This window comes from Sylvia atricapilla, chromosome 18 (genome assembly GCF_009819655.1).
Source record: "Sylvia atricapilla isolate bSylAtr1 chromosome 18, bSylAtr1.pri, whole genome shotgun sequence".
NCBI classification, from domain to species: domain Eukaryota; kingdom Metazoa; phylum Chordata; class Aves; order Passeriformes; family Sylviidae; genus Sylvia; species Sylvia atricapilla.
In genome coordinates, this window is record NC_089157.1 from 834,208 (window position 1) to 895,155 (window position 60,948).

The 60,948-nt window shown below is 57.0% G+C and overlaps 1 protein-coding gene across 1 annotated transcript; it reads left to right on the plus strand.

Annotated features, from left to right (window-relative positions):
- The first annotated feature begins 24,236 nt into the window (after positions 1 to 24,236).
- Positions 24,237 to 60,590, plus strand: NTN1 (netrin 1). Its single transcript, XM_066332435.1, has 6 exons — positions 24,237 to 24,366; positions 24,496 to 24,684; positions 38,640 to 38,789; positions 41,021 to 41,074; positions 54,498 to 54,572; positions 60,196 to 60,590. Exons 1-6 carry the CDS (start codon positions 24,237 to 24,239, stop codon positions 60,522 to 60,524), a joined length of 927 nt encoding a protein of 308 aa, XP_066188532.1. The 3' UTR covers positions 60,525 to 60,590.
- Positions 60,591 to 60,948: the final 358 nt, after the last annotated feature.

Consider the following 60,948-nt stretch of genomic DNA (forward strand, 5'->3'; position numbering starts at 1 on the left):
CCTTCCTCCCGCAGCCTCCAAGCACCCTGTGATTTCTGTCTGAGGCTCCCACTGGGCAGCCCGAGGTTTGACACCCAGGCAAAAGCCCAGCTCAGCGCCCCAGCTCTGTGCTCTGACATCAACAGCAGTTGCACAATCCCCTGTTATTCCTCCTGCAGAGGAGCACCACAGGAAGAGGTTTCCTGGCGCAGGTTTGGGGGTGGCACATCTTCGCCTGACTAACGACGTTCACATGTGGCTGTTGCTCATTCTTTGCTCTTTAATACTTCCTTTTCCTCCAAAGCCGGGCCAGGTTTGCAGTTGGGTTCATCTGATGTCTCCAGGGCGGCTGTTTGTCCCTGCTCCTGCCGTCCCTGAGGGGCTGGGGGGCTCCAAGGTGGCTCAGGGGACATTCAGGGCGTCCCTTGCCCACCCTGCCCGTGTCCCCTCTGCAGAGAGCTGCCACCTCAGGAGCATTCCTCCCTCCCCAGCAGTGCCAGCTCTGGTGCCCAGAGCCAGCACAGGAGGTGTGAGGGAGGTCAGGGCTGTGGGTCACAGAGAGCACCAAAATCTGCTCCTGCCAGCCTGGGGGCAGTGGGGAGACACAGGAGGGGACAGAGGTGACAATCCCACACCTCCCCAGAGTCCAAGCCATGGAACAGGCACCAGGGCACGAGGCAGAGGCCCAAATTTACCCCCACAAACAGGTGCGGGATTGGGAGCTCAGGAGAAAACAGCCCCTTCCCAGCCCTGAGGAGCTGCCCCCGGCTCTGATTTTCAGCCCCTCGGTCAGTGCGGTGAGGCAGGTCTCCGCTGGTGCAAACACAAGTGCAGAAGGAAGGAGTTTGCTGCCCTGATGCTTGGAGGAGTTCCCAGAAGCCGCTCCCTGCTCTGGGAGAGCACAAGAGGCACCTGGGGCTCTCTCCATCGCCTGCCCCGGGGCTGGGGCTGACGAACACCACCAGCAGCACCTCCCAGGGACCTGCCACCTCTGGCACCGCCAGTGACAAAGGAATGCTATAGTTTCGAGCCGTGCCTGGTGTGGTGGGGCTGATTTAAAGCTTTTCCCTGGGGCGTGTGGGCGAGGGCTGTGCGTGTGCCCCGCTCCAGCGAGGAATGAACGCTGGGGTCCAGCTCCCTGCAGCTCTGCAGGTTCCCCCAGGACTCCCGTAACTGCTACATTTGGTTTGCTGTGCCTCATTATCTCCAAGTTTTCCAGCCCTAACGACAAAGGGGGGCTGCATTCTATGTAATTATTACTCAAAACTTTGAAAAACCTAAAGGAGGAAAAGCAGGCCATTAAAGGAGTAAGGAGCGAAGTAACAAGTGGGAGTTCTGGCCCAGCCCCGTGGTTTGCCTGTGATGGGTTTGTTCCACCCAGGGAGAGAAGGGAAGGCTGAGTGGGTTGTTTGGCTTAATCTCTGTGCTGTCAGAGTGGCAGTCCCCGGAGAATGCAGATCTATAGAGAAATGTGCCTCCCCTTTGAAAGGCAGCGCACATGCCCGGCTCCCAGCAAAGCACTTTTGTTCTGCTCTGATTTATACAATTCTCTGGGGCCAGGAGAAGTGGCTGTCATGGTTGCAAGGATTACTCGCCACTGGAGGCAAGGGTGGACTGTGCAAGAATAATTTGTTCTCTTGGCTGGGCATGGAGATCCCCCTTCCGCAGGCTCCTGTCCCCCCAGCCCTCACCCACCAGGGGATGCTGACCCCCAAGGTCCTTCTCTGCCCTGCCACGGGGGAGCCCTGTCCCCTGGCCGAGTGAGGGACAGCCTGGGGACACTCCCGCCCGTGGCCCAGGGCTGGAAGGGGACACTGAGGATGTCACCCAGATGATGCTGCCAGCAGCTCACTGCACACCTTAGAACGTGCCCAGGGCTGAGGTGCAGCACCTCAGAGGCGGCAGCTTCTCCCCTGGAGGCTCTGGCAGGGAATGGGGCTGGCTGGCCCTGGGGTAGCCCGTGTGGCTACTGAAGTGGGCTTTCCCCACAGCCACAGTTTGCTCATCCACTGAGGGCACCTTGTGCAAGCTCCCCACGCACACCCAGGGCCTGGCACGGCGTGGGCTGAGGTTTCCAAACTCCACTTGCAGGCAAGGAACGCCTCCGAGCCTGTTCCTGCTGTCCAGGGATGTCCCCGGGGCTGCTGGAGGTGCTGGGCACCCGCTGGGGGCCGCGGGCCTGTCCTGTAGGGCCCAGCAGCCTCACAGGGCTCCGTTTGTCCACCCGAGGGTCACCCAGCACCTCCATCATCCCAGGCAAGGACGTGACTTCACTGATCCGCTCCCGGAATTTCTCCACTTGTTTGTTTTGTTTTCAAAGAAGAGGAGGAGGAGGGTGGTGCCTCCACACGCCACCTCTGAACCCCAGCGCCAGAAGCCCTTTCCATGCTCCATAAATTTTAGTGGGAATTCTGTTTCTCCTGGGGGAGGGCTGCTGCTGGCGGTGCCTTTCTTTGCTCCCCGGGGGACGCACCATGGAAAGGGCTGGTGAAACGCCAGCTCCTGGCTGGGATGGATCCTCCGGGGCAGGCTGAGGTGACACAGGCCGATGGCATTTCCAGCCCGGCTGTCCCCGGGCGGCCGGAGGAGACGCCTTGGCCGGTGCCGAGGTTGCTCTTGGCTCCGGCGCTCATTTGTGGTGCAGAAATGCCTGAGGAGCCTGAGGCAAAGGCTGTGCAACCACGAGCTGCTTCTCGCGTGCATTGCCCGGGCTGTCCCGGGGCCATGAGCTGTCCCCAGCCCCGGGAAGGCTGGGGAACGTGAGGGAGGGACATCCCAGGTGCTCCCAGGGCTCCGCGCACAGAGCAGCGCCGGCCGAGGGCTCCTCCGAGAGCTCCTGTCTGCTCCGGGCTGTTTTGTTAACCTCGGGCTGCAGCCTGGCCCTGCCAAGGCGCTGATGTTCTTGGAAAAGCCCGGCCTAACGAGGCACCTTCCCAAACAAGAGCTGATGAAGGGACTGCTGGGCTCAGCAGGCACAGCTCCCAGCAGACAGCACCGAGGTGGATCTTCCTGGATCTCAGCATCATTCCCTGTCCCCAGCGCTGGAATCTCAGCATCATTCCCTGTCCCCAGCACTGGAATCTCAGCCATTCCCTGTCCCCAGCGCTGGAATCTCAGCATCATTCCCTGTCCCCAGCACCGGAATCTCAGTCCATCCCTGTCCCCAGCGCTGGAATCTCAGCATCATTCTCTGTCCCCAGCACTGGAATCTCAGCATCATTCCCTGTCCCCAGCACTGGAATCTCAGCCCATCCCTGCCCCCAGCGCTGGAATCTCAGCATCATTCCCTGTCCCCAGCACTGGAATCTCAGTCCATCCCTGTCCCCAGCGCTGGAATCTCAGCATCATTCTCTGTCCCCAGCACTGGAATCTCAGTCCATCCCTGTCCCCAGCACTGGAATCTCAGTCCATCCCCGTCCCCAGCACTGCTTGCCTTCAGCACTGGAAACTCCACCTTCACCCAGACCCTCCTCCCAGCCACCCCTGCCTTCTGCTGAAGGTCCTGGGATGCAGCACCAGTTTGAGAGTTGTGAGAACCCAAAGCAGAAATCCTATCCTGCCCCATCCTGTGCAGCTGGAGGCAGGAAGAAGCCGGGCTGTTCCCAGGCTGGGTCAGGGACATGCCTGGGGCCACCCAAGGTGTGCTGGATGGAAGGCAGACCCCGCTCAGGAGGTGCCAAGGTGCCTGAGCAGTGCTGATATTTCTCTGCTCAGCAGTAACACAAGGCAGAGGTCCATCAGCAGGAATTCCCTGTCCCTGCCAGCTCCCCCTGCCCTCAGCAAACACCCGGCCCTTCCCTCACCCAAATCTGGCCAGGAACCAGCGAGGTGCTCCCAGCACTGACTCCACCTTTGCTGCAAGAGTCTTGGCCCTGGTGGCCAAGAAACATAAAGGCCTGCAACGCTTAGTTGGGCCAGGAATAAAGGGGATTTGTGGCCAGAAGGTTCCCGTGTTATATAAGTAAGGCAATTGGGGCTGTGTTTGCACTGGCAGAGGGCAGTTGTTTTCACTCAAGCAGAGCCCAGCTCACGGCTGCTTCCTCACCGAGCTCTTGTTCATCTTGGCCTGAGCAGCTCCGGGTCAGGGAGGCAGAGCTGTGGCTCCTTCCTGGGAAGGAGAGGTGCAAAGGGCAGCACAGGGCAGTCCCTGTCCTGCCTGGGGCCAGGAATGGGGCTGGGGTCAGGCACAGCCCCTGCCGGCCCTGAGCTCCAGCACAGGGTCCGACACGGGCCACTCCCAGCCGGGGCTGGGCCCAGCAGCTCCCATGAACACCCTCCCAGTCACTCCCACTTTGGGAACTCTGAGGATCCCAGTGGGAGCATTCCCAGCACTGCCCTGGATGGAGCTGGAGCAGAATTTGAGCTCCAGCACAGAGCCAGTTTTACTGACTCGGGGCTTTCAGCTCTTGGAGCGGCTGGGAATGAGCAGGAGCTGGACATGGAGGTGTGGAGCATCCCCAGCTTGGCTCTGCATCCTCAGGAGCACGGTGGGATGAGCTGGGGTGGGAGAGTGCCATGGGCAGCAGGGAGCGACTGCCCCAGGGAGGGGATACAGATCTCGCTTTGGGCAATTTCTGTGTGAGCAGAGAAGGGCTCGATTCGGCGTGTGGCCACTTCCGTACTCAGGGCAGCTGAAATGCAGCTCTGCCTTTGGCTCTGCATCCTCAGCCCACTCTGAGCAGTGTCAGAGCAGCCCCTGGGCACAGATCCCATCCCTGTGGTCGTGTGGCTCAGGAACGGGCAGAGCAGCAGATCCACAAACTGAACCCATGAGCCAAGGAGTATCTTAAGTTTCCTGCCCACAATCTTTGTAGAAGACCTGAAGCTGACCTGGAGAAACAAGACATGAATGTGATGCTTGGCACAGAGAAGGTTTTGCAGTCCCTGCTGAGTGAACTCTTTCCAAAGGTTCATCACTGACCTTGGGCTTGCAGAGATGTCTCAGGGGTCAGTTGAGCCCAGGGCCATGGGCTGATGGCTTTCGGCTGAAAAATGTCTCCCATTTTATAGCCAGGATGCCCTAAAAGGGGATTTTCTGGTTAAGTGGGGAGCTTCACTAAGGCTGCAGAAAAAAAATCTGATTGAACTTTGCCAAAAATGCGGTGAAAGGCACCGGTTGTGGCAGGAGATGGGCCAGGAGAATATTTTTTCCTCGGTGTAGTAAAAAAAGGGTGGCAAGAGTAGCAGCAGCTGTGCCAAGAAGCCACGGCAGGGCCTGGTGAACCTTCCCTACCCCTTCCTTAGGGGCGCTGGCACAGGGAGCTGCGAGAGCCTCGCCTGCTTTATCTTGGGTGGCTGATGCAGCCCGTGTTAAAAGGGGATGAACACAACACAATGGAGGCCGACTTTGTTCCCGTGCTCTGGGATTCATTCAGGGGGATTACAGGCGCTTTTCAGCCCCTTACCACCTGGAGAGGCAAACACAAGGCAGCGCTGCTTGCACCCGGCGTCCCACGAGCAGCCTCCGCCGTGCGGCAGCCGGAGCCGGGCTGGGTTAAAAACCGGGCCGGGCTGGGTTAACACCGGGCCGGGCTGGGTTAACACCGGGCCGGGCTGGGTTAAAAACCGGGCCGGGCTGGGTTAACACCGGGCCGGGCTGGGTTAACACCGGGCCGGGCTGGGTTAAAAACCGGGCCGGGTTGGGTTAAACACCGGGCCGGGCTGGGTTAACACCGGGCCGGGCTGGGTTAACACCGGGCCGGGCTGGGTTAACACCGGGCCGGGCTGGGTTAAAAACCGAGCCGGGCTGGGTTAAAAACCGAGCCGGGCTGGGTTAACACCGAGCCGGGCTGGGTGAACACCGGGCCGGGCTGGGTTAACACCGAGCCGGGCTGGGTTAACACCGGGCCGGGCTGGGTTAACACCGAGCCGGGCTGGGTTAACACCGGGCCGGGCTGGGTTAAAAACCGAGCCGGGCAGGAGCCGAGCGATCGCCCCGGGGCACGGGCATGTGTCGGGCTCATGGTTAACAGGGTTTGGTGTCGGCTGCACGGGCAAGGACCAGCTCAGAGCAGGCTGCAGGCTTGAAACCGAGCCTGAGACCCGCTCTGAAGGGAACTGTACCCCGAATTTATAAAGGGGTGGAGAATTGCGCCAGGAGTAAGGTGGGAGGTGCATGGGGCTGAGTTAAAGACCTCTGTGGTCAGGGGAAAGCCGTCCATCCTCGTTCCCTGGGGTGGGGATTGTTGTGGATGAAGGGATGGAGGAGCAGGGGTTGTTCCGGACCGTGTCCCTTCTCCGTGTCCCCAGGGGAAATGGAGTCACTCTGGGACGGAGAACGCAGCCAGCTCCTCATTCCCTGCGCTGCTGGATCCGGGGAGAGCGTCCGAAAGTGTCAGAGGTGGGAACCCCCGGAATGGTGCGGCCAGAAGGGATGTGCCGTGCTGTTCCAAGGGAGAAAAGCCTTTGCTCCCGGGAGGGAACGTGCTTGGCCACGGGTGAACTCGAGCTCCTGAGGGCAGGGACATCAGAGAGAGGCGCTGCTGGGCCAAGCCTGGTCTCAGCAATGTTTGTCCTGCTGAGGATCAGTTTGTTTCTCTGCTCGTGATGGGAAGTCTCCAGGTCTTCCAGGTGAAAACACATCTGTTTTCCAAGTGGAGTCAGCAGCCATCCCCCTGCTGGGGGCCAGGACTCCATCCAACAGCCCCGTGGCAGCCAGAGAACGCTGAGGGGCAAATACAAGAAGCTGGCAGATGCTCAGGCACTGAGGCAGGGCCGAGGTTGTGTCCCCTGGAAGCTGCACTGCCAGGCTGGGCTTTGCTCCTGCGCTCTGGGTGTGACAGCAAGGTGACACTTGGGTGCCTGTCATGGGTTTGTTTGCCTCGTCTCAACCCTGGACTCCTCTTTTCCGTGGCTTTTGAAGGCATTGTTTGCTGTTGTAGGAATATCCCCGCGGGCCCTGCGCATTCCCTGACATCAGTGGGTTCCCAAACATCTGGGATCCTGGGAAACGCCGCGTGTTCCCGCCGGGATGGCTGTCTGCTAACGCTCAGAAAATGATGTGGATTTCCTGCCGTGGGGAGCAGGCTGCAGCTCGGGGTTACTGGCAGGGCCAGAGACACAAACCACGGCAAAGGAGGATTCACAGCCTGGTGTCCAGCTCTGGGCAAACCACAGACATTTCTGGGCTTTGGCTTGGGAAAGGGTCACCCCGAGGAGGGCGGTGAAGGAACTGCTGGGACAGGAGCACCCCGAGCTGCCCTGGGTGGGGTGGGGATGGTTGTCCCACCCAGGTCCAAAGCTTGGCCATGGACTGAGGCACCCACCACCCCTGGGGGACAGCTGGGCCTCCGCATGGAGCTGCTGCTGGGCTGCAGAAGCAGCCAGGAAAGGCTCTGGGGCAGAGGCTTTGCACATCAGCCCCTGCTGCAGTCAGTTCGGGAGTTCGCAGGCCGGGGCTCCCCAAGCTGCAGCTTTGTTCGGGGGCCGGCAGAAGCAGAGGCTGTGTTTAGGCGGCTCTGGGGTGGGCAGGGGGCTGTGGGTGCTCACCTCCAGTCCAGAGGGGTCTCCCGTGCCAGGACACAGCCCTGGAGGGAGCCAGGAGTGGGCGAGCACTGGCGGCTCTGGCCAAGCTGGGAACTGCGAAAGCTTTTCTGTCCGGAGGTGGGCTCGAGCTCAAGCCTGCTTCCTTCTCCCTGCCAAAGCATCTGCTGTCCTGCACACTTTCCTTGCCCCTCCCCTGCAGCGTTTCAGGCCATGGAAATGTTTGATGCATCCCCTCCAGCCCAGCTCCCTTTGGTTGGATTCTCTGTGGTTTGATATCCCTCCTCTGGCTGCCTTGAGGTGACCTCGGCTGTGTGGTGCCCTTTCACACCGGAAAACCAAAATATTGCAGTTCAAAATTGCCCAGACGGGTATTTCCAATGAGCTAACAGGAAAAGGAGCGTTTCTTTGCTGCTCCATTACCCCAACTTGGTGAGCAGCTCCAGCTGCTCCCAAGCTGCTTTAATAATCAATAATTTATTTGGCTGAAGTGTCCCCAGCCAGGCTGGGATCCCACAGTCCTGGGGCCGGCGGGTCTGGGTCCTATGGTGATCCCTGAGGTCCTGTGGTGATCCCTGAGGCCCAGCAGTGATCCCTGATGGCCAGCTGTGATCCCTGAGGCCCAGCAGTGATCCCTGAGGCCCAGCAGTGATCCCTGAGGTCCAGCTGTGCAGCATGACAAATGTGAAGATTGGGTGTAAGAGCTGTAGATGTGCAGTGCCCAGGGACGAGCCCTGGAGCCAGGAGCACTCCTGAGGCTGCTCCAGGGACACAGCAGATCTCCTGCCCTGGCCGAGGGCAGGACCTGGTGGGCCACCACAGGAGGTGGCTGGGAGAGAACCAGCTGTGCTGGCCACCTCACCATTGCAGAGTGATTCCTGTGGAAGTTGGGGATGGAGTTGGAAGATGATCCCTTTTGGTGGGTCCGACCTGGGTTTAAATGCTGGGCTGTGTCTGCACTGTCCCATGGAACATCTGCCATGGTGTAGCCTTGGCCTGTGGGTGGCAGCAGGGTGGGGACACATCCCCCCTGGATGGCACTGGGGGGCTGCAGGCTCCCCTTCCCTTTGAGCCCCCTTAAAACCCCTCCTTGACCTCCACAGGGATCAGCAACTCCCAGGAGGGGTCTCCTGCTCCTCCTGCTGTGCACAGGCACGAGGGGCCCACGGCAGAAACACGTCTGGCCCTTTGGGACAAAGGAGAAGCAGGGATGTCCTCCTGGCTGGAGACCTGGGGGCAGCTGAAATTAGGAACAGCAGGGAAACCACTGGCACAGCAGCACCAGCGCTCGGGGGCTGTTTCTGAGCTGTTCAGCATCCTCATGCCAGCAAAGCCGAGCTCCCAGTGCCACATCGGGCCCTTCCCGGAGCGGGCATTGTGATGGAAAAGCTCCTGAAGGCCCTGTGAAGTCACTGAGCCTCGGTCTGTGGCCATGCTGGAATGCACTAACCAGGAGTTGTTTTGAGGTCAGAAAGGAATAAGTTGTTTGCAGACAATTGATGTTGTGATTAAAAACATCCACGGCACAGAGCAGGGGGAGGGAGGTCCTCTTTCCTGTTTGGGAAATAGTTTCTCACTGCATCCATCAAACGAAAGAATTCTGTATGAAAAATTAATTTAGAAAAAAAAAAAGTTTCTGGGGCACACGCGCCTGAAAATGAACCACAGCAGGATCAGAGGTTTGGCTCAGAACAACATCCAAGACTCAAAGGCAGAAGCCAGATTAAAACCCAGGACTGCTCCCAGCCTTGCTGGAACTGGAGGAAATGCAGTTTCCTTCAGAGAAATGCAATCCCCTCTCTGTAACTTTTGGGCACGATTCAGGAACTGCAGCTGAAGCCCGGAGCAGTCTCCCACTGAGGCAGACTCCGTGTGAGTCTGGAGCAGCAGCTGGACTGCAGGGGAGTGGGGATCACGTACCAAAAAGGAAGAAAAACCTCTCAGATGAAGGGATTAGGCTGTCACCCTGCCCCACGGGGTGAATCTTCCAGCCGAGGGTGAGCAGCTTTGCCAGTGGAGGGTGACCTGAGGAGCAGCCACATCACATGGAACTGTCCCACGAAAGCCAGGTCACCCTTTTGGCATTTAGCCTGGCCCAGCCCGTTCCCATGGGATGGACAGGACACTCTGGACATCAGTCAGTCCCTGCAGTGTCCCTGGCATGCCAGGTTTAAACTTAGAGCATAGCTCTAGGGTATTCTGGGCTGGGAATCTGTTCATGGCTGGATTTGTGGGCACACAGCTCAGTTCCTGCCCGTGCCCAGGCTGTCCCATGGCCCTGCAAACACCAGCCTGGTCTTTGCTGTCGGGGTGGTCAGGGAGCACCACCAGGACACAGTGACACCTCCCCTCATGGAGGTGGGCCGGGGACTTTTAAGGACAAAATGGCAAAAACCCTCAGCGCATCTCTGAGCATCCTCTTCAGCAGGGCCAGTGCTGCCGCTCCCACCCCAATCCCAATCCCAATCCCATCCTGGTCCCCGGGAATGTCTGCAACTCGGCAGCCTCCTTTGAAACCAGCCGGCTCTGCTGCCTGTGCCGCGGGCAGTCGGAGCTAATTGCCTGTGATCAGCTAATTAATTAAAGGGTCCCGATGAAATCTGCCTGGCAGGCCCAGGAGCTGTGTGGTGGCCCCAGCGTCCTCCAGGGCAAGGGAAAAGGTGGCTGCTGGGACACCCAGGGCTCCATCACAGCCCTTCCTCCTCTCCTGCCCTCAAGGGGTTGGCAGCACCTTTGTTTGGGCCCGGGCTGTCTCTTCTCCAGGTGGGAGGTGACTGCGACCCCGGGGTTACTGATGTCACCTGGGTTGGTGGCAGTGGCTGCACGGCCACAGACCCGTGGAGAACTTGGGAAATGTGAGTGATGCGGAGTTTGCAAAGGGGGGACCACAGAATCCTTCCCTCCTCCCAGGGAACTCATTCCTGGGCATTCCCAATCCTCCAGTTTTGGCTGAAATGAAAAGTAAAGGCTTCCCAGAGCTGAAAGAGCCTTTGCTGCCCTGCAGAACGTGCAGCTTTGTGTGTCTGGGTGTTCGTGTCGAGCTCCTCTCTAACGGCCTGCTTGGTTTCCAGAAATGCTGTCCCATCCAGGGACTACCCATCCTCCTCAAACACTCCTGATCTTCCCCTGCCTGGGAGGAAAAAGCAGCGAGGGCCAGGCTGGCCAAGGCAGTGTCCCAGGGCCATGGCGTGCAAGGGAGGCTGATCCCAGCAGAAAAGCTGGGAAATCCCTGTGTTTGACCAGCTTTGATCTGGATTGAGTCCCGCCAGCAGGAACAGCCTTCCCGGGGCTATGTGTTTTGACTTGAAGCCATCAAAGTTTGCCCTGGGCGACCCCAAAAAGTGAGCAGGCAGCTGCAGGTCCTCGGCTGGGCAGGGAGGAGCTGCTGCATTTCCAGGTGTGTTGTCCTTGCCTGACGGAGGCTGCAGGGTCAGATTTGGGGTCAGGGTTGAGTAGATGTGTCAGTCAGGTGCTGCTGGGTCACCTCGGGGCTGGGCTCAGTGCAGGGCCAGGAGCTGTGTCCTTCAGAGGGTGTCCCCTGCTGCTGGCAGTGTGTCCATGCCTACCAATTCCCCTTTGGCACCAGGAATTCTCCATCCAAGCGCTGGCTTAAGGCAGACAAGACTTGCCTCAAAGTCCCTGCCCTACAACGGTCCCACGACCCCAAAGAGATTTGTGTCTGCAGCTCACAAATCCTTTCTGCAGGAGCCTCACACCTCTGCTGTCCCACAGCCCCGGGGTGGAGGAGCAGCGAGGGATGAGCACACACAGACCACGAGCTCCTGGAGATGGTCCATGTGGGGAGCACAGAGCTGCTGAAGCAGCCCATCACACCCAGCAGCCCGGAGCCTCGCTGGGGGAGCCTGAGGCCAGCACGGCCTGGGGAGCAGCACAACAGGGAAAAGAGGCATCCCAGGGCAGTCCTAGGGCAATCCCATGGCAGCCCCAGGGCAATCCCAGGGCAATCCCAGGGCAATCCCATGGCAATCCCAGGGCAGTCCCAGGGCAATCCCATGGCAATCCCAGGGCAGTCCCAGGGCAATCCCATGGCAATCCCAGGGCAATCCCATGGCAGTCCCAGGGCAATCCCAGGGCAGTCCCAGGGCAATCCCATGGCAATCCCAGGGCAATCCCAGGGCAATCCCATGGCAATCCCAGGGCAATCCCAGGGCAGTCCCATGGCAATCCCAGGGCAGTCCCAGGGCAGTCCCAGGGCAATCCCAGGGCAATCCCAGGGCAATCCCATGGCAATCCCAGGGCAATCCCAGGGCAATCCCAGGGCAGTCCCAGGGCAATCCCATGGCAATCCCAGGGCAGTCCCATGGCAATCCCATGGCAGCCCCAGGGCAATCCCAGGGCAATCCCAGGGCAATCCCATGGCAATCCCAGGGCAGTCCCAGGGCAATCCCATGGCAATCCCATGGCAATCCCATGGCAATCCCAGGGCAGTCCCAGGGCAATCCCATGGCAATCCCATGGCAGTCCCAGGGCAATCCCAGGGCAGTCCCAGGGCAATCCCATGGCAATCCCAGGGCAATCCCAGGGCAATCCCAGGGCAGTCCCAGGGCAATCCCATGGCAGTCCCAGGGCAATCCCAGGGCAATCCCAGGGCAATCCCATGGCAATCCCAGGGCAGTCCCAGGGCAATCCCATGGCAATCCCAGGGCAGTCCCAGGGCAATCCCATGGCAATCCCAGGGCAATCCCAGGGCAATCCCAGGGCAATCCCATGGCAATCCCAGGGCAATCCCAGGGCAATCCCAGGGCAGTCCCAGGGCAATCCCAGGGCAATCCCAGGGCAGTCCCAGGGCAATCCCATGGCAATCCCAGGGCAATCCCAGGGCAATCCCAGGGCAATCCCAGGGCAATCCCATGGCAATCCCATGGCAATCCCAGGGCAATCCCAGGGCAATCCCATGGCAATCCCATGGCAATCCCAGGGCAGTCCCAGGGAAAATGAGGAGAGGGCAATGCTGTATTCCAGATGGAGCTGGGTGTGGGACCCCCGGGCTGGCAGCTGCTCCCTCCAGGTAGGGGATGTGGCCTCCGACTGTTCTGGTGTTGGGGTCTGGATGTTAAACACGGGCAGGGCAGGTCCCATTCCTGCATGGGATCGTGCTGCTGCATTCCATGGAGACCCCGCAGGGGATGCTGAGCCCGGCCGGGGCTGCCCGGCCACAATCACAATCCACATTTCTGCCCGGAGCCTGCTACAGAAAACCATTAACAGTAGCACAGCTCCCTGATAAGGCAGGATAAGCCTGTCAGCTTTTGATAAAACCCCCAATCTCCAGGAAAACAAAATCCAGCAGTGCCCTGTCGGGAGTCCCGAGGCCGCCCAGCCTGGCCGGGAGCAGAGAGCCGCGGCGGGGGATGGAGCAGGGCAGACAGCTCGTCCCAACACCTCCCTGAAATACTGTCCTGTCCTCGCCTCAGGCTCATCAGCCCGAGTTTTCCTTCCCTCTCAGATGCCCCGATAGTGTCCCGGAGATAAGATAGCTCTGTTTGCCCAGGGCAGGCAGCAGAGCTTTGTCCGAAGGTGTGAATATCCCTGAGCAAACACAGCTCTTCACACCTGTAGGGTTTTTTCAAAAGCCAGCCCAGAACGATTCGGGGTCCAGGTGACTGTGGGATGGCAGCAGGGTGAGCACCCCGTCCACCACCACAATTCCTGCTGGGACTGGCTGCCAGATTAGCTCAGGCTTAGGAAGGCTTGGAAGCAGAACTAGAATCCATCTCTGCTGAGCTTTCCCAGCTGGAGCTGAGTTTTTATGTCACCCAACATCATTCTGCAGATCCACAGACAATTGTGGCTCCCGTCACCCAGAGCTCCCAGCCTTTGCCACAGCCAAACCCTCCCAGGGTCCCTCTCCCTGCTTCCAGAAAGGGAAACTGAGGCACGGCAGAGTTAGGCCAAGCCATGGCAGGACCTTTCCTGTATCTGGGGAGCATCTCCTGTCCAAGGCCAGAGCAGCAGGGGCTGAGGCCAGGCCGTGCAGCTCCGGGGACAGCCCAGGGCCAGGCTCTCCAGGGCCGGGCTCTCCAGGCCAGCCCCGCTCGATCCTGCTGTGCTGGGTGGAAAGGAACGTGCTGAGCTGCCAACGGCTCCCCTGAGCCAGCTGGGCTCCGAGAGAAACCAAAACCCTTCCCCAGAGCCCTCATCTGTCAAGCTTGGGTTGCTGTCTGGCACCTCGAGTGGCCAGGCTGAGGTTTGTCACTCACGGGAACCGGGAGCGCTCCCAAAGCCACCCTGAGCTCCATCTCCCGGGGACAGGCACAGCCTGGAGCAGCTTCTGCAGGAGCAGCTCCCAGAAATGGGTGACAAAACACAGGGGACCATCCCCTTGGAGGGTTCTCCTGTCCATGCTGGGATTTCTGGGATCTGCCTGCAAGGTGAGGTGCTCCCCCAGCTCCAAGGGGATGCTCTCCCCAAGGAGGGGGTTACCCTCTGACCAGGGTATTCCTTAATGCCAGGGGGATTTGGGGTCTGGGGCTGTGAACACACAGCTCCAGCCTCTGGCACTGCCGGGCAGGGTGAGGCCGTGGGATCCTGCAGAGAGGAGGGGAGGCAGCACCGAACCAAGCCCGGGGAAAGGCCAAAAGGAAAGGGATGCAGACTGCAGAGGGAAATCCCACAGGGAGGTGGTTTTGGTGCAGTGGCACCGTGGTGGGGATGCTGCTGGGTCTGGGGAGGGCTGATGAGCCCTGGGTTGTGCCCAGCTCCGTGCTGGGCTCTGGCAGCAGCCACAAGGTCCCTAAAGAAGTGGGGCTGGCTGGGGCTGGTTTAACAATTCCCCTGGCCCTGCTCCAGAGGAGGCTGGGAAATGAGCTCGGGTTAAAACAACACAACACGTTCCTGAGCGCTGTTGATGAAGAGGAGGCCGACACAGCCCGACCCCACAGGAGGCTGGATTAGCAGGGACTGGGCACAGGAGCAGCCTCCCTTTAAGCCAGGTCTGCCCTGGGGGAAGCTGAGCCTGAGCTGGTTTAAAACCAGCTTTGCTTTCAGCCCTGACTGTGGGGAAGCACGGCCAAGTTCCCCGGCTCCCTGGGGCACTGATGGAAGCAGAGCTGAGGCTGTTTGTGTCCCTGGTGCTTCTGGGCTGAACAGTTTTAATGCAGCTTTGAAAGGCCTTTGACTCTTGGCCGGGCTGGTTGCGTTATCAGCCTCGTGCATTTCGGGTAACCTTTGCTCTGAATGAGCGAATTCTCAGTGTCTGTGCCGTGGCTTTAACACTGCAGTGGCTGGCCCCTCCTGGGGCAGAGATGTAGGAAAGCTTGGAGGGAAATGTCCTGGGGATCACCTGGAGCCTTGGGGGTGCTCAACCCCACCACGTGCCCTCTTCTTGAGATTCAGGGTTCTGGTTTTACACAAACACCAAAGTATTGATGAGATCAAGCACTTGGGGACTGGGAAGAGGATTTTGGCCATTTGAAAATCATTCCCTCAACCCGCAGCAGTTCAGAGCTGCCCAGAGGTGGTCAGGCTGGACCAGAAACCAAGGTGTGGGGCAGAGAGAGGAGAAAGGTCTTGGAAAGCACCACAGCCCTGGAGCAGCTGAGGGAAGCTGCTGCTGAGATCGGTACCAGATAAGAGGGAAACCACAAGGGCAGAGTCTAAGTGGGTAAATTGTTCCCAAGTGGATTCCCCTTCACTCTAAACAAACACTGAGACTCCAGGAGCACCTTGGAGCTGGCCTGCGGGCTCTGTGCTATCCCTGATAACCCGGGGAGTGCAGGCTGAGCTCTCCCATCAGCTCCTGCCTCTGAGTGGCATCTGGGTGAATTACGGGATGCAAACAATTCATTTCAAAGGATTGACAATCTCAGGAGACTGGGCTTGGATGGTGAAATTAAACAAAGCAAGCTGATGACAGGCTGGTATCATCTCCCAGAGTGAAATAGAGTTCACTTCTTGCCTTTTCCCTTCTCAAAATAAAAGAAAAAAGTATTAAGCTCTTTCCAACCTGAGATTTATTCTGCAAACTTTCTTCACAACACCTGATTTGCAGAGAAAAATCTAAATCAAATCCCGCTCAAAGCTTTCGCTGGATGTTTTAAGCTGCGCCAGGGGAAGTTGAGGCGAGACATTAGAAACCCCTTGTTCCAGCGGTTGGGCACTGGGACGGGCCGCACGGGGCGGTGGTGGAGTCCCCACCCTGGGGGTTAAGGGAAGCCTTGAGGGCTGTGGCACTCAGTGCCGTGGTTCAGTGACAAGGCGGCGTGGGGTCACAGGTTGGACTCGATGATCTCCGAGGTCTTTTCCAGCCGCTGGTTTTGTGCTTGTGAGCGCCCTCCGTGCGCTGTCACAGTGTCACACAGCCTGGTGCGGCTGCAAGGCGCTGGCCGGGACAGGGGACAGCACAGGACAGAGCCGGGACAGCCTGCAGCCCTCAGGGGACACCCCTGGAGCCCCGAGCGCTCTCCGCTGCCTCCTGAGGCTGAGTGCTGCTGGGGCCAAGGCTGACCCTGAGACAGCCCCGGGCGGGAGAGGGCTCCGCTCGGGGCTCAGCGCTGTCCCCTCGCAGCCCCCGGAGGAAGGCAGGGCAATTTACAGCCCATTTCAGGCTCTCCGAGTCCCACCGTGTGTGCTGCACCAGGGCAAGGCCGCCTTTGTGCTCCCCATCCTGTGTTGAGTAAGAGCGCTTTTGTCTTGGGAGAAAATGCCTTTGGGTGAGAGGCTGCCACGAATCCCGACATTTCGATGCGGCACAGCGGGGCCGTAGGTTCCTCCTCCATCCCCAGCAGCTGCCGATGGACCCTCAGCTGCTCGGTGGCTTTGCAGGAGCCCTTGCGGGTCACTGGACACGTCCAGCGAGGAGCACAGCGCTCAGCTGGACCTCGAGGGCTGCCAGCAGCTGTTGGCCACGTGTGCTGCCTGGCAGTGCGGAGAGCTTCGCTGCCCAGAGATTGTTCAAATCTGGCTCAAACCCCGAATCTCTGGGAGCTGTAAATCTCCCAGGAACAAGTCTTGCTCTTGCTGCCCTGACGGCTTCCTGTGGGGCCAGAAACACCAGGAAATACCTCGGGGGGTCCTGGTGCTCCGCTCCAGGCTGGAAACAATAAATGTGGAAAGAGCTGTGGAAATCTCTCCCTCCGTGAAATGAATCCAAACCCAGGTCAGAGCCCAGGCCAGCAGGTTGTGTTCCCAGTGGCTGTTGGGATCAGCTCCTGGGGCTTATGGGGCTGAGGATGGACGGGCAGCCAGAGTCCCTGCTGGGCAGCAGCTGCTCTCCAAAGGGATCTGGTGCTGTTGGGAAGAGCTTTGGTCTCTCTCCACTGCAGAAAGTTGATAATTCTGAGTGTCAGAATTAACCCTCAGCATCTGATCTGACAGGACTTGCTCCTTCCTCTTGGGGGCTTGATCTGTGAACAGCTCTGGACTTTGTCCCTGGATCTGCTCTCAAAACCAGACACCACATTTTGGGATTTGGCTGTGCCAAGCTGCCCGTGAGCTGCGCACTTTGGATGGGCACTGTTTCATCTGGCTCTGGGCGTTGATGGGCAGCTGGTTCACCCCGTGCCTGGTTTGCCCCATTGTCTCCGGGGTGAGGGCAACCCCAAAACATCGACGGGGCCGATCAGCCAGGCTCTGCTGCTCAGCATTTGCTTCTCCTCCCCAGTCCCCAGCGTGTGCTGGGAGCTCTCCCTTGCTGCTGATGGGCCTGGCCAGGGCAGGGCTCCGGTGGCAAGTCCTGATGGATGGAGCTGGAGCTCAGGCAGGAGGGGACAGGGTGGCACTGCCACATCCAGCACCTGAGAATCCACCAGCAGGACAGGAATCCCCTGCCCCATCTCTACAGGGCTGGCTTTGGGCTTGGTTTGGGCAGTAAAAATCAGATTTTCAAGGAATTCAGCTCCAGAACTCCATCAGCTTGGACCAAATGTCTCCCCTTTTTCAGTGACTGAGAAATGCAGCCAAGCTTGAGCAGCTCTTCCTAGAGACAGCAACAGACACATCCCTCGCAGAGAGCAGTGTTTTTCTTTTTAAGCCTTGGCTTCAAACCTAAGGGCAATAGATTTTCTTTAAGGAAATAAATCCCCAAATTTGTTAGGGTTGGCACACCACAGGATTTTTCACTCGCCTTGTTCCTCATTTCCAGCTGAATCATTTTAGCAGGGACTTTTCTAGAAACTCTCAGCCTGACTCAGACACCCAGTCTCAAACATTTCAACCCAAACACTGAGTCTGGCTTTTTTTTTACAGAAAAGAGAATGAGGGTCTTATCCTTGGAAATCCCAGGGTGTCAATGTTCTGTTACCAACTTCAGTGTCACAGAGAGTTGTTACACTTTGCAGAACCGACGCTGACAGCAGGACATTTCCAGGGCCTCTCTGGCCCTCAGGCATGTGGGGATTTGGGAACTGGCAAAGTGGGAAGTGAAGGGCACTCGGGTTGTGCAGCATCCCCAGGGAGGCCCTGAGTCACTCTGATGATATCTCCAGAGCTTTTCCACAGAACAGCCGTTCCTGAGGATTTTCAGGAATGGAAGAGTGTTCTGATCCCTGTTTGTGCCGAGGGGGAGATGTCCTCAGTGTGTTCCTCCCCAGGATCCTGCTCCCTTGCCTCTCCTTTGCACTTTGGCCATTCCCTGCTCTCACGGGTGGAGTGGCGTCAGAGGCACTTGGGCCTCATGAGGAGTGATCAGAGTGTGAGGGGCTCCCCAAAAAGCCCTCCCCCCAACACGGGGTCCCAGCAAGGCTGGGCTCTGCCTTTCCTTCCCTCTTCCCCGTCCCCACTTGCTGCGGGCGGTGTCTGTGCCCTGGGGGCAATGCGGCCACAGCTGCATTTTTTGTGGTGTGTCCACACACTTCCCTCCTTCCTTTAGCTGTGACTGGCAGGAAAAGCTGGGCCTGGCACAGTCCCCGTGTCTGCCCCTCACAGCCACAACAGCCCCGTGGATTTCCCCTTGCCTGAGCCAACCCAACCCAATCCCAGCCTCCTCCTTACTCACACTCAGCTGCTCACGGAGATGGACTTTCCTGAGCAAATGCTTTTCTTTGGTGCTGGGGCTGTGGTGGGTGGCACTGGGCCACACAGGAGGGTGTGGGGACGCCTGCCCTGTGAGCAGAGCTGGACCTGATCCCTCCGTCCCTATGGCTCCAAGCTCTTGGGGCCACACGTGGTGACTGTACTCTGCAGGACTTTGGACTGAGTTGGTCTTTGTTTGGCCATTCTACTGCAGAAAGAGTGGGCAGAAACCCGCTGCCAGCCTGGGGTGATCCAGGGGAGATCCCTGTGGGGTCACACATGGGAGGGACAGAAACCCTCTGCCAGCCTGGGGTGATCCAGGGGAGATCCCTGTGGGGTCACACATGGGATCCCTCCCTGGGCACAGCCTGTGCTGGGCACAGGCTGCTGTGGCCCAGTGACCTGTGGTGCTGTGAGAGCTCATCCACCACTTCCAGGTTCATGCCCAGCTGCTCCAAAACCTCCAACCAGCTGGCAGTGGCTTCAAGGGACTCTGTAGGGACACCGTCCTGCTGTCTCCATGGGTGATTTCTCTCTATCTCCCAGTCCAGACAAGTCTCCACTGGCTCTGGCTGCTTCACCTCCTTGTCCCTGTGGGTGTTCCCTCGACCATTTTGGTCAGAAATAACATCCCTGAAGATATCTCGAGGGATTCCCTGGGAGAAAAGCCTCCCCAGGATGGGCACAGGCAGGAGGTCCCTCTCAGGGACCAGGGTCCTGCATGCCAGGATTTCTCCTACAGAAGAGAAAGAATGGCTCAGGCTGAGCTTGCAATTTTCTGGGGAAAAAAAAAAAAAAAAACTTGTTTGGAAAAAGGATAATTTTAAGGAGACTGAGACTGTTCATAAATTCAAGTCAAATTTAGAGATTACTTTCAGTCTCTGGATTCTTCCATCCTCCCTCTTTTCCTTCCCCCCTCCCCCGAATTATTGTTCGCAAAAATTAAAACAAAATGTTTCGGGGTTTTCGTTTGTTTAAAAAGCAATTTGCATTTTGAAAATTGCCAAAATATAAGCTTTGGGAGGGTGGGGTCTTTTGAAAGGGCAGCATTGTCATTGCTGAATGAAAACCACGGAGAGGAATTCGTCCTGGGAGACTCAGGGCGCTGGGGACGTGGTGGCAGCACAAAGACCACAACCACAGCTCCCAGCCTCCATTCATGTCCCTCCTTTCCTTCTCCCACATGGAAAATCCTGCCCACCTTGGCCTCCCTGAGGGATTCGTTTGACCAAGTCACTGGTTTTAACACGGAGAAGATTCCGCGGTGTTTCCTCCAAACCGCGGCTTTCCTCCTTCCCTCTTCAAAGCTTTTCCAGGTTTCGGAACATCTGTGTTTAAATGAAATCTGCTTCTCCAGACCCTGGGCCTGGCAGCTCAGGTAGAGATGCTGTGATGAAGCTCAGCACATCTGTGCACAATAAAGGCCGGGAACAAAAGGCTTGTGAGGTCCTTGGCAGAGTAAGAGAAAGAAGAGAGTGGGAGACAGCAGGACTGGGCTTAGTGCAGCAACCGGAGCCAAAATCTGTCTTTGCAGAGCCCTCAGCACCTGGTTTTGCTCATAGCTGGGGGCGCAGGGGTGTCTCCTCCACCAGGTGCAAAGCAAAGCTTGAGGAAGGGACATGATGCTAATCCTGGGAGGTGATTTTTTATTACAGCCCTCAAAGGCGTTCATAGAAAGAAAAAACGAGTTGCTAAAGAGCCACTTGAAATCAGGGAAATTCAAACCGAGAAGCAGCAGCAGAAAATTAAAGCCAGGCCAAGTCATGTTAGGAACAAGGCAAAAGGCTTCAGCGCAGCAGGGGATTAACCTCGGGCCGAGCAGAGGGAGGGCGGGAGCCGCCTTTCCTGAGCGCCTCCGTCCAGCGACAACGTGGCCGGGGAGCCACACGCCCGGGACATGCACGGCTTTGGAGCTGGGATCCAAAACCATCCCACCGCTGGGGCCAGAGATGTGCCCAGGCACTGACTGCACACACTCCTCACCTCCGGAGTGATCCCATCCCAGCCTTGTTCCCACAAGGACTTTGTGACACATGGCTGGGACATTCCTTGCATTGCCCCAATTCCTGCATCCCTTTGTGTCACTGTCAGGAGAAATGGGACAGGGATTGTCCCTGTGTGCCATTGTGAGGAGAAATGGGATGGGGGTTGTCCCTCTATGCCATTGTCAGGAGAAATGGGATGGGGATTGTCCCTGTGTGTTACTGTCAGGAGAAATGGGATGGGGATTTTCCTTCGGCCAGACCAAGCCTGTCCCACTGGGCATTCTGCAAACACACCTGGCCTCAGGCAGAGCTGCCAGCTTGCCCTGGCTGGTGGCCAGAGGTGCACAGCACTGGCCACTCCGGTGCAGGCACCGAGGGTGGACACAGTGATTGCAATTAAAGCCGTTCTCCCGAAGTTTGGCCCCTTCTGACTGCAGAAACAGGTGGATCAGGAAGCGAGGGATGCTGGAAAAGCAGCCAGGTGTGTGGGGTTGGGAGGGAATCGCTGCCCAGCTGTTTCCAGCTGTTTCCTCGGTGCCCTGGGAGTGGAAGGAGGAGACAGGACCAAGGCTGAGCTGGTGGAGCCAAAAGAAGCTGAGAGGTCACAGTGGAGGGGTGGCTGTCACTCCCTGGGTGCCTTGGGGAGCTCGAGAGAGGCTGTGCTGCTCATTAGTGGGGCTGGACCAGAGCACATCATCTCCCAGCTCACTCACTGCCCCCCTGGAGGGTTCATGCCCCAAGGCACACACAGTATTTAGGTCGTTGACTCTGGATGAGGACAGGGATGGCTGTTTTGGGGAGCTCTTTGCAGCTTCTTCCCTTCTTCAGGATTTTCCTACCCCCTGGAACACCAATGGAAAATTGATCCTGGGAGCAGAGCTGGGAGGAGCTCTGCACACTCCACTTATTCCTCCACATTCCTGTGCAGCTCTGCTCCGGTGGCACCAGTGGAAATGTTAGCAAAGAACTGGAGAAAATCCCCAGAGCTCTGTTTTCCTGGCTTTGCAAAAGCGTTTCTGCTTATCAAGCAACCCAAAGAAATGCGAAGATTTTCACTCTCTCTTCGTGTGGGCTCAGCTTTGAATTTTAAAAAGGGATTTGCCAATGCAATCTTGCAAAATACTCCAGTGCCAAGTCCGGCTCTCCTAAAATACAAGTTTTAGGAGGAGGTGAGCTTTCATTCTCCTGGGGAAACATGAATTTCTGACAGATTTAAGGGAGAACTAAGGCTTCTGTGAGGCCACGCCACTCCCTGGAGAAATGTTCCCTCCTGTAGATCCACAGGGACCAAATCCTGTGGTTTGTGGCACCAAAGGCAGAGCTGCTCATGAGCCTCGAGGCTTTCAATGATGGAGATGTGCTGACGTGGTCACAACCTACAATAATCCTCAGGCTGAGGGATTTAAATCTTTTTTCCTCCGTTTGAGCCGAGTCCTGAGGCTCCAGGTGCTGCCTTGGGGAGCGGCCCCAGATCGTTCCCTGTGTCCCAGCCCTGCTCTGTGCCCTTGGGAAGGCTCTGCCCCGAGGGAAGGAACCAGCCCTGAGTCCTGCACCTCCAGGAAAAGGGCTTAACCTCTCTTGGTCACCTCCGCAAACCACCAAAAGCTTTGGCAGCGCACTCGGCAGGGCAGGAATCGCCTCTAAAACCCTTCCTGCGGTGGAGCCGTGGGCTGGGGCTGCTCAGCACGTGTGGGATGAGGAGAAAGCAGAGCTGAGCTCCAGCAGGGCACAGCAGGCTGCTCTTCCCGAGCTTCCCATGCGAGGGGAAAAGGCACGAGCGGGGACACACACCGCAGAGCCTGGTGCGTGCTGCTCCGAGCTGCTGAAGTGCAGCTTCAGCACACGTGGGGCCGGCCCGGGTGCGGAGGAGCCGTGCCCTGCCGCGGCAGGAGCTGTCTCGGGCCCCCTCATGGCCGCGGCCTGGCGGGGACATGGCAAAGGCCCTGCAGGCCTCACCCCGGGAGGCCCAGCTCCGGCGGGGATGTCCGTCCCTCACGCCGGGAAAAGCCGCTCCTGTCACCATCAGCACGTCGGGGGCTGCTGCTGCTGCTCTGCCAGCCTTGGCGGGGACGTGAGGTTTGGTCCTCTCCGTGTCAGGCACAGGAATTTGGGCAGCCGAGCACGGAGACAGCGGCTCTGTCCCGCTGGGGACACGGGGGGTTCTGCTGTCCCCTGAGCTGTCCCCTGAGCTGTCCCCTGAGCTGTCCCCTGAGCTGTCCCCTGAGCTGTCAGGCCATGTGTCAGCTGCGGATTGTTCCTGAGAAACACTCCGGGGGCTGCACCCTCATTTTCCGGGCTGAAATTCGATAATTGAGCAAATACAGCGTGGCTTTGTGCTGGGAGAGCACCATAAGGTAAACAGGAAGGAATGAGGGATTAAGACGTCTCTGCTGGGAGGGAAGGTGACAAGCCCGGAGCTGTGACACCTCCGTGCCGAGGCGAGGGGCCCAGCTGTGGGCTGGCATGGCACAGCTGCATTGTTCAGGGGTGAAGAGCAAATAAAAGCCACGGGAAAAGAAAACAAGCTATAAAATTCTCAGCAAAGCACAGAGCCTCAGCAACTGCCTCCTGATGGCCCCGTGACAGCTCCGGGGAGAGGCGGGCGAGGGGTCGAGCTTTTGAAGTCCCAAAGTTGTCCTTTGCAAAGGCCCCCGGGTGAAATAGGCCCGGTGTTGACTTTAGGCTGCATATGGTGGAGGAATTGGACAGCTCAGTCACAGCAATCAAAGCAGGGGGCACGCTTTGGAATTTGGCTGACTGGGTGTCAGGCCGGGCGGGGTGGGGGATGCAGGGACAGAAATGAGGATTATCACCGTGGTCAGGGCTGCAGGTGAGGGACAGGGCCTGTGCTGTGGGAAGCTGGGGGAGAAACCAGCTGGGAAGGTCTTGGAATGGTATTCGGAGCTCAAACGTGTGTGTCAGGACTGGGGAGACTGGGAACACTGGGAAGGACTGGCAGGTGATAATGGAAACTCCTTCCCGCAGGGACAGGGGGATGTTCTCACCCTGAGGTGATGGAAGTGGGGGTTTCTCTGCAGTTTGGGGACTTTGCAGTGAGCAGTAACAACACAGCGTGAGAGTGGGTGAGAAGGGGCAGTGACAAAGCTGCGGGTGCCACAGGGGTTTGTGTGCTCTGTCCCCTCAGCACAGACAGACCTCGTGCTCACAGCCCCCCTGCAACCCACACTGCCAGCAGGGAGAGGCAAAGCTGCATTGAATGCAGGTCAGGACAGTGAAATGTGGCCTTGGCAACCTCATTTTGCCCTCCAAAAAGCTGGGCTCACCTCGCAGCACAGGAGGGGATGTGGGTGAGCAGTTGGCTTCTCACAGCCAGAGGTGCCACCAGGGCTCCCATCCTGTGACCCCCTGAGTGTGACAGGGCACACACGGAGGGGTTGGCAGCAGCTCCCTGGGGTTGGCACCTCCCTGTTTGGGCACAGATGGTGACAATGTCCCCTCTTTGCCTCGCTCAGCCTGCAATGTGGCTGCAAGCTGCACTTTTGGACTGATCTGAAGCTCAGATCAGCAGTGCAGGTGGAGGCATAAGGAGCTGGGGTTTAAGGCTCATTTTCCCTGACGGCTCACAGTGACCCAGCTGTTTTGCTCTGTGTTTGCTCCCAGTGGTTTTCCTTGCAATAAATGATAAAAGCCTGGCAGTTGTCAGTGGCCAGAGATGCCCTGGGACAGAGCCACAGCAGGCAGGCCGTGGCACAGAGGCTGCAAAGCACAGGGAAAGGGATTGATGACAGCTGGAGCAGGGATATTGCATGGAGTGGCAATGCTGGGTGTGTGCCAGAGCCTGCCAGGCTGGAGCTGGGCATGGGGCTGGGCATGGAGATGGGTATGGAGATGGGCATGGAGATGGGTGTGGAGATGGGCATGGAGACGGGTATGGAGATGGTTATGGAGATGGGCATGGGGCTGGGCATGGAGGCTGTGGCTGCTCCGGGTGTGTGGCCAGACAAGTCGTGGGACACCAAGTCACACACAGAGGGATTGGCAGCAGCTCCCCGGGGGTTGGCACCTCCCCGTTTGGGCACGGATGGTGACAATGTCCCCCCTCTTTTGCCTCTCCCAGCCTGCAACTGCAACCTGCACGCGCGGCGCTGCCGCTTCAACATGGAGCTGTTCAAGCTGTCGGGGCGCAAGAGCGGCGGCGTGTGCCTCAACTGCCGGCACAACACGGCGGGCAGGCACTGCCACTACTGCAAGGAGGGCTTCTACCGCGACCTCAGCAAGCCCATCTCCCACCGCAAGGCCTGCAAAGGTACGGCCCCGTGCTCCGAGTCCGAGCTTTCCTGAACTGGGGGGGGTTTTGTTTTCTTTTTCAAAGTCTCGTGCCAGAGCTGAAAGAAGAGCGGGACTCGCGGCTCGGTTTTGAAAGGTGTTTATTAAGTTTTTTATCTGAAAGTCAGGCTCAGCACGCTGAAAGACACCGCTGCCAAGAGCACGAGACCTGGTGTCCAAGGTCTCTTTAAGGTTTCTAACTTAATTAACTCTTGAAACGTACTATATTTACAGTTCTGTACCAATAATTACTACCAATTCTAGAAACGCAATTCTCTACATCCCCTGCATTCGACCAGTGTCTTTGTACCACTGTCACAGCAGAAGATGGAGTAGAACTTAAGACACCTCCCAAAATTCTCCATCTTGCCTCCATCTACTTCCATTCTAAAACCCCCAAAACTACAAATTTTCAGCCTGTGACGAACTAAACGACTATCTAATTTAAATGTTGGTTGTTCTCTTTTCATCCATAAGTGTTGGCAGTTTTGCCCATGGGCTAAAGTCAAAGGCAATGCTGTCCTGGGGTCCTGGCGGGGGTCCCGGAGCCCCCAGGGCAGTTTGAGGGGTTTTCCCCGTGTCCCCGACTCCAACAGTACCTCGGGGCTGCGGCGGTGGGAACGCTCGGCTCCTCCTCCCTCAGCCTCTCCCCGCAGCTCCGCTCACACAGCTCTGCCTCTCGCCGAGCTCCTCCCTCTCCCAAACCCTGTTGAAACTGGTCTTTTTTTGCTGTTCGAAATGAGTTCTCGTGCCCCCACATTCCCTGCTGTCACCTCTGCAGCCTCCCGGTGAGGACAGGGCCACCCACCTCCCCTGCCATCACCTCTCCCTGCTGTCCCCAGCCTCCTGCTGAGGACCAGGCTGTGCGAATAGAAGCCCTCACTGCTGAGGAGGATTTTCAGATAATTTGTAATTAACACTCACAAACAGTGCTTCACCTGCTCCTACCTGGTCATGGCTCTGCAGGGGCAGAAGGGCACAATTTCCCAGGTATGGCTGAGCTGTAGAATTTAAATCAGCCTCCTCCAAGCCCCGTTTCCAGCTCCCACCCTTCAGGCAGAGCTGAGCCCACGCACACAACTTGTCACTCCTCCGGACGAGGAGAGAACAGAAAAAGGGGAAACGGGTTTATTTTGAGCTGGGAGTATTTTGAGGTTTCCTCTTGTGGCCGTGGAGACGAGCTGGGGTTCAGCTGGGGCAGGAGCACCGAGAAGTGCAAATCCTGAAAATGAACCCTTTTAACTCTCAGCTGCTGCTGGAAGAGATAGAAATCATGAACCTGAGGTGCTGCAAAGGAATCAAGCAAACATTCAAAAAACAGATTAGAAAATGCTGGGGTTTCCCCCAGAAATGCCCAGCTCTTTTCTCTCTAAAGATTCATTTCAACAAGAAATGGAAAGCTTTTTGGCTTCAGATCAGTATTTTTGGCTGGGAAGTTTTGGGTCTCCACTCCAGCATTTTCAATTTTTTGCTTTGGTTGGTGCTTTTTGTTGTTGTTGTTGTTTTGTGGGGTTTTTTTGTTTGTTTTTTGCCATAGCATCAAAGAAATCCCTTTTTCAGACAGTCCTACTCTCCCTTTTTGAACCTAGTGAAAAACGGCTCCAATGAGGTATTTTTTGGTATTTCCCAGGTGCTCATTCCTGCTTTTCCCAGCTCTCCCCCCTGGCTGGGCAGCTGCTCCCCTCTCCTGTCTGTCCCTGGCCCTTCACTGTCACCGACAGCCCCGAGTCCTGCCCAAAATCCCGGCCGGGTGGCACCTACAGGTGGGAAACCTCTGAGCCATTCCGTGCCTCAGTTTCCCCAAGGGAGCACCGAGAAGTCCTCTCCGGCCTCCGGGAGGTTTTCAGGCCGAATTCCCCACCTGCAGGATGGTTCTCTCCACTAAATCCTCTTTGCAATCGCTCTGTTCTCCCGCCCTGCCCTTCTCCAACCTCCCCCGGGCTGGAGGCTGGAGGTGGCGGAATTTCAGCGCTCCTCTGGGCCGGTTTCTCGCTGATTTGTGACCAACCCTCGCCCAGCGGAGTTCTCACAAAGGTTTGTGATAATTGAGCTCCCCGCTCGCAGCCCATTAGCGCTATTTCCCAACCCGCAGCACCTCTGAAAACTCCTTTTCCCGAGCTCTGTTTATCACACAGCGGGGTTTATGTCCCCTCTGGTTTTCTCTCCTGACTCAGGGCTGGTGCTGAAATAATTGTTGAAAACGGGCAGGTTTAAACCCATTCTACAGCTCCAGCCTCCTCTCCATTGATAACAACATTCATTTACCATCTCACCAAACCAACACTTCCAGATCCTCATCTCGACTGAAGGTGCTTAAAATTAAGGAATTAACCATCCTGAGCTCCTGCCACCTCCCTTATCGCTGCCTGTACCCAGCAGAACCCTATTTTCTGTATATTTTCTGTAAATTTTATCTATATTTTCTCTGTTTTCTCTATGTTTTCTCTACTTTTTCTCTATATTTTCTCTATAAAACCTGATTATTTAATCCATCACATCACTCTGATCATGTCCCACACATAACAAATTTAAATAAAAGCATCTCAGAGAGCTGCTGAGGAGCTCGTGGCTCTCACCCACCCCAGCAAGATCTCGGGTGATCTCACAGCAAAGGCTCCATGAAAGAGCTGCCAGAGGCATTTTTTCATTAATTCAACTCCATTTATTCAGCCGAACAGACACACGCAGCTAAGCTGCCGCTCCTGTGCTTCGCATTCCTCATCTCCCACTCCATCCCATGCACGAGGTGCCCCAACTCACAACACATCGAGCACCAGCGAATCGAAGGGGCTGGAGCTGCATTGTTTGAAATGGTCGGTTGGGGTGATTATGCAAAAAGAGGGCATTGCAGAAATGCTTGCACAATGTCTCCTTCTTTTCAACTCGGAGAAAAGGAGAATTCCACAAACTTTTGCACATGTGGCAGGGCACGGGTGAGGCTCAGGCAGGGAAAGGTGAGCAGAAAGCAGAGCTGGGCAACACTCCCTGCCCAGCTCGGGGCTGCTCGTGCTTCCAACGGCCAAACAGCTTAAAAGTTGATAAATAAAAAACTTTTCTAAGACTTTTCAGATCAGCAGTGCAGGTGAAGGTGTAAGGAGCTGGGGTTTAAGGCTCATTTTCCCTGACGGCTCACAGTGACCCAGCTGTTTCGCTCTGTGTTTGCTCCCAGTGGTTTTCCTTGCAATAAATGATAAAAGCCTGGCAGTTGTCAGTGGCCAGAGATGCCCTGGGACAGAGCCACAGCAGGCAGGCCGTGGCACAGAGGCTGCAAAGCACAGGGAAAGGGATTGATGACAGCTGGAGCAGGGATATTGCATGGAGTGGCAATGCTGGGTGTGTGCCAGAGCCTGCCAGGCTGGAGCTGGGCATGGGGCTGGGCATGGAGATGGGTATGGAGATGGGTATGGAATTGGGCATGGAGATGAGCATGGAGATGGGCATGGACCCAGGCATGGAGGCTGTGGCTGGTCCAGGTGGGTGGGCAGGTAAGCCCTGGCACACCAAGGCAGGGCTCCCCTGGCATTCCTAGGTCAGACTGCAGCTGATCCCTGCCCCAGGCATGGATCCTGGGCTGGAGGAGCCCGATGGTCCCGCTGCTCCTCCTCCAGGGGCTCATCCCAGCAGGCAGGGGAGCAGGATGCCCTTTGTCCTGGCACACACATCACAGTCCGGTCCTGGACACACCCCTGGTGTGGGGGCTGTCCTGAGAAGAAATAAAACTCAGGGTATAGGAACTTTTCATGTGTTCAGACTCAGACAAGGACGAATTGTTCCTCTTTTCTCCCTGGTTTTTGAGAAATCACCAAGAGCTCCCAGCACGCCGAAGCGCTGCTTCCAGTTCCTTCTGCTTTCCCTCTGCTCCAAATGATGTTGCAAGTGAAATTCCACATCTGGGTCCTGCAAACCCTCGTCCACCCCGCTCTGTCATGGGCCGCTGTAAATCAGGGCCCTGCTGTTGGTTCTTTTGATTAAATTCCCTCCTGATATTTGCCAGATTATTGGCACTAATTTAATTCCATTGGAGTAGGGAGTCTGCAGGGTTTTATAGCCTGGCTGTAAAACAGCTCTGCACTTCTGGGAGAGGCTTTGCACACTTTTTGATGAAAAGATGACAAACGAGACGTGCTCTGCATGCGCTCGTGCTGAGGCTGCCAGCACAAACCCCTCGTGCAGGGGCAGGATTTGGCACCTGGAGAGGTCACATTCATCAGGGAGGAAATGGGATTGTCTGTGTGCCTGGTGTTGCTGCAGCCTGGGGAGTTTTCCAGCTGTGCTGGAGGATTTGATGCCTTGTGCAAAGCCCAAACAGCACTCCCAGCCTCCCTGCCCGTCCTGGCCTGCACCCACCAAGGGCCAAGACCTGACATTTGCATTTGGAGGCAGTTTGGGCTGGAGAAGAGGGAGATGAGATCTGTCCCCATGGGCTCAGCCTCCGGCCATGAATTCATAAGTGCAGATAAAGGGCTCTTCCCCACCCAGAGTGGGAGAGAACCCGACCCCCTTTGGCTGTGGGTGCTGCCGGGACAGCCGGGCAGAGCCCCCGGTGACAGGGACAGTGGCACCAGACCCCATCTCTCTCCACTGACTATAGAGGGAGCTGCGTGACCAGCTCAGAGCGGAGAGCTCGTTCCCTGGGGGCTGGGCCGGGGGAGATGGAACCTCGCTGCTCCTGCTGCGGGGTCCGCGGGGCAGTTGGGGGGTGGTTGGGAGGAGACCCCAGAGGCTGACAATGGTGTCACTGCCACCAGAGGTGTCCCTCTGCTGCTGTCGCGCCGTAGGATGGGGACACCAGGCTGTCCATGGTCCCAGTCGTGGTCAGCATCCCTCCAGCCTTGGAGATGTCCCCTGTCACCACGGTCCCCAGTCGTAGGTGGGGTGGGGCAGACAAAGCTCCCAGTTGAAGCATGGACTGTAGAAATCCTTGTACAACATCTCTCTCGTTTTTAACTTGGAGAGAAGGAGCCAAAGCCATTGGGATGGCCTGGCTGGATCCCCACACCAGAGCTCCAGGGCCAGCAGTGGTGGCTCCTGCAGGGCTCTGTCCCCAGCCTTTCCTCACTGCAGGTCTGTGCTGGGACCTGGCTCTGCCCTTGGGTCACCTCAGCCTGAGAGAGCAGCTCCCCTCTCCAGAGCTGCCTCATTTTGATGCCCAGCTCTCGTCCAGCTCAGTTGTGGTTCTAAGGCAAACTCCAAGGCAATGCTTTCCAGGAATTCACCCCAGGGAGTTGTCCTTAATGGTCAAACTTCCTTCCCTTCCTGTCCTCCTTCTGCTCCTCTTGGGTTCCAGCTGGAGCTACTGTTGAGATGAGAGAGGAACCAGCTCGTGGCGCTGGCAGGGTTTGGGTCGGGCTCTTGTGTCAGGGCTTGGTCACCTCTGAGAAATCCCTGGAGAAATTCCAGACTTCCAGACATTGATCTGCCAAGCCCAGACTTTAATTTCTCCCAAGGACTGTGGAGATTCTCTTCCACTGCCACAAGAAGGATTTTCTAGCCGCATTTCCATCCTGCATTTACCAGTGCCTGTGCCTGAGTCGCCCTTTCCCCACGGCCCCACAATTCCTTATATCGATATTATTGCAAGCCCTGAGAGCTGATTTATGGCTTCTGCATCTAAAACTTGGCCTCACAACCCCCAGACACTCACAGAACATGGGAGGAGGTTTCTAGAAATGCAGCTTTAAGCTGTCCATGCTCACAGGTCGCTGTGGGAGTGTCCTGGGGCAGCTCGAGTGTCACCAAGGGTCACCTCCTCAGCAGGACCCAGGGCGGAGCTGCACCATTCACCCACGTGGGCTGGAAGGATCCCAGAAGGGACATGAGCATTACTGAAACCATGGAAAAGGGGTGAATTTTTGTTCAAGACTCAAGCTCAAGGCATCTCCCAGCCCATGCCAGCTTTTTAAAAACCCATTAAAACCCACATTTTAATGATGGATGAGCAGACACATCAAACTAGGCAGCTGCCTCTGTGTGAGACAGGGTGGGCAGGGTTTGCTGAGTTGTGGAATTCAGGGCAGGACACTGCTGAATCCAGGGAGCTCCTCCAGAGCCCCTCAAAAGGAGCTGGAATCTCCATTGCCACATGGAAACCACCTCAGCCCCTTCAGAGGAGAGCTGAGCTCACAGCTGAGTCCCGATTCCACGGCAGACACGTGGATGATCCAGCTCAATAGGAAAATGTAGACAGCGTTGATTCCCTGACAAGAGCCGGCTCTGCATTCCTGCAAAATCACATCCTGGCAAGGCCGGTGCCCAGGAGGAGTTTACTGGACAAACTGGGAGCCGGCCACCTTCCAAACTGGGCTTTGGGCTTGGGTTTCCAGCAGAGGGACATCCAGGAGCCACCCCGGAGGGCAGGTTGGGATGTGGTTTGTCAGAAGCGGTGACACAATACAGGGGAATTTGCACCCTATTAAGAAAATAAAACCAGACTAAAGCCCGGCTCTCCATCGCTGCTCTCAGACTAAGGACAAAAGTTGCTAAATTCACTCGCACAGCCAGATCTTTGCATATCCACGAGACAGAGGAAAGAAAAGGAATAATTTGCCTTCCCCATAAATGTTTTCCAATAATTGAGATAATTTCCTGCTTCAGACCGGTTCTCAGGAGTGGAAAGTGCTTCAGGCTCTCAGATCCTGAGAATTGAACCCAAGCTCAGCCCTGCTCATCCCCACACTCTGGTTTTCAGCCTACTAAAATGAAAAGGGTGTTTTGGTTTTTTTCGGTAAGAAAGGATTTCTTTTCCAGTCAAAGAGATCCTTCTCAGAGCATCACAAACGAGGGGCTGGGATTTGTGCCCCAGGAGCTCTCTCTGGGATTGCTCCCTGTTCCTGGGGTGTTGGGACTCTCCCCACTGTGGAAGCTTTGGTGTCCCATGAGGGCTGTGCACACCAAGAGAATCCTTTCCTGCAGAGCTTTTCCAGCTTCTCCCTCACCTTCCCCACCTCCTCCTTTCCCGAGGCTTGTGGCAACCTCATTATCTCCGAGACTTCTGCTCCGCTGCCAGATTGGATTTTTATTATTAGTGGGAGAATGCACTTGTAGGAACCTCGTTTCCTCCAGAGCCAGGCTAAAAACGCATCAGGAAGAGGAAAACTTTGCCTCTCTCTCTTCTTTTTTATTTTTTTTTCTTCAATAACAGCATTCCCAACCCACTCCTCCTCGTGCAACATCTCCCACGAGAGCAGGGGGAGCTGGTTCTGCTTTAGATCCATGAGGCCACCGTGTCCCACTGAGCTGCTGCTCCTGGCCTGGCCGGGAAAAAAATCAAAATTAAAAAAAAAAAATTGATGGAAAAAATCCAAGGGATCGCATCCTCCACGATAAAACCCAACTCTTCCCAGCAAAGTGGGGGTGAAGGAAACCCCAACGCTTCACCTCAGCATCCCTGGCAGCTTCTCCAGCCCTGCTGGAATCACGTGGGAAGCGGAGCTCTCAGGGAAAGATTTAACAATTTTGGAACAAGGGAATTTTTTCCAGCATTTAGGGAAGTGGTGCCATAATTGTCCCATTGTGTGTGTCACTAATGCCTGCCCACAGTGCCCCTGCCCAAAAAGTGGATTTATTGCCGGGGTTCCAAGGCCGCGGCGGATTAGCGGCGACTCCGGCTCAGTGGAGGCTTTGTGGGCCCGTCTGCTCCTTGTTATGGAGAAGACAAAGGCAAGGTCTAATCTGTGAAATTTGGCCCAAACTGCAGGGCACCAGAGCCCTTGGCTCCCCCGAGTGCCAGGGCAGGAGGGGAAACGGGAGAGCCCTGAGAAGGGCTGAGGGAGGAGGGACAGCAGGGGACACCCGGAGATTGTTTGGCTCTCTCCAATAAAAGGAGGAATTCATGTTCTGCTGGCAAGAAGCCTCTAAATCTCCAGGAGAATGTGCTGAGGGACACTGAGCACGAACATGATCCTCTGGAGGGCTAAATCCAGCTCCCAGGGTCGCAGCCGGGCTGACGGGCAGTTAATGGTTAATATTTAAAGTCATTGTTGGGATTCAGGGTTGGCAGAGACTTTCCACCCCTGCCTCTGCTCTGCAAACCAGCTGGGGCCAGTCTGGGTGGGTGCGCACCGAATTCCAGCTTCTCCTCGCCATAAATCCGTGGGATTTGGGGATTTGCAGGACGTGCTGCCCGTGCTGGGGATGCTCTGGCAGTGTCTGTGGGCTCTCCCATCCCCACGGGACGGCCCCAGGGCAGCTCCAGCCTCTCTCAGCTCAGGTGTGCGGGTTCGGCTCAGACTGCCCTGCTCCATGCACAAAGAACCGGACAGTGTCCGAAGGAAGGAGCCCCGCTCGTTTTGAATTGATTTCCCAAAGACAGGAGCCAGGTCACGCCTGGGATGGATTTCAGCTACGGGGGGATCCAGGAATTCTCTCGCCTTGAGTTCCTTGGGAAGATATGTTCAGAGGGAGCAGGATTGAAAGTACCTGAGCTCCTAAAGACAGTGGAGCAGGGAAAAAAAAAACCAACTCTACAACAACAAAAACCCCTCACTTTAGTAATAATGCCAGAACCATCCCTCTAAACACTAAACCATAAGGTTAAGCGAGACGTGTTTGCTGCATCAGGACGCGTTGTTGAGGCAACAGGAGAATTTAAATTGAATTTGTTTTGACATTTTGACAACAAACCTGGGTTTGTTGCAGTTTTTTCCAGCAGAAGTCTTCCGTAGCCACTTTTTTTTTTAACTCCTTTTGAAGTCTTTGGAGGAAAGAAGGGAAGCAACCAAAGGGAAGGAAATTTTTTGGCCGTGATTCTGGAAAAGCATTTTAAAGCCTGGTTAAATATAAATGTGCACCTAAGGCACATTGGCTACCTGGGATTGAATTTGTATTTGTACAAATGTGATTGAATTTGTACTTCAAACTGTGTGATTTCTGAATACAAGATTCTTTATCAATTATTATTGCAAATAAGGGGTTTTTGTTCTGTTTTGTGGTTTTTTTGGGTTTTTTTTTTGTTTGTTTGTTTGTTTGTTTGGGTTTTTGGTGTTTGTTTTTTTTTTTTTTTTCATTTTAATTCATTGTTGGCTCCCGGCTCAGTCCAGAGGCTGAATCTGGAGCCCTGTGAGCTTTGTGATCCTGCCCCGTCCAGGGTGACAAGAGGAAATCTGCACACCCTGGCAAACCCAGAGGGTTTTTTGTTTTTTTTTCTTGTCCGGGCAAAAGGATTTTTCATCACCCCGAAAACCTCCTAAAGGCAGCAGCTTCCCCGAAAACAGGAAGATGCTAATTCTCCAAAAATGCAGATCTTTTCAGGCACCTTCTCCATAAAGGTCACACTTGAGGAGAGCTGAGCCGGGCGATTTATCCCTCTGTTTACCTGTCACCACACGTGTGTGGGGCAGGATTAGCGGCCGGGAATACCTCCGCCCCAACACCGGGGCTGCGAAAACATTTGCATTTTTGTCGTGCTATTTGTCAGCCTTCAGCGGGGCAGAACCATCTCAGCAAGTTCAACCACCTGAACTGAAAACCCGTGGCTTTGGTTTTTTGGGGTTTTGTTGTTTTTTTTTTTTTTTTAAATCCCAAGCACGGCCTCCAGATGTTTCCAGGTGTTTTTTAACCCCAAACCTGAGCTGAAGCACAGAAAGGCGCCGCGGGCTGGGCTGGGCTTGGCGATGCTCTGCCTCAGCAGGTTTGGACAGAAAATAGGGGCTGATTTGGAAGCTCCAGACAGAGCTGTAAAAAGCCGAGGCAGGCAGTTCTGCAGAGCCCGGCCCCGGGGGAAATCTCCTGGCTGCAGGCGCTGAGGAGCTGCCTGGCAGTGCTTATATCCGTATATATATTAATCCCAGCTAATGTAACTACAGATGTTCTCATTCAGAGCCCTATCTAATCCTGTTGGGCCCTTGCCATGGAGTCTCGTAGCAGGAGTTCTACGAGTTAATTACGTGCGGTGCAAAGCAGCGTTTCCTTTTTATCGTTGAAAAGGTTGTCTTTTCAACGCCCTCCACGTCCCTTTGTGGCTTGGGCTTTAAGGAGCGGTGAAGAGGAGCACCTGTCTGACCTTCCCGGCGCTGTGCATTGCTTGGCAGCCCTCCACCGTCTCTTGGCAAGGCGTTCCGAACCTTTTCCGTGGGTGCTCTCCGTGCCTTTCACTCCGGCTCCCAGCTGAGGACGTGCTATTGATTTCTCTAGTGCCCTGATGAGAATTCAGAGTTTCTCTCTTCCCCCTTTTCACGGCGCAGCCTCCCATCTTGTGGCTCTTCTGAGCTCGGCTGCAATCAGCCAGATGTTTCATTGACTCCCAGATCTTTTCCTGGAGTGGCTGCGGTTAATTGGGACCCTTCAGCGTGGATGAGCCCCCATCCTGTTCCCTCCTTCCAATTATGCCTCCTTCTGCACTCCGGATTTTGGCTGCTCTCCCCTCATCCGCTCGGCCACTCTGGGCCTGTCTGGCAAACAGCGCCGTGGTCTACTCACATCTGGAGCAGCCCAGCTCGGGGTGCTCACCTGGGAGCTCTCAGCTCCCTGCTTTCCAGCCCGTGGTTCTTCTATTGGGAAAATCGGCTGCTGGGAGCAGGGCCACCCCCACTGCTGCCCTCACTGCCCCTTAAAGCCTCCCCACAGACTCCTGCTCCTGGTTTTCTCCTCCACAGCCACGTTTTCAACCAAAGAATAACTTCATTTTTCACTAGGAATTCCTGGTCATCTCGGCCGCAGACAGAATAAGTTTTTTCTTAAAGGTTTTCTGAACAAATGAACTCCCGAGAGTTATTTCCCTCTTATTATTGCACTGACAGAGTTCAGACACCCCTTTTTCCTGCTCCAGCACCATCCCCGTTCGCTTCTCTCCCATCCCACCGTACCCTCTATGGATCATCTATGGGATGATCCTTCCAAGCAAGGCATGAGGAAAAACCTCGTGTTATCCTTTTTATCACCTCAGGGATGTCCCGGACACTCTCCTGTCCCCGTCACAGAGGTGCCCTCAGCCCGAGGGCTCTGCTCAGTGCAGCGCACTGCTGAATTTCTGCCCCTTGCTGGGTGATGAACAAATCCACAAATCCTCGCACCCAGGGAAGAAGTTCAGGGATGAAACCCAGGGAAGTTCAGGAATTCAGACGCGTTCCGTGAGTCCCAAGGTGCCCATTAGGGCAGAGGCGGCTGTTTGCCCCGGTCACCCCTCGCTGGCACCCCGGTGCAGACTGCCCTCGCTTTGGAGTTACAGCCCAAAGGAATTTGAACCGGATTGGAAAAAATCAGCATCAAGCACCATTCCCGGCCCTCCATGGCTGGGGAAGGAGAAGAGCCTGTAATTGCAAGTGTTTGCACTGGCCGGGGAACTGTAAATTACCTTTAATTGCTCCTAATTGCTGGCGCTGGTTCAGTTTCTCGAGGACAAGGACAGCAAATCCACATCTGCAGACGCCGCTGCCGATTCCCGGGATTCTGGGCAGCCACACGAGGCAGAAGGGGCTCGGCTTCTGCCCCAGGGGGACACTGGGGGACACAGAGCCCAGAGTCCCTGCAGCCAGACAGGATTTTTTTCCCCCACAGTGTGGCAGAGCGAGCTGGCAGAGCTCGGCCGGGATCTCACCCATTGAGTCCTGTGCCACCCGTGCCCTCTGCGACCGCGGGCACATCACATGTGAGGACATCAGAGCCCTCACAGCAGCCTCACAGGCAGAGAGGAGACAGCCTCAGAGAGATTGGGTCGGAAAAGAACCCCGGCAGCTCTTCCCTGGAAGCAGCAGCAGCAGCAGATTTATTTATCTATGTGCTGGCCAAAGAGCGCTCCGTGCTCTCAGCCCGGCCTCCAAGAGCCTGAGCCTGGGGGTCTTACTCATCCCCGAGGCTTTTTCCCCCTCTTTTCCCTCTCTGCTCCCACCGAGATGAGGGCGGTCTGCTCTCCTGAGCGGATTCCTCACAGGAGGGGACGCCTGGAGCACGAGGAGTGCTCGTCCCCATCCTCCTGCCCTTGGCCTCCTCTTGGGTAACCCTTCCCCGCTTATTTCTGTATTCTGCTTATTCCTGTATTAACTCCTGACTCTCTGCTCCTCTTTAACTCTTTTCTCTCCTGTTCCTCCTTCAGGCCTTCGTTTAAGGCATGTTTATTTTAAGGTTATTTTAGTTTTATTTCCTCTCTCCCAGCATTACCTGAGCAATCCCTTGGAGCTGCAGCATGGATCTTCCCACCTTGGCATCCCTCTGCTCATCACCAGCCACGCTGATCTCACGTTAAAACCTTCCCGATCTAAATCAGCTTTAAAAAACGAGGTTTCTGCTGTGGGCAGGTTTGCAAAGAGCGTTTTCCAGGGGTAACTCAGGGAAGGGGATAGAGAGGGACTTTTAATCCAAAACCCCAAATCAGAAGTGTTAGGAAAAGAGAAGAAAAGGTGCAAAAGCTTTGTTGGTTTCTTGAGGGTTTGGTTGGGGTTTTTTCCCCTCTCATGTGAAAAATCTTCGTGTTTTGGCAAGGCTCTGTCTCTTCCCGCCCAGGGCTGTGGGGTCAGGGCTGGTGGCAGTTTGCTGCAGCTCTGGGATGTCCCCAGAGAGAAGTCTGCCATCCCAATGCAGGCCTGCTCCAGGCACCCTCCAAACCCTGGGAGCTGCTGCCAGGGAGGGTCAAACTGGGAGCTGCTGGTGCAGGAGCAGGAGGGTGCTGGGGAGGCTCAGAGGGAACCCCAGCTGGACGTGGGCTGCGGTCTGCTGTCCCCGAATGAGGCAGATTTAGGGTGTTTCAGAGCCAGGGGCGTGGAGAACAAAGCAAGCAGCACTGCAGGGTCCGGGGAAAGCCCTCTCGGGAGTGATGTGCCCAGTTTCGGGGGCTCGGCCGGGTCTGAAGCCGCTGGTGCCCATGGGGACACTGCCCCCAGTGCAGCCCCCGCGGGGCCCAGGCACTGGGACAGATTTGCCCCTGTTCCTGGCAGGCAGCTGCCCTCAGGGGCAGGAGGAGAGCGGGATCAGCGCTCCCCAGGGAGGGATTTGGCCGGCTCCTTCCCGGGGATGCTGCAGAAGAAAAGGAAAGCTTTCCTGCCTGCCTGTCCCTGCCACGGCTCAGCAGGGGCAGCCCACAGTCTGGCACGGGGCTTGCAGCTCTTAGAAATCAGGGCTGTTAACAAATGTGCGAGCCTGTAATCCTTTTGGAGCAGTGATGATAACAAGCCCTGATTTTTTTTTTCCTTTTCTTTTCTTCTTTTTGCCTTTTTTTGGTTTTGGTTTGATTTTTAATTATTTTTTTTTCTCCCTCCCAAACAGCTGCACCGGTAAAATGCCACTGTGGGAAATGAGCTGGTGAATGTTTTCAAGTGCAGTATTTACATCCCCTGCCAAACCCTTCACATCTGCCCAGCTCTGCCTTCAAGGCTGCATCCATCTGGCCGGGAACAGCAGCTCCTCCAGCCCTCCTGCATCCCACGAGGGCATTTCCTTCCTGTGCCCGCAGTGCCAGCTGCCGGGGATGCTGCTCAGCGGGAGAGGGCTGGAGCCACAGCTCTGAAAGGACCCGCTTGATTTTTCTTGGAGCGCACGTGAAATGAATTCCCAAACCCCCTGCAAGGGATCGTTTCCTGCCCGAGCTGGGCGTGCTGAGGGCTGGTGGCACCCGGCTGGGTTTGTGCCTGTGTCCCAGCCCTGCCAGCTCTCCCCGGAGCTCGGAGCTGCCGGCTGCGGGCAGTGCTGCTGCTCCCCTGCCTTTAAATGCCGCCAGCTCCTGACCTCAGCGCTCATGGGCATCCTGTGGCACCCATCCCTCCCCGGGATCAGCTCCTGGCTGCACTTCTGTCCTCACAGCGCGGCTGGGACAGAGCCAGCGCTGTCCCCTCCGTGCCCACCGCTGTCCCCCAGCCCCTGTGCCAAGTGCCAGCTCTGTCCCAGCTCATTCCCGGAGCTGCGGAGCTGGCGACAGAGCCGTGCCGGGGGAGCTGCCCCGCTGCCACACCGCCACCTGTGCCCTTTGTGGCCTGCCCTGACCCTGCTGTCGCGTTTGTTCCCCCGCAGAGTGTGACTGTCACCCCGTGGGTGCCGCCGGCCAGACCTGCAACCAGACCACGGGCCAGTGTCCCTGCAAGGACGGCGTCACCGGCATCACCTGCAACCGCTGCGCCAAGGGCTACCAGCAGAGCCGCTCGCCCATCGCCCCCTGCATAAGTACGTGGATCTTCTTTCCCTGTCTGTGCAGTAGAGATTTTAACCCTTAAAACCCTGCCGGAGCCGCTGCCCAGGCTGGGGGAGCTGCTGAGCCCCAGCAGTGCTCCTGGGGCAGAGCTGCCCGGGGACCCCCGGCCTCCACTCTGCCCAAACATGGCCCAAAAGCAGCTCCCAGCTTGCCTTGTTGGGGGGTTCTGTGAGGGCAAGTCTGCTGGGAGTTCATTTTGGCTTCATGGAACAGAGCACATTTATTTAGGGGTGCCACATCAGGGCTGGATGCTACAACAGGTCGCTACAAACAGGTTTTTCTCCCCCAAATCAGGCCGTGCTGCACTGGCATAGAGCTCAGATCAGAGGAGCTGCTCCTCTGCTGGAGCTGCTCTCACAGCTGAGAACACCTGGACTGCTGAAGGGGCTCTTGCACTCACACAATCCTCCCAGAAACACGGGTCATTTCACCTTTGGCTTCCTTGGGTTTTGCTTTTCAATTCCCTTCCCAAAGCTGCCCTCACCCTCTGCTCCTGAAACAGCAGCAGAAGTTCCAGGTCCCCGTCCCCAGAATGCCTCCCTTGCAGCATCTGCCCTGCAAACACCCGGATCCCTCACTGAGCTCTCACTGCCTGAGAAGTTGGGCTTTGCTCTTGGGCCCCTCTCTGCTGCCTGGGGGATCTTCCAGCGGCTCCTGCACCTTGGGGGACATCTCCACCTGCCCTCACAAAGCAAAGCACCAAAATCAGCGTGCCTGGGATGGGATGGGATGGGATGGGATGGGATGGGATGGGATGGATGGAGGAACTGCTCCCCAAGGATGACTCCCTGCTGCTAAAAGGAGAAAAAGGCCCAGCAAGAAAAGGTTGAAGGAATCACGCCTTTGTTGGGAGCCCACAGTCTGCTCCCACACTCTTCTCCCCCTCTCAGCATTGCCAAATTCTGGGGCAGACACCCTTTCTCCACCTTCTCCTGCTGAAGAAAACATACATTCCAGGCTGGGTTGGGGTCACTTGAGATTCATTTTTCCCCGTGTTGCAATGGGGCAGCAAGAGCCCAGAGCAGATGCTTGCTGTCCCCAAGACCTCCAGCCGTGGCTCCAGTCTGCTCCGCAGCAAGTGTGCACAAAGGTTTATCATTCATCATTCCCCAGGGCCAGGGGAAATCAGAGAGTAAATTGTTCCTTGCATCAGCTCCCTCAGGATTCATGGCACTAAACAAAGCCAGACCCAGGATTTCAACATGGCCCATCCAGGGTTTGGGGCTGGGCACAGTCCCTCTCTGATTTACCACGGCTCCTAATTCCCTGCTCCCAGAGACTCGAAGCCATGAAAAGAACAGCCTGGGGGAAGGGGTGAGACCCCCTGGGGTCTGTGTCAGGCCTGGCTTTGGGATCTCAGGGCTGCCTGGCAGTGCCTTGTACTGTGTTTAATTGCATGAAGGTGAGTGACCCCAAAAATCACCCAGTGCTGATATCCCAGTCACATCCCGAGCAGACCCTGCCTTGGTGGACGTGCAGTTTTCCAAGAAAGCAGAAAGAGGCAGATGCCCACTCCCAGCTCATCCCTAAATTCCCCTGTCAGACTGGACTCGTGGGGTGTTCCCTCACCAGGATTCCCGGGAATGCACAGAAATTATTTAGTGCCCTAAACTCAGGAGGGACATCCAAGGGGAGCATCCTGCAAAGCTGGGGCTGTCCAGCCCCCTCCATCCACAGCCCATCCTCTCAGCAAACACAGCCGGGCCTGGCAGGGAGCATCCAGAGCACCGTGTGGTTTCAGCTCCGCAAAGTTGGCCCCAAACCAGAGCCAGGGACCGGGGAATTGGCACCAGATGTGTTTGTGTTTCCTTTAAATGTGGGAGGCACGGCTTACATCCCAGCAGAGCTGCGGAGCTGGACCTGCACCCTGCCTGTCACCAGGGGAGTGCCAGCACTGCCTCCGACCTGGGTGACAGCAGCTGGAGGGGACAGGCAGTGACAGCAGCCCACAGGGGCTGGGCACAGGGCAGCACGCAGCCAAAACCCAATTTTTTTTAAATTAAAAACCCCTTTCGCAACACCCCGCAGGGCTGCCCCCTTCCCCAGTTCCCGGTGTACTGGTTTGGGGGGCTCTAACTGGGAACCCTCCTGGCTGGCAGACATGGCTGGGAAGGGAACGTGCACAGGGTGTGCAGGGCTCTTTGGGGTCTGGAATAATCGCTCTCCTTTTCCCTCCCCGCTGTTGCCGTGTGCTGTCCTGCAGAGATCCCGGCCGCTCCACCCACCACGGCCGCCAGCAGCGCCGAGGAGCCCGCAGGTACGTCCTTCTTCTCCTCTTTGGGAGCACCTCCCGGCTGAATGTCCCGTCAGCAAGCATTTCCCTCAGATAAACCGCACCAAAGGCGTAAATCCCGTTGTGTGTACCGGGACAAGGGGTTTCCTTTTATGCCCCGGCATCCCGAGAGAGACGAGTGCTCTCCGCAGGGCAGAGAAGGTGCAGGAGGTTTCCTGCTCCATCTGTGAGCACAGCGGGGTCACCCAGCCTTGGGCCCGAGCGGAGGCACAGCTGTCCCCCCGGGTCACCGAGGGACCCCTCTGGGCCCTGAGCAGGGGCTGACAGCAGCAGGCTCCCAGCAAAGGCTGGCCCGTCCTGTGCCGCTGCCTGGAGCTGCCAGGGGTGTCTGAGCCCCGGCTGGGAGGGACAGGAGTGTAAAAGCTGGTTCCTTTTGTCTCAGCGGTGCGGGAGGGTTCAGAAACTAAAGGGTTTGTACTGAATGTCACCGTGGATTGATCCCTGAGCAGGGATTGTCACCAGGCTGTGTGCTCAGGAGCAAAGGGACATTTCAGCCCCCAGCGTCATGGGAAGGCTGCTCCCGGGGGCCTGTGTGGGACGGGTTTAAGGGACAGGTTTTACCCCATGTGAACCAGCAGCGCTGCTGCCCCCCTGCCATGGGAGAGGGGCTGTTTGGGGGGCTAAAACCCAGCTGAGACTGCACAAAGCCGACAACTGAGAACATCCCAGCAGGGTTAGACCCTTCCTGAGCTGGGCAGCCCTGCCTGGAGGCTGGGAGTGGCTGATCCGTGATCTGGGAGTGATGAGAAGTGCCTGGACAGTGCCCTGTGGGTCCCTGTGTCCCTGGAGGGCCAGATGTCCCCATGCCCTGCCCAGAGGGGTGACCAGGGACCAGGACATCCCCCCAGGAGCCTCTGGTGCCACCTCCCAGTGAAGGCTGAGCCAAGCTGAGCAATCCACCAGGCCCAGAATCCCACCATAATTCATCTCCCTGGGAGTTTATTGGAGTGTTTAAGCACTGCTCTGTCCAAGGAGCTTGAACCCTCCATATTTCATCTCTTTTCCTCAGCAGTGCTGTGTCTTGGCATCCCTCAGCTCCCACCTCGACCCCACTGAAATCTGTGGGGTTTTTGACAAATCCCTAAATCAGTGTCTGCGAGCCAGAGCCCCCATGCTATGGGAGAAAAGGGTTGGAAACAAGATGGAAGAAGCAATTAGTGGGAGATTTGGAGTGCAGCCAGGTGTGGGAGAGGTGCTGCTCCTGCTGTGCTGGTGGTCACGAGGGACAGAAAGTGGCCAAGAGCTGAGGGAGCATCACCCCAACCTGAGCCAGGGGCCAAAGCTGGCCTTGGAACCAGGGTGGGACTATGTCAGCTCTGCTGTGGGGGGTCCTGCCTGGCTCTGCCTCACTCTCAGGGCTCCCAATCAGTTTGGGAAAACTGGCCAGAACTGGATTGTTTAGATGAAATGCATCCATGCTCTCCCATGCCGGGAGACTGGAGGATGAGGAGGGGCTGCTCCTCATTTCTGCTGCCAGGCAAGAGGAACTTTTCTGGTCCTTTTTTTTTTGGTCCCTCTCAGACAGAAGAGACCACAGTGAAAGGGCAAACAAAAAGAGCAGTGCAGGGGGGCGAAGGTTTACAAACCTGCCAGTCAGTCCTTGTCTTATCTAAATCAAATCCACATTTTCTGGGGAATGATTATCTGAGGTGGATGATTTCAGCCAGTGGGCTTAAATAAAACCAGGTGATTGGATTGATGCAGCTGGAAATCAACCTCTGCAGTTTCAAAACCAGATCTGGCCCTTCCAAATGTCCTTTTGGGCCCTTTTGTTCCTGCCTGGTGAGGAAGAGGCTGGATGTAAAAGGGAAAAGCCATCTCTGAGGGATCCTTGGGCTCCCCAGGGTGCACAGACCCACAGCAGCTTTGGCTGCAGGTTGCAACTTTCCCAGAGGGCAGAGGAGACCCAGTCCAGAGCTGGCTGCATGCTGTGGTATCCAAATTTTAGCCTCCCCCAAGAACCAGGAACGGGGAAAACTGCCCTCCCTGATGAGCTGAACTCCTGTTTCAGCATCATCTGCAGGTAGCCAGAGTATTCCTGTCCAATAAAAGGGTTGTTTTTCCTTTGTCTGAAAGTCCGAGCTTTGATTTTGGCCTGCCCATGCCTAGACTGAGGCGATGCAGAGCCACCCTCTGCTGCCAGGTAAATTCTGTCTCTCCTGGGACAATCCCGGGGTGAGCAGCAGGATTAAGCTCCTCTGCCCTCAGCAGAAGGACAAAAGGCAGATTTCAGGGGGTGACCAGAGGCTCACAGCTCACGGCCAGACAGGGAGGGAAAAGGGGTCCCTGGGGTGTGCTGCCCCCAGCACCTGCATCCCCCCAGGGAACCCCCACCGGGCACGGGGGACACGGGTTACATCCCTGTCCACTGCAGGTCCGGGGGCTGGACAGCTGAGGGACACCTCGTTCCCAGCCCCCCGCCTGGGCATCCCCATGGGAACGAGACCTTTTTGGCTCAGCAGAGCCCGAGCACCACTGTCCCCAGCTCACATAAACACTGCCACCATCACTGCAGCAACAGCTCCGAGGGAAAAGTGACAGCAGGGAGGGATGAAATACCCCACAGCTCCTTCTCAAGAGCTGCAGCAGCTGGAAACAAGGAGCCACCCCCTGTGATCCTCCAGCTGCCTCCACAGCATCTGCGAGGGTGGCTTGGAGATGAGTGTGGGGACAGCAGCACAGGAGCCAGCCCGAGCTTTCCTCAGGATTGAAGCAGGGACGTGTCCCGGCACGGATATTCCCTGCACAGGAGCACGGGCTCGGCAGTGCTGGAGCCGGGAACAGGGCTCACTCCTCCCCGGAGGGCTCCTGCCTGGGGGAGCTGCCCGGCCGGGCCACAGGCACAGCCTCTTCTCGGAGGGGATGCTACCAAATCCGGGATTTGCACTGGCGGGGAGAAAAGCCTTTGGCTGTGGGGAAGTGTCAGCCCTGTGGAGAGCCGGGAACATCCCAGAGCCTGGGAACAAAGCGCTGCCCGGCTCCCTGCGGCGCAGTCGGGAGGGGAAATCGTCGTTTCATTCACCCTGGGGTAAATCTGGGCTCAGCCTGGGAGTCTCCAGCTTTGTAGCCATCCAAAGGAGGAATTCATTCAGCCCTGCGCGGGCTTTCTCTGCCGTGTCCCAGCTGTAAGCGAGGTGATGGATTGGCGGCGTGATTGATTGACTGATTGATCAGCGGCATGAGCTCCCCCTGAAAGGTTTCTCACGGTGATCCCCAGTGAATGGCTGGGAGCACAATAGGGGAGAGGGGCGTCCAGTGAGGGAGCTCCTGCTCACTTCGAAATAGCCCCGAAAGCCTGAAGGGAAAAAAAAAAAAAAAAAAATTAAAAAAACCCCAAAAACCAAACTACAAAAACCCAAACAAACCAAAAAACCCTAAACCAACCCTCCCGAGCGGCTGAAATGCAGATAAGCTTAATGCACAACGGCACCGTGCTCTCATCCTCCCAGTGCAGGGCTTCCTGCAGCCCCACATCCATTTATTCCTCCACCCCTGCACCCCTCCACCCCAAATCCCTGCATCCCTCCATCCCCACATCCCTGCACCCGATTCCCTCCACGCCAGCTTCCTCCACTCTTCCATTCCCATATCCTTTCAGCCCTGTATCTCTCCATCCCTGCAACCCTTTATCACCACAGCCAAGCCTCGAGCTTCAGAGTCAGGACTGACAAGCTCCTTGTCCTCATCCTGGGACATTTCCAGAGGCTGATTCCCCCTGGAGATTTCTGATTCCCCCTGGGTACACAAAGCTCTTGGCCCCAGTGCCAGCTCCCTGTTTCTGCATCTCTCCCCGAACAGAGAACTCTGATTTTCCCCCCGGGCTGGGAGCTGCTGTCAGGTAGGGATTTATGGGGTGCTCAACTCCCGAGGACAGATGTTTTCCCAGGAATGTATTTCAGGGGGTTGGCAGTGGCTCTTGGATCTGTACCCCATGTCCCCAGCGTGTCCTGGGGCTCAACATCGGGACAAATCCTGGGGGAAGGGATAGGAAATGTGCAGCCGGGAGAGGGCTGAGGAGGGGCAGAGCCGGTGTGGAAGAGCTGTAAAACTCCGTGTTGGTGTAGAGTTTTCCAGTGAGGTGTTTTCCAGTTCACTGTTTGTTTTCCAGCGCAGTGTTCCCTCTGCAGGCTTTTCCAGTTTCCAGCGTGTGTGTGTGTCTGGCACAGCTGGAGTGTCCCCACTGTGCCACCAGCAGCCATTCCCCGCCTCCTGCTCCCTTTAGAGCCGCGAAAATCGGGCTGCTGCTGCTGAGGCCACAGCAGCTCAGGCGGCTGTCCTGAAACACCAAAACCCCTCGGGCCCTTCATCCCCATCCCGGCCCCAGGAGCTCCGGAGGTGGGGAGAGAACTGCCCAAAGCTGCAGCGGGGCCGGGGGGGTTTGGGGGGTTCCCCCTGGCCGTGACCAAAGCTCCCAGGGATGCTCCAAGGGCACCCAGACCGTGCCCGGACCCAGCTGGGGGGACACGGCCGGGGCTGCATTGGCCGAGCACGGGGGACCTGCCCAGGACATTCCCGGGATGTCAGGGGACATCCTGGGGGCGCTGGGGTCCTGCTGGAGCACCGGGGATGGCGGTCCCCAGGTCGTGCTGGAGCTGCGGAGATGGGAAGGGGCTGCAGGAGATGGGAAGGGGCTGTAGGAGATGGGAAGGGGCTGCAGGAGTGAAGAGGCTGCAGGAGTGAAGGGGCTGCAGGAGTGAAGAGGCTGCAGGGGTGGGAAGGGGCTGCAGGAGTGAAGGGGCTGCAGGGGTGGGAAGGGGCTGCAGGAGTGAAGGGGCTGCAGGGGTGGGAAGGGGCTGCAGGAGTGAAGGGGCTGCAGGAGTGAAGGGGCTGCAGGAGTGAAGGGGCTGCAGGAGTGAAGGGGCTGTGGAGATGGGAAGGGGCTGTAGGGGTGGGAAGGGGCTGCAGGGGTGAAGGGGCTGCAGGGGTGGGAAGGGGCTGCAGGGGTGAAGGGGCTGCAGGGGTGGGAAGGGGCTGCAGGGGTGAAGGGGCTGCAGGGGTGGGAAGGGGCTGCGGGCTCCCGGGAATCCCTCGCTGCCGCCTTCCAGCCGCTCCAGGCGAGAGGCTTTAATCTAATTACATGCTTTATTTGCGCCAATTTGTTTTTCAATCAATCTTGCTCAGCCAGAAGAAAGGAGGCTACTGTGGGCTCATTTGCACCTTCTTGTTCCAAGGGAGAGGTTAATGGTCGTTATCCGCTGGGATCTGCGGGAGCTCCGGGATCTTCTCCCGCAGCACAGGCAGCGGGCTCGCAGCGTGGCACTGGGATTGCCGGGACCTTTGGGCCACGCTGAGGGCTCGGGATGTTCCTGCCAGGTGCTCCCAGGGAGCCGTGGCATCCTCAGGAAAGGTTCTGTGTGTCCATTGCCAGGGATCGCAGTGGGGTCCCAGGGAAAGGTTTGGGTCTGCAAAGCACCAAAACGAACAACTAAGAGTGGGAATTCCTCCTCCCGCTTTTCCTGCCCCGCCAGGGAGTGGCACAGCTCAGTGCCGTGGTGGCTGTGCCTGGCACAGGGCAGGGCTGGCCTCGGTGCCACCCACACTCCTGGGCTGGTGCCAGGGGATCCTCAGCCCGCTTTGGAGAGTAGAAGATGCTCTGGTGGTGCCTCTGCCTTGACAGAGTGGTGACAGACCCACCTCAGCTGGTGGGACAAACCCCTGCAGCTCCCGGGGACTGCAGCGCCCAGCTCGAGGGTGACCAAGGACAGGCACTGGGTTAAACACAGCCCGGTGCCAGAGGCTTGCTGTGCACCCAGGCTGGGCACAGACCCTCTGGGGACACATCCAGAGCCTTGGAATCCCTGTCCACAGGCTGAGGCTGCCTCACACCTGGGGAGCACCCTCTGGATAACACAGCAGGCACGGCTGGAGCAGCCCAGCCCCAGCTCCAGGGCCTGCAAGGGATGTGCCTCCCTGTTCCAGCTCCTGCCCGCGCTGGAGGAAGGGCCAAGGCCACCCTGCTGGGGACAGCAACTGTCCTGCAGCTGGCCAGGGATGAAGGGCACTCATTTACACAGGATAATTGCAAAGGGCATCGTGCAGGACAGCTGGGTCAGAGGCAGGGGAGAGGAGAAGAGCCAGTTAGTGAGAACAGACCCAGTTTAGTGATAACAGACCCAGTTTTGTGACAAGAGAGCCAGTTCAGTGATAACAGAGCCAGCTCAGTGATAACAGACCCCCGTCCACTCAGTGGCTGGACAAAGGTGCAGCAAAGCACGGGACAAGCGATGCCACTGCTGGAATGAATAACTTAGGAAGGATTCTCTGCCTTAGCTTTGCTATTTTATTAAAGCTTCTTTACTTTAAAGCAGCCAGCTCTGAGACAAAGACTCCCAGTGGAATCCTGCACAAAGTAAATTACAGCAGTGATCCCTCACGGTGCTCTGTGAGCTGCAGGGGCTGTGCTCGTCCCGCAGGGATGATCCCATCCATGCTCTGGGAAAGGAGAGGGCTCCTCCAGAGCATCCCCTCCCTCAGGACGTGTGCTCAGCACAGCCCAGAGCCAGCACTCGGAGCCAGCAGAGCTGCAGCTCTCCAAATGACTCTAACACTCCACTCGTTCCCTGGGACTGATGCAGGAGATGGTAAAATAATTCTTTGGGATGGAAGCAAGGGGCAGCTTCAGTGCTGTGGGAAGTGAACCAGGAGTCCGTGGTCAGCTGGGGAAGTCTCCAGAGGGTCTGAGAGCCAAAGGCATCCCTGCCACGCCTGCTGCAGGGCCATCCTCTCCTGTCCCCGTGCTGGGTCGCATTTTATCCTGTGTCCCTTTTGGGGTGCTCTGGAGTAGCTCTCAGAAAGGTTTCCATGCCCAGGGGAACATTCTGAGCCTACACTCAGCCCCAGGGCAGACACACGAGCTTGCTGCCCCTGCCCTCCCCAGGGACAGCTCCCCATGCACCCCCTTTGCTCCATGAGCCTTTCCTCCAGGCCCCTGGGATTTGCAGTTTGCAGTTCCTCTGGGAATTGCAGCCACAAGCTGAGAATGTGGGGCTGCTGCTTGAAAAAGGGGCTGGAATTTTCCTTCCAGAGCCTGACCAGCCTGGAGGAGCTCTCAGTCCCATGGGGATGGGGCAGCAGGGAGCTCTGCAGAGCCATGGATGTCCTGCACATCCCACAGGACTGCAGCCGTTCTTGGGAGCACCTGCAAGGGTTTTGTGGCTGCTGGGTGGGCTCAGGGAGCCAGCCCAGGCTGTGCTGAGAGCAGGGGCACAGACACAGCTGAGAGCTGCGATTCCCCCGCTCCTGGTGAAGGGAGGGATCGCTCAGGTCCAGCTTCAAAAACTACACAAAAATGCTCCTTCCTCCCCTGGGCCCTCGTGGGGGTTGTACAGCACTGAGATACAAACCCCAGCCCTGGGGTGGGGACAGACCCTCCCGCTGCAGGGGCTGTTGGAAGGCCAGGAGTTGTCCCAATGTGCAGGTTTAGGGATGCCTGTGGAGAAGTTCAGCTGAGATTTGGCCAGAGCCAGTGGGGACCTGGACGCTGCTGTGTCCCGCGTGGTCACTGCTGCTCACCCCACTTGTGAGGGGCAGCTCACACACAGAGGATTTCTGACCACTAACGCTGGGGAGGGAGAGAAAAGGGCAGGAATGTGAAATCTGCTCACCACCAGCCTCCCCTGGCATTGCAGCAAATCAAACCAGCCCCTCTGACCTGCCCTGAGCCGCTCTGGGGCTGTGTGGGACCCCAGGCAGACCCGGCTCCCGATTGCTCCGTCCTGCTCTCTCTGGTAAAGGAATCACAGATTAAGGACTTGATATTTGGGGCTGCACCTTCCTTCAGTGGCTCAGTCTGCTCACATCCCTCCCAGTGGCCACGGGAGATGGGGGCACCCAGACCCGCACCCACAGAGCCCCCAGAGAGCACAATCCCCGCAGGGAGGGCAGCAAAATGCCCCTCACCCCCAAGAGCTGGGCTCAGGGGGCTGGGGCTCCCCTCCTAAGCCACAACACCTCCACTTTGGCTCGCAGCCCACAAAGGCATTTAGGGCCCTACCTGGGGGAAATCAATTGGAATTTAGCTGCATAAATTTGGATTAGAAATCCGAATCCTCTTGGGGATCTAAGCCTTATATCTGCATTTCCAGTTAGGTACCCAGGCCAAGAAATGTGGCTTTAATCGCTCTATCATGTCAGAATCAAGGGGCCTTTAATTTCCGTTCCCGACATGTGGCTTTCGCAGCGCCTCAAAGCTGATTTTGGAGCTGCAAGAGCAGCAAGAGGCGCCTGGTGCAGCGTCTTCCCTGCAGCAACACTCAGCACCCGCAGCTCTGCTGCCAGCACCTCGCTCCTGCCCAGCCCTGGGAGCAGCAGCACTCCGGGAAGGGCAGGAGCCATTAACAAATCACGGGATGAACACTCAGCACCCCGCAGCTCTCAGCCTGCTCGCAGCAACTCCCCAAAGCGAGGATGTTTAAACACAAAAAAATTCCGACTTTCTGGGAAAAAAAGAAAAAAAATGGGAATTAAGCAAAACAAAGAAGGTGTTTAGCTGTGAAAAGTCTCTGCCCAGCCAGAGAATTAGTTCTATCAAGGGGATGGGCTGAGCTGCAAAGCTGCTGAAGGCTGTGCTGACACGTTTTACTGAGCTGCCAGCGACACGAACCAGCCGCCTGCCACCTGCTCCCTGTGCGAGCACCGAGCTCCAGCGGCCTCCTCCCCATCCCATCCATCCATGCATTCCATCCCATCCCATCCCATCCCATCCCATCCCATCCCATCCCATCCCATCCCATCCACCCCATCCCATCCCATCCACCCCATCCCATCCCATCCCATCCCATCCCATCCCACCCCACCCCATCCCATCCCATCCCATCCCACCCCATCCCATCCCATCCCATCCCATCCCATCCCACCCCATGCCATCCCATCCCACCCCATCCCATCCCACCCCATCCCACCCCATCCCATCCCATCCCATCCCATCCCATCCCATCCCATCCCATCCCATCCCATCCCATCCCATCCCACCCCATCCCATCCCACCCCATCCCATCCCACCCCATCCCATCCCATCCCACCCCACCCCATCCCACCCCATCCCATCCCATCCCATCCCATCCCACCCCATCCCATCCCACCCCATCCCATCCCATCCCATCCCACCCCATCCCATCCCATCCCATCCCATCCCACCCCACCCCATCCCATCCCATCCCATCCCATCCCATCCCACCCCATCCCATCCCACCCCATCCCACCCCATCCCATCCCATCCCATCCCATCCCATCCCATCCCATCCCATCCCATCCCATCCCATCCCATCCATCCCATCCCATCCCATCCCAGCCCAGCCCATCCCACCCCATCCCATCCGGTCCCATCCCCGCAGCTCTGGTTATCCGGGGAACACCAGGAGCTGGAGCTTCCCCGCAGCCCCGCAGGGAGGAGCAGGATGTCCCGAGGCAGGATGCAGGACTGACCAAAACTAAACCACCAGGGGCCCGGCTGTGCTTCGGGCTCGTGGCTCTGAAGCAGGATTTGCGCTGGAATATTTGTGCAGCTGGGAAAACTCGGGGAGGGAAGGGCCAGGAGCAGGGGACTGGGATGTCACCGCGGGTTTGTCCTGCATCAGGGGTGCTGCAGAAGGGTGGGTGGGTTGGATGTGGGCTGAGAGGGGACTGCTGAAGGCAGCTGAGCCCTGCCAGGGCCAGCAGGACAGGCAGGACAGCAGCAGGGTGAGCAGGGGACACTGGTGCAGCACAGTGGGACAGGGAGCTGAGCCCATCCTGCTGGCCCCTCATCTTCCTGCAGAACAGGAGCTGGACACTGACCCCCCAAGCTGCAGGTATCAAAGGCTGTCCTTTCCTTCAGGCGGTTCTGAGCTCTCAGCCTGGTTCGGGGCTGGGCTCCATCACCTCCCACGGGCAGGTTATCCCAGGCAGATCCTCATGGAGAGGGGCCACAGGGACCTGCAGGACGAGGAGCCGCTGGCACAGCCAGGCAGCACAAGCCTTGGGACTCCAGACGTTTGTCACATAGACATTTTGCAAGAGTCTCCCGTCATTTGTGTCTCCTGTGCACACCCACGAGTCACTGAGCTCCACATCCACCCTCTCCTCCTCTTCCCACGGGCTGATCCTTGCTCCCATCCCTTCCCCAGCGAGGAGCAGCAGCCCAGCAAAGCTTCCCCCGAGCCCAGAGTGCTGAAGGGTCACTCGGTGAGGAGAGCGGGGACTGTCCCTGGCAGCGCTGACACAACACCCTGCAGAATCCTCTCCGTGCGCTGCCCCGAAGGCAGAGGGGCCTCGCAGCACCACAGCACACACACACAGAGCTCAGGGAAGTCCCATCTGCCCTCCCAAAGAGGCCCCAGAGGATCTCCGAGTCACCCAGGAGGCAGAGGAGCTCTCCACGAGCGAGACAAAGGAAATGAAGCGCAGCAAATCCCCCACCCACGGAAACCAGCGCTGGCATCTGGTGATTCCCAGTGATTTACACCAGTTCCGCTCCAAGCAGCTGAGGCTCCAGCACAGCCCGTGGGGCTGGGAAGCAGGAGAAGGACAGGGCAGGGCTGTGTTCAGGCAGTGCAGGGGCAGCCCTGGCCGGGGGGCGTGTTTTGAGCCCCAGGCTCTCAGGCTGGGAGAAGCAGAGGCTGTGGGTGCTGTGGGTGCTGTGGGTGCTGCGGGTGCAGTGGGTGCAGTGGGTGCTGTGGGTGCTGTAGGTGCTGTGGGTGCTGTGGGTGCAGTGGGTGCTGTGAGTGCAGTGGGTGCTGTAGATGCTGTGGGTGCTGTGGGTGCAGTGGGTGCAGTGGGTGCTGTGGGTGCTGTGGGTGCTGTGGGTGCAGTGGGTGCAGTGGGTGCTGTGGGTGCAGTGGGTGCAGTGGGTGCAGTGGGTGCTGTGGGTGGGGAGCTGGCCTGCAGGCTGTGGGTGCTGCCCCACCACCCCACAGCCCCCCTGGCTGGCAAACTGCCCCGGGATGGATTCCCAGCGGGTCTGTAGCCTCAGGCACAATGGAATTACCGTGGAGCAGGGATGGGGAGCTCAGCTGTGCTCAGAGATGGCAAGAGCTTGCTGAGGTGACTTGAGGTTGCCCTTGTGAGGGTTCTGGGCTGGAGCCCAGAGCAGTGATGTCTCTGCTGTTTGTCGATCGCAGCAGCAGTGGGGCTGCAGGGGGATCTGCTGCAGGAGGATCTGCTGCAGGTGTGCTCTGCCGGCTGCCTGCTGCAGATCCCTCGTGGGCTGGGCTGAGCCATGGATGTGCAGGTGGGAGCTGCTGCCCAGCGTGCCCTGCATTTGGCCAGGGCAGGAGGGACGTGCAGCCAGAGCTTCCAAGCTTGTCCCTGCTCTGTGTTCATTGCCCACCTGTCCTTGTGTCACCTCTTGTTCTCCCCGGGGGCTGAGCTGTGACAGCAGCAGTGAACACCCACAGAGCTCCAGGATTTCTGTGTCCTGAGGACATCAGCAGCTTTATCACAACCACACTGGTGTCCTGAGGACATCAGCAGTCTGGCAGAGCAGCCCATGGCCTGACTGTCCCTTGGCATTCCCTGCTCCCCCAAAAAGCTCAGGGGAAGTTTCCCCGGGCTCTGAGGTCCCTGCACAGACATTCAGTTCCCTCAGAGACTTTTCCTTCGATATTTATGGCCAGGAACATCTCAGCAGTGCCTTGGATCAGGAATGTTTCTGCCCCCTGAGCTCCGTGACAGCAGGCAGCCACATCCCAGTGCGTGGTGGCATCCTGCCCTGTGGTTTTGCTGGTGCATCTCCATCCCTCAACTACAGCTCTGATGGAATATCCACTCCTTTCTCGGTGCATTTCAAGATTTACTCGATGTTCAGAAATGTTAGATGAGAAAAACAAATGGGAGGCATCAGTGGCTGGAAGTTCTCAGTCCTCAGGGTTTGGAGGGGCCTTGGCTGGCTCATAGCTGGGCAGAGATCTCAGCGGGGGCTCCTGCAGGAGGAACACCCCAGGGTTTGGGCCATGCTGGAAGAGCAGGAAGCCTGGTTTTCCTGAGGGTCTCTGCGGAGCAGTGAGAGCAGCAGGAGCCCTGGGGCTGAGATGGGAACTCTGCATGGGCACACTGAGAGGGGCTCGGGCACACGGGGGTCACAGGGCTTGGTGCTGAGGGGGCTCCTCATGGTCTTGGCGCCCAGGGGGAGGTGGCCATGGGAGGCCAGCAGCATCCTCACCTTCCCAGAAACTCCTCTGGGGCACCTGGTCCGTGCTGGCCAAGGGAGGCCAGCAGCATCCCCACCTTCCCAACAGCCCCCAGGGAGCCTGAGCCCAGCCCTTGGGGGTGAGGGGCATTTGCCTGTCCTCCCTCCCAGGGGGTTGTGCTCTCTGGGGGCTCTGTGGGTGGGGGGTTGGGTGCCCCCATCTCCTGTGGCCACTGAGGGTGATGTTCAACCAGACTGAGCCACTAAATGAAGGGGCAGCCCCAAATATCAAGTCCTAAAGCTGTGGTTCCTTTACCAGTAGAACAGAACTTCAGCAGGTTGCACACTTGTGCTCCAGCAGTGGCTCTCACTGTGCCAAGGCCTCCTGCTGCAGCCAGATGTGTCCTTTCTCCCTGGACTAGGGGATTCTGTGGTGCTGGGGTGTCTCTGGCACCCGTGGGTGCTGAGGGGCCAGGGCTGTGTGTGGGCAGCACATCCATGAGCCCACCGCGGTGCTGGCGGCTGGCAGGGGACAGCCCCTCTGCAGCCACCCTGGGGCCATGGGGACATGACCACAGGGCACTGCCCGCCCGGGGCAGGGCCAGCAGCTCCCAGGGCAGGGCTGGGGGTCCCCAGGGCCGTGCCAGTGGCCCGTGCCCAGGGGTGGTGGCAGTGCCAAAGGCAGTGCCAGGCTCCCGCCCTGGGGCCCGATAGAAACGAACTGTCCCTCCCCCTGGGGTATTTTATTTGCACACTTCAGTAGAGTGGACACCAAAAGGCTTTGCTAATGCTTCATGGGCTGCTAATTTCCTCCGTGACCCGCATTGTGGCGGGCTGACCCCGGCCCGAATCTCCCGGCAATGAATGCCAAAGGCTGACACCGGCCCGGGGTAGGGGTGACAATGGGGCCTCTGTGGGCTCGGGGCGGCCTCCAGTTGGGAGCCGGAGAACAGGGGGAATTTGTGTGCCTCTCAAAAGCTCTGGGTGGCACAATAAGGGAGGCCCCCGGGTCTCCCAGGAAGACAGGCGGCCGGGGAAGCCGGGCCGGGGGAGGCGGAGGGAGGACGGGGCTGCTTTTGTCAGCAGCTCGCTTTAGAAAGCAGGGTTTTCTCAATGCCCCCTCCAGACCCATCGGGGGCTGGCAGATGGATATCACAGGCACGCTGCTTATTCACGGCAGGCTGCGGCTTTGAGCCGTCCCCCCTTCTCCCCCTCCCCGCCCAGCGCTTTCTTCATTTGAAGGCTAATTTGTTTTGTGGATGTTTTCTTGTTCTCCGCGCGCAGATTGTGACTCGTACTGCAAAGCCTCCAAGGGGAAGCTGAAGATCAACATGAAGAAGTACTGTAAGAAGGACTACGGTGAGTGTCCCCTGTCCGAGGGCAGCGGGGCTGTCCCCAAACCCAGCCGGGGGCCCAGCCCTGGGTGTGGCCGCAGTTTTGGACATGGTTTTTTGCCAGGTTTGCAGAGGCAGGCCTGGGCAGCGATGTTTGGTGGATGCCGTGTGTCAAACGTGTGCCCTGATGTGGGGGTTGTCCCGGCATCTGCAGGACACTCGTGTTTTCCAAGTGTTTTCCAGTGTCCTTTGGGTTATGATGGCACCATGTCCCCTCTCCTCCCACTGTGCTGTTACATGCCACAGCTTTTAAATATTTTAAAATATTTTAAAACATTTTAAAATATTTCATTTTCTTTTTCTGTGGGGATGAGCAGCAATCAGTTCCCTGTCACCTGGATCCAATTCCCCCGTAATTCCCAGGAGAGTTCAGAGGGTGGTGCAGCCCTGGGACAGCTCAGGCTTGGTCTTGTTGGAGGTTTGGGTGACACTCTCAGTTCTGTTGGAGATTTGGGTGACACACTGGGTCTGTTGGAGGTTTGGGTGACACCGACACTCAGTTCTGTTTAGGGCTGCCCCGTGGGCTCCAGCAGGCCCTGCGGAGGTGTGGGTGGCTCAGGAGGTGTCCCAGGCACCCTGGAGATACCCCTGGAGCGACGGACAGGGAGGAGATGCCGCTGGAGCAGTGATTCGGGGAGCTGCAAAGAGCTTTTCCCTTCCCTTTTCTCACTCCTGCACTGCACGAGTGAGCCAGAGCCGCTTGCTGGGGTCGGTTCGGGTGGGGGACACTGTCCCAGTGCTGGGGTGCTCCCACCCATGGAAAAGCTCCCCACAGCCCCGGCAAATTCGCTTTTTTGAGGACAAACCGGGGCGGTGAGGCAGCGGGGTGAGCGATGCCGGGGCAGCCCCAGCTTTCACCAGGGCCAGGGAGGGAAGAAAGGGTTGAAAAGGTGCGAGGAGGGATAATAAAGACTTTGGGACTGACACCCCAGCAGGAAGCCAATTAGGAGGCTCTTTTCCTCCCCGTTCTCCGGCCTCGCTGGGCTGGACGTCCTCAAAGGCCCTAATTAGCTTGAGCGAGTTCCTTCTCCCGGGGCTCAATCGGGAGCTATCATCCGCCCCGCGCTCCTCAATGGGGCTTTTTAGCTCCCCGCTTCATTCAGCCTTTCAAAGGGGATATTTTCCCTTATTTATTTTTTCCTATCTGTTTGTTTTTGTCGGGTTTGTGGGTTTTTTTTTCTTTTTTTTTTTTTATTTTAATTCGGGCTCTTTTTTATTTTTTTGCTCCGAAAGATGCGTTGGGGTGCAAATATTTGGAGTGAAACAGGAGGCGGGAGATTGAGGGAGGGGCGAGGCAGGAGCAGAGGCAGAAAAAGCTTTCCTGAACCCACTGAGGGCGGAGATTCCCCAGAGGAAAAGGGGATTATTTGATGAGAACAGGTGATGCTGCTCCAGGTGAGGCGGGAGCATCCTTTACTCCCTCAGACACCACATTTTCTGCCCTATTTGGGGGATCTTTCCGCTCTCTGTAGTAAAGGAAACCCGGAGCTTTTAAATGTCCGTTTTGCCCCTGATTGTGAGCTGCCTGTGCTGCAGCAGGGCCCGGTCCTGCTCGGATGATGCTGGAAGGTTTTTGCAGCAGCAGTGTGGTCCCTGGGTCCCCATCCCGGCACTGCGGAGGGAATGGGGCTGAGGAACAGAATCACAGAATCCTCATCCCGTAGGTGAGATCATCTGCTCACTTTGCCCTTTCTTGGAAAAAAAAAAAAAAAAAAAGAAGAAGAAGTAAAAAAATCCTTCCTTCAGCGGAGCCTTCTCTTAGTCACCCCCTTTGTCGAGAGGAGCTTGGCAGGGGCTGCTGGAAAAAAGCGAAACGTGTTTTCAAAAGGCAGCTTGAAAAGAGAGAGGGAGTGGGGAGAAAAAACCTGAATCCCCCCAAAAAACCCCAAGGCAGGGGGGAAGCACCAAGCCCGGCGCTCAGAGCCCCTTGCACTGCTTGGAAGGTGGAGAAATCCCAAACGTGGAGCTGAGCAATCCCTGCTGGAGCCACGTGCTGAGGCAGAGCCGGGGCACTGAGGGGTCCCCCAGCACCAGGGCACACCCAGGGATTAGGGACCATAAATCTCCAATATTAAACCAGTAGGAAATTGGCAACTGGAGTGAGGCAAAGCCGCCGCCAAATAAATTAAAAACTGAAAAAAAAAATAAAAGGGGGGGGAGGGAGGAAAAAAAAATCCCATTTTAACACTTTGCTGCAGCGAGGAGCCAGCCCTTTACATTCCCAAACCCAGATGGTGTCGGGGTCACCTTTTGCTGCTGCTTGGAATAAAATCCACATGGACTCCACTGGTGCAGTGAGAGGGGAGCCAAGGCTTTGGAAAACCTTGGGCTGGGACATCTGTGCCTGCCACCGCTGTCCCCAGCACCCCCTAACACCTGGCCATATTAAAGACCCTCAAACTGCCACTGCTTGGGATCTTTCCCAGGGGCCAGCACAACGATGGTCCCCAAATTTCCAGCTCCCACATGCACAGGATATGTGGGATATTCCAGGATTCCACAATAGGATGCACAAATTTGGCCCTGCAGCCCAGCCCTGAGTCAGCCTCAGCAGGGGAAGCCTTGAACTCAGGAGATTTATCACAAACCCCAAATGCAATTTTTATAAAAAAAGCATTAATAATGAGGTTTTCCCCAGCCTCCTCTTTTCATGGCAGCCTCAGGAGTTTTGGGGCCCTGACTCATGATCTCTGAATGCTCCAAGGCTCTGCTTTGCTTTCAGCCTTCAGCAGCTGCCCTCAGACGTTGTTTTGAGGCTTTGGGCTGGGTTTTGTTTTTATTAACATCAAACCATCCACTCCTGGGCTCTCATCTCCAGCTTCCAGCCTTTGGGGCTTTCTCGTGGCTGGAGGCTCCCAGCCAGGCCTCGAGGGTTTGGGAGCATCCCTGAGCTCTGGGGGTGCAGGAGGGGACCAGGGACCCTCCCAGGCCACCGGGTCACCTTCTTGTGCCAAAGAACCATCACGTGGTGAGAGCTGGCCGGCACCATCCAGGTGGGATTTGTGCTTCAGGAGGGTCAATGTCAGGTGGGATGGGGTTCATGGGGCAGCCCCTGCCCTCACCGTACCCCAGCTGTGCCCCAGCTGTGCCCCAGCTGTGCCCCAGCTCCCCAGGCCTGTCCACTGCCTGAGAGCTCCCTTGGGAGCAGGGAAGTGAGCCTGGAGAAAAATCTCAGGATCTCTGGGAGTGCCTGGGGTGCAGCAGCCCCAGATTTCAGGTCAGGGAGGAGCAGGCACAGGGCACAGGCAGCCCCAAGGCACCAGTGGCATCAGGAGCTGGTCTGGATCCTCATCCTCCTTGAAACCAGTGTCACCAGCCTGGGATAGAGCCCATCCTCCCTGAGACCAGTGTCACCAGTCTGGGATAGAGCCCATCCTCCCTGAGACCAGTGTCACCAGCCTGGAGCAGAGCCCATCCTCACTGAAACCAGTGTCACCAGCCTGGGATAGAGCCCATCCTCACTGAAACCAGTGTCACCAGCCCCAGCTGGAGCCATGGAAGCTGCAGGTCCTTTGATTTTGTTCTCCTGCTCCAGGGGATCACAGCAAGGGGCCCATGAGGGACCATCAGCCCCTGTCCCCTCCTTCCATCTGCTGCCCCAGGGTTTGGCCAGGGGTGTTTTTCCAGGGGTGCAGAGACAGGGACAGTCCTGTTACCGGGGTTCAGTGGGGACTCCAGCCAAGTGAGGGCAGCTCAGCACAAAGCCAAGCTTTGTCCCAGGAGAGGGCAGGTGAGGGACAACCCCAAAGCCAGCTTTGGACTGGGAGGGACACAGCGGAACCAGAGCCCCAAATCAGGAAAGGACTGAAACCTCCTTCATGAGAAGGGAGTCTTTAAATCCCTGGGGATTTCCTTAGAGGAGCCAGTTAGGTGCTTCCAAAAATTCCTCCTGGCCCATTTCTGCCTCTCTGCATGTCCTGTGTCCCCTGGGAGATGCTGGTGCCACCCCACCACTGAAACACCCAGGCAAACCCCGCGAAAGCTGGGCTCCAAAACCCAGCTCAGGAGGAACTGAATGTCCTGGATGTGAAGCTATGGGCAGGAATCTGGCTGTCAGGGCAGGCAGCTGTGGCTGCCCCAGCCAAGCCTTCCTCAAAGCTTTCACTCCTTCCACTTCATTAATAAAAAGGGAAAAAATAAGAGATGGGGGCCTTGACATAAAAAAAAAATACAGACTGTGTTTTAGAGCAGAGTTTCCTGTAACCACCTCTCTCCAGTTCCTTTTCATTCATTTTCTCCATTTTGTCAGTGTGGACCCAAGCAGGTCAAAGGTTTAAGCTTTTTTGGAAAGATTTGTTTCCAAAAAAATAAAAATTGGCTACTCTTCACATTTTGTTACCTTCACACCAGACAGGGAAATACACAGTCAGAGCTTAGGGTTGTTTTCTTTCCTTTTTTCCCTTTTTTTTTTTTTTTTTTTTTTTTTTAACGAAAGCATCTGGCCTCCATGACATGATCTGAAAAAAATACCCCATATATTTTGCAACGTGTTAAAAAGCTGTGCTGGGCTGCAGAGCTCTGCTTCCTCCCAGAGCCTGGAATCACTTGGTTTTAGAGACAGGGGGATGCTCCTCCACCACTAACCCAGGGGGGGAACTGGACTGTTACAAGGCAAATGATTTTTCCCTGAAGTTTTTGGGAGTTTCTTCTCCCTCTGGTAATTTATACCAACAGGATTGGCCCCGCTGGGGCTCAGCCAGGCAGGTGAATGGGCAGGGGTTTAGAGCCCCCAGAGCATAGAGGGAAGAGTGGGGGGAAAAGGGAAAAGCTCAATGATTTGGCTAAAAAAGCTCTTTGTGGTTGTGCTGCACCAGCTGGTGCTCTCCCAGCCAGCCCATCCTCAGTGGGGTTTCCCTCTGTCTCTGCTGGTGGGGATTCCTCATCCCACAGCTGCCAAACAAAGCCAGGAGGGCTGGGCACGCCCTGCTTGGGGGCGGTATTTTTGTGGGAGCTGATTTTTAGCCCTAATCCAGGAAAAGAGCAAGGGCAGGAGCGGTGGAGGGCTGAGGTTCCCTCTGTCCATGGCTACAGAGGAGGTTACACAGCATCAGCCATGGGCTTGGAAAACACCATCATCACCATCACCATCACCATCACCGTCACCATCACCATCACCATCACCATCACCATCACCATCACCATCACCGTCACCATCACCATCACCATCACCTTCACCATCACCGCCTGGTGCAGGGATCACTGTGTTCCTCCCACTCAGTCCTGCTGTGGGAGCTGGTGGTCTCCCAGTCTGGGCCAGGACACCAGGAGGTCTCCTTGGAGCCCAGCGCTGCCGTTCAGCACTTGCAGAGATGTTTCAGTGACTCTGCCAGAGGCAGAGCTGGAGAGCATCTCCCAAGCCTGTGCTGGTCTTGGAAGCTTTGCTGAGACCCTTAGATGCAGCACTGGCTGCTCCTGTTCTTGGGGGGTGGCCTGGGGACAGCATTTTGGGACATCCACAACCCTTGGCTGCTGCAAAAATCCCCTTTCCTCACACAGCCCATTAGGTAAGGCCTGAGGTTCGTTTTCTCCTCACCAGCTCAAACAGTGACACCTTCTCCTCTCTTGCCTGTGTGTTGTTTTTCCCCCAGCTGTCCAGATCCACATCCTGAAAGCAGAAAAAAATGCGGACTGGTGGAAGTTCACGGTGAACATCATCTCCGTCTACAAACAAGGCAGCAACCGGATCCGGCGTGGAGACCAGACCCTGTGGATCCACTCCAAGGACATAGCCTGCAAGTGCCCCAAAATCAAGCCCATGAAGAAGTATTTGCTGCTGGGCAACAACGAGGACTCTCCCGACCAGAGCGGCATCATTGCCGACAAAACCAGCCTGGTGATCCAGTGGCGGGACACGTGGGCCCGGCGCCTCCGGAAGTTCCAGCAGCGGGAGAAGAAGGGGAAGTGTAAGAAAGCCTAAAGGAGGAGGAGGAGAGGGAGAGACTGACTGTGCATGCTGCTTTGTGTAGAGCTGGGGCGGGCAGGGACCGGCTGCCTGGGCGGGCTGGGGGACAGGGGGACAGCGACCACGGCTGGGGGCTGCTGGGCTTGCACCTCGTGTTCCAGGGAAGACAAGACCCAACAGGACCCAAAAGAACCCAACAAAACCCAACAGAACCCAAAAGAACCCAACAAAATCCAACAGGACCCAACAGGATCCAAGAAAACCCAACAGGATGCAACAGAACCCAACAGGACCCGACAGAACCAACAGGACCCAAGAGAACCCAAAAGGACCCAAGAAAACCCCCAAAAAACCAAACAAAACCCAACAGAACCAAGCAAAACCCAACAGGACCCGAGGACCCAAGAAAACCCAATGGCACACACGGACAGAACCCAGG

Coding starts and splice junctions, on each gene's coding strand:
- NTN1 (XM_066332435.1), top strand. CDS start 24,237: ATGGGGCTGGGCATGGAGATGGGTATGGAGATGGGCATGGAGATGGGT. Junction 24,367..24,495: donor GGAGGCTGTGGCTGCTCCGG/GTGTGTGGCCAG, acceptor TGCCTCTCCCAG/CCTGCAACTGCAACCTGCAC. Junction 41,075..54,497: donor CAGCGCCGAGGAGCCCGCAG/GTACGTCCTTCT, acceptor CTCCGCGCGCAG/ATTGTGACTCGTACTGCAAA.